The sequence below is a fragment of the Vicia villosa genome, linkage group LG3, assembly GCF_029867415.1.
Source record: "Vicia villosa cultivar HV-30 ecotype Madison, WI linkage group LG3, Vvil1.0, whole genome shotgun sequence".
NCBI lineage: Eukaryota > Viridiplantae > Streptophyta > Magnoliopsida > Fabales > Fabaceae > Vicia > Vicia villosa.
The window spans coordinates 7,546,990-7,619,078 of NC_081182.1; the positions used below are offsets into that span (position 1 = coordinate 7,546,990).

At 31.4% G+C, this 72,089-nt stretch overlaps 7 protein-coding genes and 1 pseudogene across 7 annotated transcripts; 7 read left to right on the plus strand and 1 right to left on the minus strand.

Moving 5' to 3' along the window:
- Positions 1–1,367: 1,367 nt before the first annotated feature.
- Positions 1,368–7,020, plus strand: LOC131657473 (F-box/kelch-repeat protein At3g23880-like). The gene is made up of 2 exons (XM_058926868.1): positions 1,368–1,378; positions 5,955–7,020. The coding sequence occupies exons 1-2, from the start codon at positions 1,368–1,370 to the stop codon at positions 7,018–7,020; spliced, it is 1,077 nt and encodes a 358-aa protein (XP_058782851.1).
- Positions 7,021–16,270: 9,250 nt separating this feature from the next.
- LOC131657474 (F-box/kelch-repeat protein At3g06240-like) lies at positions 16,271–17,047 on the plus strand. Its single transcript, XM_058926869.1, has one exon. The coding sequence runs from the start codon at positions 16,271–16,273 to the stop codon at positions 17,045–17,047; it is 777 nt and encodes a 258-aa protein (XP_058782852.1).
- A 7,477-nt stretch (positions 17,048–24,524) lies between these two features.
- Positions 24,525–25,708, minus strand: LOC131657475 (F-box protein CPR1-like; annotated as a pseudogene).
- Positions 25,709–32,342: 6,634 nt separating this feature from the next.
- Positions 32,343–33,606, plus strand: LOC131657476 (putative F-box protein At3g16210). The gene has a single exon (XM_058926870.1). It carries the CDS (start codon positions 32,343–32,345, stop codon positions 33,522–33,524), a length of 1,182 nt encoding a protein of 393 aa, XP_058782853.1. The 3' UTR covers positions 33,525–33,606.
- Positions 33,607–42,822: 9,216 nt separating this feature from the next.
- Positions 42,823–44,758, plus strand: LOC131654839 (putative F-box protein At3g17490). The gene has a single exon (XM_058924766.1). It carries the CDS (start codon positions 42,947–42,949, stop codon positions 44,117–44,119), a length of 1,173 nt encoding a protein of 390 aa, XP_058780749.1. The 5' UTR covers positions 42,823–42,946; the 3' UTR covers positions 44,120–44,758.
- Positions 44,759–48,274: 3,516 nt separating this feature from the next.
- LOC131657477 (uncharacterized) lies at positions 48,275–49,277 on the plus strand. Its single transcript, XM_058926871.1, has 4 exons — positions 48,275–48,457; positions 48,515–48,566; positions 48,654–48,930; positions 49,016–49,277. Exons 1-4 carry the CDS (start codon positions 48,275–48,277, stop codon positions 49,275–49,277), a joined length of 774 nt encoding a protein of 257 aa, XP_058782854.1.
- Positions 49,278–57,527: 8,250 nt separating this feature from the next.
- On the plus strand, positions 57,528–59,259 carry LOC131657478 (uncharacterized). Its single transcript, XM_058926872.1, has 2 exons — positions 57,528–58,358; positions 59,077–59,259. The coding sequence occupies exons 1-2, from the start codon at positions 57,528–57,530 to the stop codon at positions 59,257–59,259; spliced, it is 1,014 nt and encodes a 337-aa protein (XP_058782855.1).
- A 2,796-nt stretch (positions 59,260–62,055) lies between these two features.
- LOC131657479 (F-box only protein 8-like) lies at positions 62,056–63,243 on the plus strand. The gene has a single exon (XM_058926873.1). The coding sequence runs from the start codon at positions 62,056–62,058 to the stop codon at positions 63,241–63,243; it is 1,188 nt and encodes a 395-aa protein (XP_058782856.1).
- Positions 63,244–72,089: the final 8,846 nt, after the last annotated feature.

A 72,089-nucleotide genomic window follows, 5' to 3' on the forward strand; every position in this document is an offset into this window, starting at 1 on the left:
ATAAGAAATGCAAGAATAACACTTGTCATTATTTAGAGGATAATTTTAAATTGATTTTAAATTTAATTTCTTTTTTAATAGGGATCATGAGGTGGTGATAGTAATGAGTGGTTGAAATTTAATTCTTGTCTTTCTTGCTTTCATACTTTTTTACTAATAAGCATTTTCCATTTTTAATACTCCTTGTGTAATACTTTTTTTAACTTTACTCAGGATTGTACTAATTATACTCCAATTAAAATTACTATTATTTGGAATAGTTTAACTACAAGTTTAATTTGTGTAAATACTATTTTTATTTTAATTTGGGTTAATATTTTTATTTAAATAATTATTAAATAACTATTAATAATAAAATATCAGAATCACTTTTAAATAAATATTAAATCATTTTTTAAATATATTAATTTTTTTTACTTTCAATTTATTGATAATAATTTTTTAAAATTTACTTTCAGTTTAATAACTGTTTTTAATAGTAAATTGAAATGCAAATAAACTGTTTCATAAATTGTGTGTAAATTTTAACACCCATAATACTTGATTACATATGGGTTAATAGCAACTTCACATCACATCACAGATTCCTTTGACTAAATCTACTACGGAGTTAAAGCAGTGAAATTTTTAACATCCATAGATCGCTTTAGTGTATTTTTTCAAAATCGTCCCAAATAGCGTATTTGTGATTTGATTTGGATCGATTTTAATACAAAAATTCATCTAATTCGAAGATAAATTTATTTGTGGTTCGGTTTGGATGATATATTACATCAGAATTTTTTAAATTCCATTTCAACCTTATTTTGAATTAGAATATATCAAGGTGTCTTTTCTGACTATCTAAATAATTATATTAGGATGCAATCTTTTAGTTTGAAATTAAGTCAAACCATCAACTTTTGTTTAATATTTATACTTTTATAATACCAAAAACAATTAAAATACAAATCACGCAAATTGTTTATAGCATACCTATATAAATTAGGAAAAAATAATTTCTAATTATATTAAAAATTTTAATTTTTTCGGGATGGCGGGCTATCCATGGTACATACGGGCCGACCCATATTTTTTAGGGCTTTTTTGGGTCGGGCTTAAAAAGGCCCAGATGTAAAAAAATAAGGCCCAAACCCTAACTTTTTTGGGCCAAATGGGTTGGCGCATGAGCTTCAGCCTATTTTGACAGCTCTACTTGGCATGTAGGTCATTTCTGGTTTATTGCTTTGTAATATTTTTTTTGAAAAACAACATTGTCATTTCAAAATACGTTACAATTTAGTCCTTAAAGTCGAGAAAATCCGAAAGAAAATTCATAGGAAATATACGGATTTTGACTTTAAGGGCAAAATTGTTAATATTTTAAAATGACAAAATTGTTTTTCATTTTTTTCAGGGGTAGACCAGAAATGACCCATATGACAATGGGGTAAAAATGGTATAACATTATAATATATGACATAGTAAATTAAAAGTTAATATTACAAAATGAGAGTGATCAAATATATGATTGTAATAATAATAAAATAAATAGATTAAACCAAAATAATAAATATTATTATTTTTTTTATCATTCGGTTTGGTTCGGTTTGAATAGGTTTTGAAAATCAATTCGAAATTCGATCTGAACCGAACGATTTTCACAAAATGACATCAAAACACATTCAATAAATCTTGATTTTTTGCGGTTTTCAGTCTTTTAGATCGGTTTGCGGTTTTTATTTGGATTGATTTGGATTTGAACACTCCTAATATTAACATTATTATTAAAACTAGAAAGAAAAATAAAATGTCATATGTGACATTCACAACCTATAAGAAGAAACTAAAAAATTAAGAATTTTATGTTATTATGAAAAATTAGTTGATTTAGATATTTTTTATAAATATTTTTGCACATCTATTTATAATATATTGGGTTTAATATACTTCACCCCCTGCCAATATAGCGAGTTTCGGTTTGGCCCCCTTGAATGTTTTTTTTTACTAAACGCCCCTTATAAAACCCAAAACCTGGATTTACCAAACCATTTTACCACATTTGCTGACTGGGCTTTAACTTGCTGGATGATGTGGCAAAAGGGTTGTATAAATAATTAATTGAATTAGATTGAACCACTAATTCCTCCCATTTCCACCACCACCACCTCCACCGCGACAATAACCACCTCCACCGCCACTTCCTCCATATCCACGATCCCTGCTTCCACCATAACCAACAGCATCAGGAGAATTACTATTCGGACCTTTATATAAATAACATTTCATTAGAATACAACTGAAAACACTTAGTTGGAATATTATTGAAAATTCTTCATACTCGGGGCTTAATTTTTAACTCAAGTTTCACTTCCAGTACTGCTAATTTTCATACTTCACCTAATAGAACTATATAAAGTCATAAAAGGAGCAGCATAACAAAAATGATCTAAAATGAAATGTCTTCCTGCATAACTTTAAGATTGTAACTCACAGAACAAACACGTACCAAATTTTGTAAATCATTCCTTATTATTATTCCATTGCTAAAAATATGAAGCAATTTCAAGAATGTTTGGTAGTCCTCAGCACTGCTCAACTTCTCCTTAACTTTCTCACAGAAACTGAATGCTTGACTATACATGCCTGGCACAAATACAAAAAATTAAATAAATAAATAGCAAATTTTAGAAAATTATATAGGTCAATATATCATCTCAAATAAAAAACAGAAAGCTAACACTCAAGAAAGATGTTAAAAGAACAAAGAAATACTAATGAAGAAACTTCAAGAACTCGAAATGGCTACATTTAATCAGGCATGTGTTCAAGCATCAACAGTGAGAAAATTCAAGAAAAAAAACAAGGGGTACCGAATGGTGATGTTGTGCATTCTACAAATTGGAGGATGTTGCGGATCGTTGTTGATGTTGCGTCTAATGCTGGAACAGTGATGATGATGTTGATCACTGTGGTTGCGGCTAGATCAAATCAAAACTGAGGTGGTGTTGTTGCGATCCGCTACGGTGTTGATGTCAAAGATGCGATGTTGCAACCTCAGTTAAACGATGTGTTTCTATAGTTTAATCTGTTTGTTGAGTGCCATGAGTGATGATTGAGTTCAGATTGTTGTTGTGGGGTTCGCATCAGCTTGCATTCACGTATTGTTGACACTGTGTAGCTGAGTTATTTTTCTGATTTGAGTTGCTCAGGTTGGGTTGCGATTCTGAGTCGGTAACTGAGTTATTTTTCTGAGTCGGTAGCTGAGTTATTGTTGACACGTATTGTTGACACTGTGTAGCTGAGCTCATATCAAAATTGTTGGTGTGTGATTATATGCTAGTAATATTGCCTGACAATTGTACGTGTCACTATGCATGTTGTTGCATTGTTATAATATTGTGTTGTGCTGTGTGTTAGTGTGATGTAACATCTAGTTTACAAGTGTGTTTTGTTATTTTTGAAGTGTGTGTTGTGTGTGCATCTTGCAGCATGATGAATGTATTCTACACTGCTTGTGCATGTTAATGAAAACATATGATCATTGTTATTGTGTGTGTGGCTGTGCAGATGTTTGTTCTGTGTGTGGATGCTATTAAGTGTGACTGTGCGTGAGGTGTCTATTGTTGTAGTTCTAATGGGTATATATTGGGATATTCAAAGAGGCAGGATACATGGAATATGCTGATGATGATGATGCTGCTGTTTGCGTTGTTGTTCTAATGGCCATTTTCAGAGAGTGAAGGAAGTAGAGAGGTAGTAGTGGTGGTGGTGGTGATGGTGATGGTGGAAGTGATGATAGGAGTGATGTTGTTCTAATAGCCATGTCATCAAGTAGCTTTTGCCACATCACCAATTAAATCAAAGCCCAGTCAGCAAATATGGTAAAAGGGTTTGGTAAATCTAAGTTTTGGGTTTTATAAGGGGCATTTAATAAAAAAAAACTTCAGGGGGCGTAAATCGGAACTCGCTATATTGGCAGGGGTGAAGTATATTAAACCCTAATATATTTGATCAATCTCACCTAAATCAAGAAAAAATAAAATGTCATTTGTGACATTCACGTCCTACATGGAGAAATTAAAAAACTTAAAAATTTTATGTTATTATGAAAATTAATTGATATAAGAGTGAAGATCCATTTTAGTTTCTCATAAAAATTACAAAACTCAAATTAATCCCTGATAAAAAAAATCCGATTTAATCCCTTAAAAAATTTAAATGAGTTATATTAGTCCTCTGCTAATATTTTTTGTTAGATTTTATTTTTATTTTTCATTTTTTAAATACTTAATTGATTTTAATTTTTATTTATTTTTTTATAAAAAATTTATATTTAAAACAAAAAAAAGGTAAAATTTGTTCCTAAAAGAATCAAACTAGCAACCTTTAAGCCACATCCTATGTCTTTACCACAAGTTAATGTACATTAGTAACAAATGATTTCCATGATTTGTAATAATAAACATTTCTGAACTTAAAAAAAAAAATACGAACCTAAGTCCCTTTAGGTTAAACGGTAGTTACTTTACAACTATACCAATCAGTCTCTGACGCTAATATTTTTAATGATAAATACTAACTTAATACTTCAGAATAAACATTTACATATTTATTTATTTTAAATAATAAACAAATTTTAAAATAAAATTAATAAAATATAAATCATAAATATAATTATTAAAATAAAAATTAATATTTACATATATTACTATTAAATTAATTTATTATTATTTTATTTTAATTAAATAATACTTTTAAAATTATTTGATTATTTGATTTGAATTAATTAAATATTTTAATAATTAATTGAATTATTATTAAAATCAATTAATTATTATTAAATTTTGATTAATTTGAAAAAATAAATATTTATTTGTGTATTATTTAATTTCAAGTAAATAGTATTTAATTTATTTCTATTTGATTAATTATATTTAAAATTATTAATTTTATTTTTATATTTGTGTAATATTTAAATTAAGTAATTATTTATTTAAGAATTATTTAAAATAAATAAATAAGTAAATATTTATTCTTAATTATTAAGTTAGAAATTTATCGTTAAAAATATTAAGAACAATTGGTATACCTTTAAAATGATTATCATTTTATGTTATAAATTTTGTATTTTTTATTTTAAATTAAAAAATATTTAATATTATTGTAAATTATGGGAATAATTTAGCACTAATGTACATTAGTCTAGTGATCAGAGCATATGATATGCCTTAAAGGTTTTTGATTCGATTCTTTTAAGAACAAATTTTGTTTTGTTTTTTTTTTGTTTTGATGTTTTTAAATATGAGTTGTGTAAAATTAAATTGAAATTAAAAATTAATTTAATATTTAAAAGATAAACGATAAAATAAAATCTAACGTGACAATTCAGTCACGGTTTTAAAATAGTAAAAAAACTGAAACGGTTAAATTTTGTGAGAGATTAAATCAGGTCTTTTTTCCATAAATTAGTTTGAGTTTTATAATTTTTGTGAGGGATCAAAATGAGAGTTCATTCTTGATATAAAATAGATATATTTAAAAATTATTTTTACACATTTGTTTCTAATGTATCCAATTAATCTAATCCTATAATTCAAACCAATTCATATAATTTTGATTTATTTATGTATGGAATTATCTTAAAACCGAACCAAATCGGAACACAAATACACCCATACCTAAATAATACCCATACCTAAATAATACAATAAATATAAGGAGACCAAAATACCTATTTTTTTCAAAAACGAAACAAATTTGATTTGAACAAAAATAAAACATATACGGTAGTAGATGGATGATATGCAAAACCCAAACCTAAAATTCAAATAAGTAACCGACTTAGCAGTGCATTGCAGCGCCGCTCACAAAACTACAGAAACCTACGTACGTACATTCTATTGTTCCTTTTGCCGCGGTTTGTCGTTGGAGATGTATCCATTGTTGTCTCCGTCAATTAATGTTCAGGTTAGAAACCATATACCCGATGATATTGTCTTCTCTATTCTCTCCAAACTTTCTCTCAAATCTTTGAAACGATTTGAATGCGTATGTAAATCATGGTCTCTCTTATTCGATAACGTTATTTTCATGACTATGTTTCGCAACTATTTCATATCTAAAAATCATTCTTTTTATGATGATATATCTTTCCTCCTACGTCTCAAAAACAGACATCCTTTCTACTTTCTATCTGGTGAGAGATTTAAGAATATAGTTAAATTTGATTGGCCAAATAACTATTCTTTTGACATTTTGGGTCCGATCAGTTTTAATGGCACTCTTTGTCTCCATTATTATAATTCAAAAATAATATTGTGGAACCCAACTACCACGGAATTCCATATCATTTACACTGAATCGAGTTGTTTTTCAAAGATTTGGGCTGATAAATATCAAGTTGGTTATGATCATGTTAATGATGACTATAAGATTATTAGGCACAATCATTGTACTCCCCGAAGTAAGCAGCACGAGATTTCCTGGGAGTTTTCCTCCTTTTGGGAGATATATAGCCTAAACAATAACTCTTGGAGGACAATTGATGATGATTTTTCTCATTCAAATTTCACTTCCGGAGATAAAGTGTACTTTGATGGAGTGTCTCATTGGTTGGACAAAACTTGGTTGGTGTCATTTGACTTCATCAAAGAATTTTTCGTTACAACACCCGTGCCCTCATGTGAAGATGATGTTTTTGATTTTAGTTCGACTAGGACGAGAATATTGACAGTATTGAATGGATCTATTGCTTTTATAGTAAATTATGAAGAGACAGGTACATTTGATATTTTAATTTTAGGTGAATTCGGTGTTGAAGAATCATGGACTAAAGTCTTTATTGTTGGGCCATTACCTTGCCTTAAGATTCCGATTGGAATAGGGAAGAAAGGAAATATATTGATCAGAAAGAAAGACAATGAACTAGCTTGGTTTGATATAAGTACCGGGGCTATTGATGAGATCGGTGTTAGAGCAGAATCTGATTGCAAAATATCATTCCATAAAGAAAGCCTTCCTCCAATTGGAGGAATATAAAGTAGATTTTCTTCTTGTTTTCAACCAGAAGCTATATGATTATATATGGCTATTTGAGTTTTACCTTGTTTAGGCCAAATTAAGAAATTGTTTATCATTTTTATTTTGAAGCCTTATACTACTCTCTTAGTCTATCTATATGCAAACTGACTGTTATTATTTCAATTTCAATTTGTCTACTCAATTGCCTCAGATTTTATGAAGAAATAACTTATGCAGAAAAAACCCTTGAAGCTTTTCTACTGAGCTGCTAATAGATGACAATTAACACTTTCTCAAAGAGGTTTTGCTAAATAAGAGTTATTAATTTAAAAAAACTACTCACTTTCGCGCAGACCGTGTCGGATTTTGGAACCGTAGTTGTCTGCTGTCGCACGTACAAGTTACGGTTTCGAAACACTTTTTGAAAACCAAAAAAACTTAATTATTTAATAAAGCGTCTGTTTTTAGAAATTAAAATTCCAAATTTTACGATTGGATACCGCTCTCACACTGTCCCGCTGTCGACTGGTGTTTTTACACTTTCGATGTCACGCAATGATATTGTCTTCTTTGAATGCGTATGCAAGCCAAACCATGGTCTCTATTATCTTATAACCCTAATTTCATGACTGTGTTCTGCAACTATTTCATATCTAAAGATTATTCTTTTTATAATGATATATCTTTCCTCTTACATTTGAAAAATCAAGATCTTTTATACTCTATTTCCGGTGATAGATTTAAGAATATAGTTAAATTAGAATGGCCAAAGTTTTCTCCGAGAGAAACAAGAAACAACTTTTTTTGACATTTTGGGTTCGATCAGTTTTAATTACACTCTTTGTCTCTAATATGATAATTCAAAAATAATGTTATGGAACCCAACTACCAGGAAATTCAATATCATTTACGATGAATCTAGTTGTTTTTCAAAGGTTTAGTCGGATCAATATCAAGTTGATTATGATCATGTTAATGATGACTAGAAAATTATTAGGCACAATCATTGTACTCTCAGAAGTAACGATAATCGTATAATTTCCTCCTACAGGGAGTTTTCCTCCTTTTATGAGATATTTAGCCTAAACAATAACTCTTGAAGGAAAATTGATAAAGATTTTCCTCATTCAAATTTCACTTCCAAAGAAAAAGTGTATTTTGATGGTCAATGTTTGTTGGTGTCATTTGACTTCATCAAAAAATCTTTCATCGCAACACCCATACCCTCGTACAATTGTGAAATTTTATATTTTAGTCATCCATTGGTGGTATTAAATGGATATATTGCATGTATAGTAAATTATCCCAAGACAACTATATTTCACATTTCAATTTTAAATAAAATCATGGTAAAAGAATCATGAACTAAACTCTTTATTGTTGGACGTTTACCTTGCCTTAAGTGTCGGATTGGAATTGGAAAGAAGGGAAATACATTGATCAGAAAAAAAGACATCGAACTAACTTGGTTTGATATAAGTACCGAGAGTATTGATGAGATCGGTGTTACAGCGGGATCTCATTGCATGTTGTTATTCCATAAAGAAAGCCTTCTTCCTATTGGAAGAATATATAGTCAATTTTCTTCTTGTTTTCATCCAGAAGCTATATGATTGTATATGGCTATTAGAGTTTTACCTTGTTTATTCCAAATTAAAAAAAGTTTGATGATAAGAATTTTGTTTATCAATATAATTTTGAAGGCTTATACTCTCTTAGTCTATCTATTTGCAAACTGATCACATGGTTATTATTTCAATTTCAATTTGTAAGAATGGTCTTTGCTCAATTGCCTCAGATATTATGTAGAAACAACTTATATTTGGGAAGCTTAATATTCTAGACGATATTTGTTTGAAATTCATTACATTGTACTAGGAATATCTATGCCACTATGCTTAGTTTTGTGCTTTAGTTTTTTCTTTTATGTCGGAAAATGTTAAATATTTTGCATGCATGTCTTAAAATCATTATCTTTTTCTTAGTGTATATTACATGAATCACTTATATATTTGTGAAGAATCACCAGGGCCAGCCCAATCCATTTAGAAGCCTAAAACAAATTTTAAAGTGAGACATTTAAAATGTATTTTAAAATATTAATTTTGTGGTTGCTAAGAGTTGAACTCAAGACCAAAGAAAAAAAGACTTATATTTTACCAACTCAAGTGTCATTATATATTTTTATAACTAAATGAAAAAAGGCTTATTTTTAAGCCCAAATTTTTGAGGCCTAAAGTTCTAGCTTGGGTAGCTTGGCCCTTGGGCCGACCCTGAGAATCACTTAATTAGTTTTGCGAATAAGAATATTAGAATTTGTTTAATAAAAATAGCAGTCGACTGATAAGTTAGTTGATAGCTTATATCTTATAACTTATAACTTATAGCTGATGATTGATAGTTTATAGCTGATGACTGATGATTGAGATTGATAACTGATAAGTAAATTGAAGTGTTTGGTAAAATTAACAGTTCAAGTAATTTATAAATATAAAATGACATAAATAATATTTAGTACATAACTATTTAACTCAAAATTAAAATAAATTATAAAAGATAAAAATGAGTTTATGCTAAAATAATAGTAAAAAAGGAAGAAAAAATGATAAACTATATGCTATAAGCTAAAACGCTATTTGAAATAGCGTCTGAAAAATAAGCTATAAGCTAGTAAAATAAGCTATAAGCTAGTAAAATAAGCTATAAGCTAGTGATGAGAAGACTGTTACCAAACAGGTCTAAATTGTCATATGAGCTTATAAGCTATAAGTTATAAGACATAGGCTCTGTTTGGTAAAAATAGCGGTTGACTGATAAGCTAGCTGATAGCTGATAGCTTATGGCTGATGGCTGATGACTGATAGCTTATACTCCCTCCGTTTTTTATTATAAGTCGTTTTAGACTTTTAACACAGTTTAAGAAAAATAATAATTGTTGTATGAAAATGAGAAATTATGAAGGTTTTTACAAAATTATCCTTCATTAATGACATGTGGAAGATAAATTTATATAATTGAAAGGAGAGAGAATAATAAATATTTAAGGATATAATAGGAAAAATAGCATTAATTATTTATTGGAATTGTAAAGCGACTTATATTTAAATACAAATTTTTTTTCCAAAACGACTTATAATAAAAAACGGAGGGAGTAGCTTATAGCGGATGACTGATGACTTATAGCTGTTAAGCTGATTGAAGTGTTTGGTAAAATTAGCGGTTCAACTAGCTGATTAATTAAAATGACATAAAGGCCATTTAATATATAATTATTTTATTTTAAATTAAAATAAATTATAGAGGGTAAAAGTGAGTTTTAGTTAAAATAATAAGGGTAAAAATGGAAGAAAAAATGATAAGCTATAAGCTATAAGCTAAAACGCTATTTGAAATAGCGTCTGAAAAATAAGCTATAAGCTAGTAAAATAAGCTATAAGCTCGTAATGAAAAGACCGTTATCAAACAGGTCTTTTATTGTTATATGAGCTTATAAGCTATAAACTATAAGACATAAGCTCAAAAAGTGACATGCCAAACAGAGCCATAAGCTCATAATTATGCTTTACCAAACAGAGCATTAGTCTATTGAACTTTTGATTTTTTATCTAATTATTACAATGTATTTACAAAAAGAAAGAAAAGGAAAAATAAATTTTTTATTAGAGTGTTTGACGAGACGTTGAATCTCGCTCCTACGTATCCTCAAGTCTTAGTTTGATGAAAAAACTCAAAGTTACACAGTCTTAGTAGAAAATGTTTGTTGGTTGATTCATTTCACTAAAAAATGTATTAATTGCATTTAAGCGGTTAAATGTTTCTTGATAGCCGCACATGAGTGGAATGAAGCGTTGTTCGTTTGTCGCGTTAAAATGGATAAAGCATCATCCATTTATAAAAAAGTTTTTAGCCGCACTAAAGCATAAAAGTAAATTTGAATGAGTGAAGTTGTTTTAAGTGGGCGACGAGTATTTGAAAGACAATCTACACATTTTTTCCTTTCAATTTAACTATTGTAATAAATCTTACACAAATTATAAATGTTTTTTATTCATCAAATATTTAAAAATAGTCGTTTATTTACTAAGCTAAAAACAAATATTTATAAATTTACTTACACAAATCAACTTAAGTTAAATAAATAAGTGATATTGTATAAATTAAATTGTATGATAATAAATATGAATAATACATAATTATTTATTATTAAAAAATACAAATATTTTGTTAATTAATTGTGCGAGTTGTACACTTATAAATGACGTTTTTTTAAATAATTAAGTTTTAAAAAAATACAAAACAAACTAATATTTAAAAAAATTATTCATCTAACCATGTTTGGGATATCTTTCATGTAGGCGCGATCCCACATGAGACCTTTTTTTTTTTTTAAATTTTTTAAGTTACCTACAGATTTACTTGCGATTTTACCTGCGGACTTACCTACATATCACACCTTAAATATTTCCGTAGGTATCATTCAGGACCGGTCCCTACTTTTTAGAGGCCCAAGACAAATAAAAAAATGAGCCCCTTTTAATTCGTCTTTAAAATGAAAAAAAAATCTCACATACAAGATAAAAAATATTAAATCTTAGTTATTATAACATATAAATAGTTTTGATAAAAAAAACATATAAATAGTCTCTATAATTTATAAAACAAATTAAAATAAAATTACAATGGTTACCAAGAATAAGTATAAAATTTGATTTTAAATGTATCAAGAAATATGATTATATACAAGTTATTCTATAAAAATAATTGAAAATTTAGGAGGCTCCAATAAGAATTGAATTGAAAACAACTAGCTCCCAAAGCATTAACTATGCCACTGGGCTATAAGCACTAATTTATTTGCTAATTTTGCAAAATCCTATATATTTTATAATTTTAGTATTAATTTTTTTTAAATATACCCTCAAAGTTGAGGCCTTCATTTCTTTTGAGGCCCTGGGCTGTGGGCCTGCTTGCCCTGACCCAGTGTCAGTCCTGGTATCATTAAATCCCCAAGTAGTTAAAAAAATAATTAAAAAAAATAGGAGATTCCATGTGGGATAACGCCTACGTGAAAAACACCCCAAACATTGTTAGATGAGTAATATTTTTGAAATATTAATTTTATTTGTATTTTTTTTAAAACTTGGTTATTTTAAAAAAATCTTTCTTATAAATATCTTATTAATTAAATAAATTAAGAGTTTAAAGGTAATCTAGTGACAGTGTAAACTAACTTTACACATACAAACAATCAAAATCCTTACATTCGTCATGTAATATTAGTTTTTTAAAATTAAAATTATATTTTAATTGAATACATGGTTGTGATGGTTGTGATTGTTGACCGTGTAAAAATATTTTACATGCATATCATTTCTTCTCATAAATTAAATAAACTTTAATATAAATAATAATGGAAATTTCTTTATAAACCTCCCAACCTTCTTGGTCACCTCCGGCGAAAATCCCAAAATGCCCCTATATTTCGGAAATGCATTTCCGAAATCACTTTTTTTAAAAAGATTGATTTTGGAAGTGCACTTTCGAAAACACTTTATCTTTATGAAAAAAAAGTGTTTTCGGAGATACATTTCTAAAAATAGCCTTTTTTTCAATAAAAAAAAAGGTGAATTCGGAGATTCACTTTGGAATTCACCCCTGGAATATTTCGGAAGTATACTTCTGAAATATTGTCTGATACAGAAAAACAAAAATCAAGGTGAATCAATTGTATTAATAATATAATTAATTTTTATTAATTAAAATTATATAATTACCAAGATTAGATTAAAATTAATTGATTATATAATTGCCTGATAAAATTAATTGATTAATTTTCAAAATTAGATTAAGTGTTCTTTAAAAAAATAAACTGCTGTATTCAGTTATATTTAAGTTAATTCTTTTCATTTTGGTACTATAATTCTATACATAAAACTTTAAATTAATAAAAATAATTATTCAATCTTTTCTTTTCAAATATTAATTCTTTTCATTTTGATAAAACTTTAAGATATTGTTATTCACTTAATTTAATTGTTTATTTTTTTTATCTTTATTTTTTTTTTAATATATATTTTATCAATGATATGTCATTAAATAATCATTAGAACATATAAATTAATCAAAAAATTTATATATATTTTAATATACTAAATATACAAGTATCGTGAGTATTTTATATACCATTGATAAAACTTTAAAATATTATTATTTTACTAGTTTAATTATTTATAACTTTAATCTTTATTAATTTATTTTTTAACTATTATAAACTATTTAAAAAGTAAATAGTTGAATTGTTTATAAAATTGTAACTATTTAACTAAATTATTGAGATTATCTAAAAGTTATTACGTTAATTATAAAATAGCTAAATTATAAATATAAATAATTTAATAGTTAATTACAAAATATAATTTTAACTTTAATTCAAATTTATTACGTTAATTATAAAATATCTAGAAGTAATAAAATTTATTAAAAAATACAATTAAAATTTTAATTTTAAAAAATAAAACTTAACTCAAATTTATAAATAAATTAATAAAATTTAAAAATTAAATAGGAAAATTATTAAACTAATAATAATTTAAATTTGTATTGATGAAATGTCATAAAAAAATCATTTGAAATACACAAGTGCACCACGTGAAACTTTCCAAAAAAAATAAAAAATAAAAATAGTTGCAAATAATTTAGAGGAATCAAAATTTATAATTTTTTTAATATACTAAAAACAATAGTTGATAGATTCAAAAGAATAAAGAAACAAAGTATCAAAATGAAAAAGAAATTATTAATTGATAGAAATAAAATAAACTGAATATGACAGTTTTTGGGTCATTCTAATATAATAAATTCATTCTAATTTTGTGTATCATTATTAATTCAATATAAAAAATTTCCAAAATTATTAACATATATATTTTTTTATTCGAAAAGGAATATACTTATTCCATTTATAAGATGTTTTATTTGATCGGTCCAAAATATGAAATGGTTGTTCCCTATAATTAAAATCGATACATTTGTCTTTATTAACTAATAAATAGTATAAATCTTTGAAGATCTTAATTTTAAACCACCCTTTCAAAATAATTGTATACTTCAAAATTTCTGCGTTTTTTCGGAAGTGTACTTCCGAATTTTAAAAAATAGGATTTCGAAAATGTATTTCTGAATTCTGAAAAAATTATTTAGGAGTTTTCGCTGGGGATCATCCCCATAGGGAGGTGAAGAAAGAAATTCTCATAATAATAGAACAAGCATAAAATAAAATAAAACAATGAAAAAATTAAATATTTTGAAAGATTATATACTATAATATAAAGAAAATATGAAACAGGGAAGTGCCATAAAATTTTAATAAAAATATTTATTTTCTAATATATATTTTAATTAATAATAAAATTTTTATAAATTGAAAGAAATTTATATTTAATTTTTTTTAATGAAAATCACTTATAAATTTATGCAATAATTAATTTTAAATATTAATTACAATTCACTTTTTTCATTTTTTTTCTTTTCCTGGCGTATGTTATACAAGATATCATCTTTAAATGTATTTAAATATGCAATGAATACTGGATTTTTAATTTATAAATATTAAAATTAGGTTGATTTTGTTTTTGGTTTAGTACTTTTATAAATTGAGAAGAGTAATGCTATTTAGTACGAATCAATTTGAATAAGAAAGGCAAGAATGAACGTGTGTTACTGTTTGAATTTTAAATTTAATTTATTTATTAATAGGAATCATGGAGCTGTGTTAGTAATGAAGGGTAAGAATTTGTTCTTACATTTTTGTTTTTCCATTTTCTTATTAATAAGAATTTTCCTAACATTAATATAAAAGTATACAATTAAAATATTAACATTAATTCAATAATGAATTTTTGTCCTATAATATATTTTTTCCTTTATAAAAGTTTATTTTTTTCTAAGTGATCTTTATTTTTGTTTTAATGAATGAAAAATGTAATTTTAATATTTTTTATTATAAATATTTTTAATTACTTAAAAATATATATTGTCGATATAATTTTTTTTAAACAGGAAAAAGTTAACTATTAATAGAGATATTTTTACAAATGAGAAAAAGTGTATTCTTGATATAAATATTTTTATAAACCAAAAATGTGTATTATTTAACAAATATTTATTAAGGAAAAAACATATTGTTGATATAAATATTTTTATAAATGGAAAAATATATATTGTTGATACGAGTCTTTTTTTATAAATGTGAAAAATTGTATTGTTGATACAAATAAATTTATAAATGGAAAAAAAATATATTGTTGATACAAATATTTTTATAAATGGAAAAAATATATTGTTGATACAAATATTTTTATAGACTTAAAAAATTGTTAAAACTAATATTTTTGTAAAGAAAAAAGTTTAATGTTGATAAAAAAGTTGTATAAATAAAAAAAAGGTGTATCAATGATACAAATATTTTTATAAATCTGAAAAGTATTGTTAATACAAATATTTCTATAAATTAAAAATTGAAAAAAATATTGTTAATACAAATATTTCTGTAAATTAAAAAGAAAATATGAGCGTAAGCGATCATATGCGTGTATATATATATATATATATATATATATATATATATATATATATATATATATATATATATATATATATATATATATATATATATATATATATATATATATATATATATATATATATATATATATATATATATATATATATATATATATATATATATATCATGGGATCATATGCAAAACCCAAACCAAAAATCCTAAATTCTCTTTTTCCTCGGCACGTCGTTGGATTGGAGATGGGTATAACACCGTCTTGTTGTTGTAAAAAGAAAAAAACATTGTCTGCTTCAAATGTTGAGGTTAGCAATTATATACATGATGATATTCTTTTCTCTATTCTCTCTAAACTTTCTCTTAAATCTTTGAAGCGATTTGAATGCGTATGCAAATCATGGTCTCTCTTATTCGATAACCCTTATTTTATGACTATGTTCCGCAACTATTTCGTATCTAAAGACCATTCTTTTTATGATGATATATCTTTTCTCTTACATTTGAAAAATCAAGGTCTCTTATACTCTCTTTCTGGTGAGGGGTCTGAGAATAATAAAGTTAAATTTGCTTGGGAAAAGCTCTCTCTTAGAGAGAGGAGCAACAACTTTTCTTTTAACATTTTGGGTCCCATTAGTTTTAACGGCACTCTTTGTGTCCAATATTATTATAACCACCACTATCCAAAAACAATGTTGTGGAACCCGGCTACCACCGAATTCAAGATCATTTTTGCTCGATATAATAGTTTTTCAAGGGTTACGTCCGATCATTATCAAGTCGGTTATGATCATGTTAAAGATGATTATAAGATGATAAGGCGCACTCATTGTCCTTCTAGTACAAGTGAATGCGGGATTTCCTCCTTCTGGGAGATATTTAGCTTAAACAATAACTCTTGGAGGAAAATTGATGGCCATTTTCACTCATCTCACTCATATAGATGCAGTGAAGAAGTGTACGTGGATGGAGTGTCTCATTGGTGTGAAAAAATTGGAACACATACACATTTGGTGTCATTTGACTTCAGCAAAGAGTCTTTTATTACAACACCCGTGCCCTCTTACACAGATGATGTTTATGATATTATTTCGAAAATGTGGACGAGTAATAGAATTTTGGCAGTATTAAATGGATCTATTGGTTTTATAGTATATTATGAAAAGATAAGTACATTTGATATTTTAATTTTGGGTGATCTCGGTGTAGAAGAATCGTGGACTAAACTCTTTATTGTTGGGCCTTTACCTTGCCTTAAGATTCCAATTGGAATAGGGAAGAAGGGAAATATATTGATCAGAAAGAAAGACGGCGAACTAGCTTGGTTTGATATAATTACCGGGACTATTGAAGAGATTGGTGTTACTGCAAAAACTTATGGCAGGATATATTTCCATAAAGAAACCCTTCTTCCAAATGGAGAAATATATAGTAAATTTTCGTCTTGTTTTCACTCGCGACCTATATGATTATTGTTGAATAAACTTTAATGTTAGTAAGTGTGTTTTAATTGATAAGTTTGTGAAAAATAAAGAGTCTCTTGTAGTTGAAAGGCCAAGAGTTTTGTACTGGAAAAGCCAAGAGATAATGGCATATTAAGAGTATTCATTTGCTTTAATTTCCTAGTATAGCAGAAGTCTTTTAGGTCTATATAAAGACTTGTTTGTATTTTCATTTTCAACAAGAAAGTAAAAAGTGCAGTTTTAAAGTAAGACATCCACCAGTGGAAGTATAGTGTAAAAAGTGTTCTGTGCAGTTTTAAAGCAAGTCTTCCACCAGTGAAAGTATAGTGTTAAAAGTGTGAAAAAGTAGCAGTCAATATTTTACAAATTGGCATCAGAGCTAATGGCGAATACGATGAGTCAAATGCCGCTACCACGATTAACGAAGGCGAATTACGAAAATTGGAGTATCCAAATGAAAGCTCTTCTTGGATCTCTAGATTCGTGGGAGACAGTCGAAACTGGTTTCATAGAACCAGATAATACCGGAGGGTATACAGCGGCTCAAACCAAGGCGTTGAAAGAGACGCGTTCGAAGGATAAGACGGCACTGTACATCTTGTTCCGAGCTGTTGATGAATCAGGCTTTGAAAAGATTGCAGGTGCAACGACTTCGAAACAAGCATGGGACACGTTAGAAAAAGTATACAAAGGAGCTGACCGAGTCAAGCAAGTTCGTCTTCAAACTCTTCGAGGAGAATTGGAGAGAATGAAGATGAAGGAGTCGGAAACTGTATCAGAATACATCACGCGTTTGCAAACAGTGGTGAATAAACTCAATCGTAATGGAGAAACGATGACCGATGCTCGTATTGTCGAAAAGATTCTCAGATCTTTAACCGATAACTTTGAGAATGTTGTGTGCGCGATAGAAGAGTCGAAGGACCTTGCAACGCTCACAGTCGAAGAGCTAGCTGGTTCTCTCGAGCCACACGAACAACGTAAGATCAAAAAGAAGGAGGAGACAAACGACGAAGCAGTTCAGACCAAGGAGTCCACCAAAGACGAAAAGGTGCTCTTTTCTCAAAACTTTCGAGGAAGAGGACGTGGCCGTGGAGGTCGTGACAGTGGTCGAAGTGGTCGAGGCAGCAACTTCGAGAGAGGACAGTCAAGCCAGCAGAATTGGCGTGGCAGAGGACGTGGTCAAAGAGGTGGTCGGTCGAACTACTCCAACATCGAATGTTACAAGTGTAACAAACATGGTCATTATGCAAAGGATTGTAACTCCTACAAATGCTATAACTGTGATAAAGTGGGACATCTTGCAAAAGATTGTCGAGTCGAAAAGAAGGTAGAAGAAACAACCAATCTAGCTTTGGAAGCCGAAGCGAATGAAGGCTTTCTGCTGATGACTCAAAAAGAAGTAGACGCGAATAATGATAATATGTGGTATCTTGACTCGGGGGCAAGTAATCATATGTGTGGTCACAAACACCTATTTGAAGAAATGCAAAAGATTGAAGATGGTCATGTGTCTTTCGGAGATGCATCGAAAGTGAAGGTCGAAGGCAAAGGTACGATTTGTTACTTGCAGAAGGATGACTTGACTGGGTTAATCCAAGATGTGTACTATGTACCAGATCTCAAGACAAATATTTTGAGTTTGGGGCAACTCACAGAAAAAGGTTATTCGGTATTCATGAAAGATCGGATATTACACTTGAAGGACAAGCTGGGGCATCTGGTTGCTCAAGTCGAAAAGGGGAAAAATCGAATGTACAAACTAAACTTGAGAAGCGTTCGAGGAAAATGTTTGCAAGTCAATGTTGAAGACAAAGCGTCGCTGTGGCATCTACGTTTTGGTCATCTACATCATGCTGGTTTGAGAAGGTTAGCAAAGAGGAACATGGTGCACGGGCTACCAGACATGGACTATGAAGAAAAGTTTTGTGAAGAGTGTGTGCTTAGCAAACAAACCAGAACCTCATTTCAAAAGAAGGCAGAATATCAATCTAAACACATTCTCGAACTGATTCACACCGACATATGTGGGCCAATCACTCCAGAATCTTTCAGTGGAAAAAGGTATTTCATTTCATTTATCGACGATTTCTCACGAAAGACCTGGGTTTATTTCTTGAAAGAAAAATCTGAAGCATTCGAGGTGTTCAAAAAGTTCAAAGTGATGGTGGAGAAGGCAACTGACAGACACATCAAAGCGGTTCGATCTGACAGAGGTGGTGAGTATACTTCGACAGCCTTTTTGAAGTATTGTGAAGAGCAGGGCATAAGGAGATTTCTAACTGCACCATATTCACCTCAACAAAACGGTGTGGCTGAAAGGAAGAATCGAACAGTTCTCAACATGGTTCGATCAATGCTTAAAAGCAAGAACATGTCAAAGGAATTTTGGGCAGAAGCTGTACAATGTGCCATTTATGTTCAGAATCGATGTCCACATTCAAAGTTAGAAGATCAAACACCACAAGAAGCATGGAGCGGACAAAAGCCAACAGTTTCTCATTTTAAAGTATTTGGTAGTGTGGCATATGCACACGTACCGGATCAACGAAGAACAAAACTTGAAGACAAAAGTCAGAAATACATATTCATTGGATATGATGAGAAGATAAAAGGGTATAGGTTGTTTGATCCCATAAGCAAGAAGGTGATAGTGAGTAGAGATGTTCGAGTAAACGAAATGAGCAAGTGGGACTGGAATAAATCGACAGAAGTTATCGTCGAAGTTGGAGAAACATCAGTCGCTGTACCAATAAGCAACTCAACAGAACTTGAAGATTCTGACAATGAAGATGAACCTGTACAACCCAGAATGCGAAGTCTGCAGGATTTGTATGATACAACAGAAGAGGTGCATCTTGTATGTCTTTTGGCAGATACTGAAAACATTAGCCTCGAAGAGGCAATGCGAGACGAAAAATGGAAAACTGCCATGAACGAAGAGATCAAGGCCATTGAACACAACAACACATGGGAACTAGCAGAATTACCAAAAGGAAGTCAACCCATCGGTGTGAAGTGGGTGTTCAAGAAAAAGATGAATGCTCAAGGCGAAATAGAACGGTATAAAGCGCGGCTTGTTGCGAAGGGATACAAACAGAAAGCTGGAATTGATTATGACGAAGTATTTGCTCCTGTTGCAAGAATGGAGACAATTCGATTACTTATCTCACAAGCTGCTCAATTCAAATGGCCGATATTTCAAATGGATGTCAAGACAGCATTTCTTAATGGTGTGCTCGAAGAAGAAGTTTACATCGAACAACCACCCGGATACATGAAAGTTGGAAAAGAAGAAAAAGTGTTAAAGTTGAAAAAGGCGCTTTATGGGTTGAAGCAAGCACCGCGAGCATGGAATACACGCATCGACACATACTTCAAAGAGAACAGTTTCAAGCAATGTCCTTACGAACATGCTCTGTATGTAAAGAAGAATGGAGGTAACTTATTGCTCGTTGCTCTCTATGTCGATGATCTAATTTTCTTGAGTAACAACAGTCAGATGATAGAAGAATTCAAGGGCACAATGACACGTGAATTCGAGATGACAGACTTAGGTCTGATGAAATTCTTTCTTGGTCTGGAGGTTCGACAAGAAGAAACAGGAATTTTCATTTCACAGGAGAAATATGCAAAAGAAATCTTGAAAAAATATAAGATGGAAAACTGTAATCCGATTTCGACGCCAATGGAACCAGGTACAAAGTTGTCAAAATTTGATGGAGGAGAACGCATCGAAGCAAGCAAATATCGAAGTTTGGTAGGAAGTCTTCGATACCTCACATGTACAAGGCCAGATCTTTCGCTTAGTGTCGGAATTGTAAGTCGTTTCATGGAGGAACCAGTCTATACACATTGGAAGGCATTGAAAAGAATCCTTCGATACATCCAAGGCACTGTGTCACTTGGAATGTTTTATTCAAGAGCAGAAGATTACAAGCTGATTGGTTATTCCGACAGCGATTGGTGCGGAGATGTAGACGATCGGAAAAGCACCTCAGGATATGTGTTCTTTATGGGAAATACTGCATTTACATGGCTTTCTAAGAAGCAGCCGATTGTAACACTCTCGACATGTGAAGCTGAATATGTGGCAGCATCTTGGTGCGTTTGTCATGCAATATGGCTTAGAAGATTGTTGAGTAAAATGGAGCTAAAACAGGAAGGTGCAACAGTAATACAAGTGGACAACAAATCAGCAATTGAGTTAGCAAGGAATCCAGTGAATCATGAAAGGAGCAAACACATCGACGTTCGCTTCCACTTCATTCGAGAACATGTGAAGGAAGGAAGTGTCGAATTGAGGCATGTAGCAAGCAAGGATCAAGCAGCAGATATTTTCACAAAACCGTTATCGAAAGAAATTTTCGACAGAGGCAAGAAGTTGATAGGTATGATGGATAGAAGAAACATTTAAGTTTACAGGGGAGTTTTGTTGAATAAACTTTAATGTTAGTAAGTGTGTTTTAATTGATAAGTTTGTGAAAAATAAAGAGTCTCTTGTAGTTGAAAGGCCAAGAGTTTTGTACTGGAAAAGCCAAGAGATAATGGCATATTAAGAGTATTCATTTGCTTTAATTTCCTAGTATAGCAGAAGTCTTTTAGGTCTATATAAAGACTTGTTTGTATTTTCATTTTCAACAAGAAAGTAAAAAGTGCAGTTTTAAAGTAAGACATCCACCAGTGGAAGTATAGTGTAAAAAGTGTTCTGTGCAGTTTTAAAGCAAGTCTTCCACCAGTGGAAGTATAGTGTTAAAAGTGTGAAAAAGTAGCAGTCAATATTTTACAATTATGTCTATTTAAATTTTACTTTGTACTCTCTTAATCCATTTATGTATGCAAATTGATAGTTTCAATTGTAAGAATGATCTTTTTCCTTTACTCAATTGCCTCAGATTTTAAGTATAAATGTCAAGAATTGGTAATAAAAAAACTCATATGTTCCAGAATATCTAAAACTGTTTAATTTTTTACACATCTATAAATGTCAGAAGAAGTTGATGCAGGAGAAGCATGCTGCTGGTGGTGGTTGCAGAGTTCAGGAAATTGTTCTCGCCACTGACTTCATATATACCCTTCTGATGGCAACTGTCAATGAAGACTCAAAACAAGCGCAACACAAATTAGTGTTAAGCATATTTTTTGGTTACACTATTGATTATTTTAATAATAGAGCCAAGTCTTGCAGTGTTAGCCTCTTTTATAATTTGAAAAATCGAGAATACGATATGTTCAAAATACATATGATAAAAAAATTAAAATTAAACATGAATTAAATGATTCTCTAACGAAAACCAATTGAATTTGCACAATTTGATAGTAATTGGTAAAGAAATTATAAAAGATACTTAAAGTTTAATAATCATGAGATTAACTAGCATATCGCGACATATTGCCTTCGTATTGGGGGGAGGCACTTTGTAACAAAACAAATCGGATAAACCAGCAGCATGCTTCTCCTGCATCAACTTCTTCTGAAGTCTGCCTTGCTCAATAAGGCTTCTTAAAAGGCTTCTTGGACGGTGGAGTTTTTAAGAAATTCAACTTGACACCAAAGCAATTAAATCCTCTTGAGCTTCTTTTGATCATCGATAGGAAAAGTAAAGGAAATATTAACTTGAACATAGAAAGATATTTAAAATCATAAACTCTACCAAGTAAGCATGATCAATCTTTACATAAACTCTACCGAGTAAGCCGTTATTTCAGCAATGAGAGTAGATGTAAAAGGCATTGACATAATATGCTAGCTATATTCTCAGACTATCTTGTTTCTGTTACAGGAATCCAACCGCAACAATCCTTTCAACAACAGAAGTTCCTAGATATAGGCCGGCACCAATTGTTGCATCCTTTTCTTCCAGAGGTCCTTCAAGCCTTACAGAAAACATTCTCAAGGTAATTTTCTACTATTCGTTCCTAAATGCAGTTCATTTAGCTATGTATCAAGAAACACGCAAGCATGTCGAGAACAGTCAAGGAGTTGCCATATTGGCTGCCATGGTTCCCAAAACTGATGAACCAGGAAGTGTTCCAATTGGAGAAAAACCATCTTTATTTGGCATAAAATCCGGTTCATCTATGGCATGCCCACATGTGACAGGTGCTGCAGCATTCATCAAATCAGTACATGGAAGATGGAGTCCTTCAATGATCAAATCAGCATTAATGACAACAGGTTCTAGACCAAAACAGGTTTCTAGTAATTTAATTTAGCATTGACACGTGTTAGGTGTACCGACATGTATCAGTGTTGAATACCTACGTGACACTAATATATGTAGTTATATTCAATCACTCCTATATTCTCAAATGATTACCAGTATTAACGTGTCAATTTCTCTGTCTGGTCTAGTATCAAACGTGTCAGTGTCGTGTGTTTGGTGTCTGTGTTTCATTTACTTATGTTGTTTTGCTGATCGCCTTTTTCAGCTACAACATACAATAAAATGAAGAAGCCGGTGACCAACAGCTCAAACTACATTGCCAACCCACACGAAATGGCAGTCGGAGAAATCAATCCACTCAAAGCTCTCAACCCTGATTTAGTCTTTGAAACAAATTTACAAGACTACATCAGATTCCTTTGTTATTATGGCTACTCAAAGAAAATCATTAGCTCAATATCTAAAACCAATGTAACATGCCCAAAAACCTCTCAAGATCTTATATCCAACATCAACTACCCATCAATCTCTATACAAACACTTAAAAGAAATCAAAAAGTAAAAGTGATCACAAGAACAGTCACCATGTAATGCCCACATATGTTGCAAAGGTGCATGCACCTGAAGGAATGGTATCAAACTGAGAAATGCAACACATGTATGTATCTTTCCAATCAATGAAACTTTTTCAATGTGTTTGAAAATTAGCAAGAGAAATCCTAACATTCTTCAATTATGATGCATTACAGAAAGCAACGATCTACAGAATCGGATATTTTGCAACATATGCAGTTTCGGCACGAACTTTTCAGCTCTTTCATTTGATGACAGTCATCCTCCATTATGACCCAGAAGCAAGGTAATAACAAATACTAGAGGTCGTCAGAGTCATCTTTATTTGTTTGGATTCAAGAATTAAATACTACCTATATGGACAGTGAGAATATTCCACAAGAATATAAAATTAGCAGTTTAAATTAGGCAGCATATTTGCATGCGTGCAGAGGAAATACACACACTCTTAGTTGAGAAAGTGTTAATTGTCATTGATCACCAGTTCAATAGAAAAGCACCACTGATAGACTTATTTGACTTTGAATGCATGACCAGAGTTTTTTCTGCATCTCAAATTCTACCTTTTGGATATAAAATAAACAACTAAAGCATAAAATTAAACATAGTTGCATAGATATACCAAGTAAAATAATAATGATAAAGCAAAATTCTTATCACCAAACTGTTTCTTAATTTAACATAACTTTGATAATACCGAAGATATGAGCAAGGTAAAACACAAATAGCCATAATCATATAGCTTACAGGTGGCGAAAACAAGAGGAAAAATTACTATATATTGCACCATTTGAAAGAAATCCTTTTTTATAGAATAATATCTTGCCATGAGAATTTGTCGTAAGTCGTAACACCAATCTCGTCAATAGTCCCGGTACTTATATCAAACCAAGCTAGTTTGTTGTCTTTCTTTTTGATCAATATATTTCCCTTCTTCCCTATTCCAATTGGAATCTTAAGGTAAGATAAAGGCCCAACAATAAAGAGTTTAATCCATGATTCTTTTACACCCAATTCACCCAAAATTGAAATATGAAATGTATTTGTCTTCTCAAAATTTACTATAAAAGCAACAGATCCATTTAATACCGTCAAAATTCTCTTCCTCGTCCACCTGGTCGAATTAAAATCAAAAACATCATCTGTGTAAGAGGGCACAGGTGTGGCAATGAAAGATTCTTTGGTGAAGTCAAATGATACCAAATGTATATGTGTTCCTGTTTTTTTTTCACACCAATGAGACACTACATCCGTGTACACTTCTTCACTACATCTATATGAGTGACGAAAATGGTCATCAATTTTCCTCCAAGAGTTATTGTTTAGGCTAAATATCTCCCAAAAGGAAGAAATCCCATGATTACGACAATGAGTGCACCTAATCATCTTATAGTCATCTTTAACATGATCATAACCAACTTGATATTGATTGGACCAAACGTTAGAAAAACTATGAGATTCAGTATAAATGATGTTGAATTCTGTGGTATGTCCACAAGATAAAATTCCGATTGCCACTATTCAGATAATATTGGAGAAAAAGAGTGCCATTAAAACTAATTGGACCCAAAATATCAAAAGGATAGTTGTTCTTGTATCTCCTATCTCTCATAGAAAGATTTGGCCAATCTAATTTAACTATATTCTCAAATCTTTCACCGGAAAGAGAGTACAATGCATCTTGGTTTTGCAGATGTAGGAGAAGAGACATGCCATCATAAAAAGAATGATCCTTAGATAAGAAATAGTTGCGGTACATAGTCATGAAGCAAGGATTATCAAATAATAGAGACCATGGTTTGGATACGCATTCGAATCGCTTCAAAGATTTGAGAGAAAGTTTGGAGAGAATATAGAAGACAATATCATCAGGTATATGGTTTCTAACCTGAAATTTGAATCCATCTCCACGATGAAATAGCACCATCGCCGTAAAGGAACGAGAAAGTGGCGCTGCACACTGCAAAGGAAGGTTTCTAATCAAATTCGTTAGGGTTTTTGAAATTTATATACACTAATATGATATAATGCAATGCAAGGAAGGTTTCTAAAGAAAAAAGTTTAGGGCTCTGTATTATAAAAAACAAAGTAACCACGTCAAAATCATATTACAGTTATTTATTATGAAACTTAAATATTTTTTAATAATTTGTGTGTTTTTTTTTGTTAAATATATTTTTTTGTCCCTCTAAATGTTACAAACTTCGTTTTTCTTTTCCAAAAAAATTTGTGTAATGAATCGTCCCCTTAAAATTTTTTGTTCCCATTTTTCATCTCTGTCGTGAGTTTGAGTTAACGGATGCATACGTGGACGCTGATTTGATATTTATTTTTAGTTTTGAGATGTTTTTGTATTTTCCATGTGTGTTATTAGGAAACACCTCAGCATTCACCCAAATTAGGTATATAGGTATTGAGACAAATTAAACCTAATTTCACTTTCATAGTCTCGTTTCCAGATTTCACCCACTCCACTCCATCGTTTCTAAATTTTAGCACTTTCATCCTCAATTTCGCCCGCTTTCTCGTTCATTCGTGTCTCACTATTTGGTTGTTGGTTGCTGATGGCGTCTTCAAGAATAGGTTCCATGAAACCCAGTAACATGTCTTCATGCTGTGTGCGAAGCCGCTGAGGAAGGAAGTGTGATTGTGATGCTTGTATGGTCTCTTATGTCTGCATGAATGGTCGTAATAAGGATAGGCTTTTATGGAGATGCCCATTTTGGCACAATGAAGAAACTTGTGATTTATTTGTTTGGGATGAAGATTTGGTCGAAGAAGACGTTAATGGCGTCGCACCTACCGTGGAAAAGTATATGATGAAGGATTTGGAGACTGTTGAGTTCTTGAGGGAGCTATACAAAGGTTCCAAGACAAAGAATATGAAGATGCAATGCAAATTGAGAGCAGAGGCATGGGCTGGAAAAACTAAGCTTATATGCTGTGTAGTTTCTGTGATGGTTAATGTGTTCCTTTTAATGCAATGTAAATGTTGAATTTAGGTTGATTAATGTAGTGGAGTTGTGATTGATTAATGTAAGGGAACTGTGGTTGATTAATGTAAACGAAATATTATTGATTAATGTAATGGAATTGTTGTTGATTTACTTTGTTGTTGATTAACTTGGCACAATTATTATACTTTGCCTCAATGCTTGCAGTATGTAATCACATTGAAATAATGTAACAAACTCAATGACATGAAAATAGATTAATTAAAAACACAACATAATATTACAGTACTTTGAGAAGTGTCACATGGAGTTAGTTGGATTATTGTTTAGGATCTTTGCCAAACATACTATTATAATTAGCTGTTATTACAGTGCATTGCCAAAAAACTTTAGTCAATAGAAGTCTTCAAAATACCTAGAGATACTGCTAAAAACATAACAACATATTCATTGAGTTAAACCATTGTTATCATCTTCCGCTATTACTAGTGGATCATCAGGTTCCCTTCCAGAGCCAGGGATGATCTTGGCCTTCAAAACCCTCATCCTATCATATTGTTTCTTTTCAACTGCACATTCAGACTGTGTCTTATACTTGCTCTGCTCCTTGACTAGCCTGGTCTGTACATGCAGATGGAACAACCACAACTTGTTTGTTTTTCTTGCATGTTTTTTTGTTGTGGCCTAGTTCAAAATATAACATGCACCTATGCATGGTTTGTGTTGGTTCTTTTCCATTTTGTTTGACTACCCTCATCAGACTCTCCTTCTAAGTTTTTTGGGCCTACATGGCTCTCTTTTGAACAGAGGTGGGTATATCACTGGATCATTTGTTTTTGGCCATTCAAGGGTGTGATACCAGCTTCATAACACTTGATATATGTAGACTTGTGGCAACACTTATGAACATAATTAATGGGATCATGTACTACTATATGAATAGCAGAAACTGCATGTCTACATGCAATTCCAATTAGATCTCAATAATTGCATGGACATGTTTTATTAGCAAGATCAACCACAAAACTAATAGTAAACATGACATGGGTTACTTGGAAAGTTAATTGTCCAGCATAAGTTGTTGTCCAACTTGCACTCTTTTCAGTCTCTATATCTAATCTCTTAAATGGCTTTGACATTACCATTGACCTTTTCCCTTAAAGTTGCAAACCTACCCATAAGATAAACCTAATCTATTCAAACATTGTAATTATTAGTTTGTCCCTCTGAAGCAGAATAGTTGCATTAAAGGATTCACTCAAATTATTCATCAAAACATCACACTTTGAAAACAAAGGAAATGCATGCTTACACCACTTTGTTTTTAGAATTGCCTCTAGCCATTCAAAAGCATCATTTCTTACTTCTTTGATCTTCTGCATGTGTTGTTCATGAGCTTCCAGATATGTTGCCTTTGCTGCAACCATCATGAGATCCTAAAGAGGGTACCCTCACCAAACTTCTTTTTAAAATTGGCATAAAGATGTCTCACACAAAACCTATGCTCAAGTGTTGGATATTGCTCCTGAAACACCTGTACGAGATCATGCATAAAATAATAAACGCATTTAACATGTTGCGTAAGAAATGAATATAATTTACAAAACATATTAGGAATTGTACTTGCCTTTTGTTTGTCAGATATGAAACATCACCTTTGTTCACCAAAGTCTTGAAGCAGTAAATGCATGAACCAACTCCAATTGTCTTTTGATTCAGTTTCTACTACCTCAAATGCAAGTGGTAATTACCGGTAATTAGGATATCTTCCCACAACTATCAATAGTATTCCACCATACTTATGTTTTAGATGACACCCATCAAGTCCAATAAATGACCTTTAAGTAGTTTTCAATGCCTTTTTTGTTCCATCAAAACACATGTAGCATCTTTAAAACCTTGGTAATAATCCAAGACCTGGAGATTTAATGTCCATCTTGAAAGTATTTCCTAGAGAAGCCCTCCTCATTTCAGCCCCATATGACCATAGTAAACTATATTGTTTACTATAATCTTCTTCCACTATCCTTTTAGCAATTTATCTTGCCTTAAAAGCCCTACAAGCAAGAATTTCAGTAGCATATCTAACACTCACATCAGCAATCAGGTCATTCAACTTCATTTTGTTATTGTTCTTCATCCTATCCACAATCACGTTTGTAACCCAATTGGCCTTTTTCACTTTTGTTAAAAAACTGCATTCCACACTTGTGTTTATCAAGCAATATTTTAATTCTGAAGGTTGTTGATGTTAAAACCTTACTGCATAATACAATATAAATGCATTGACTTTTCTCCTTGCAGACCACCCTACACCTCACTCCATCATTTTTCTCCATTCTAACTTCCCTCCCATTCAATAAATTATGTTCCAAGATAGCATTCTTGAACTGCCTTAGTGATGAAAACTCCATTCCCACCTTAAACTTATAGTCCTTTGTAATCCCATCTCCATCATTGAACCTAACAAGACTTGGCCTATCATCATCACTATCATCTTCATCACCGCTATCAAGCTCATCAGTCAAATACTCTTCTTCAATTACATGCTCATTTTCCATCTCTGGTGTAATCAAGCTTGGTCTAACCACCTCACTAGAACCACCAGTATCATCAGCAGACACATTTGTGGGTATTCCATCAAATTGGTCATTAAACCCCTCATCAAAAGGATTCGTCCTTTCTTCTTCACTGTCTTCAAATTTTATATCCTTCACAGACTCATCACTAGAACCATCCTCATCAATTCCCTTATCAACAACCTCAAAATGAACCCTTTATGTGAAAAAATACCTTGAACACAACCATCCCTACATAATGAATGTATACTAACAGTCAAACATGGACCCAAGAAATAACCTAAAAAATATTTTCTTAACACACTACCAGTAAAATACCAAAACTATACCAAAGTTCAACAAAATAGAATCTAGGGAAGAACATGTGGACCTACCTCAGTTTTGTTGTCGAGGGACCACAATAAAGCTCCTTTGGAAAAGAAGGATGGGACCACCGAAACACAAGTACGTGAGCTGCAAAGAAAAGAGTCACATGCAACGATTATTACAAGTTACTTTAAACAAAAATGTGAAAACGAAAGTGAATAATGACTTTAGCCTACCTTCTGCAGCGAACAAGAGCAGTGAAAACGAAAGGGTGAACAAGAAGTGAAAACGAGAGGGTGAAAGGGAAGTGTGAATTCAGGGTTTTCCAAAACTATCCCATATATCAAATGTATCACATACATGGATTATTACCAGTTAGTAACAAAACATTTCAAAACTAAAAAATAAATTCCAAATCAGCGTCCACGTATGCATCTGTTAACTCAAATTCATGGCAGGGATGAAAAATGGGGACAAAAAACTTTAAGAGGACGATTCATTAAACAAAAATTTTTGTGGGACGAAAAACAAAGTTTGGAACATTTAGAGGGACAAAAAACACATTTAACCCTTTTTCTTTTAGGATCTTTTGAAATCACCATATATATATATATATATATATATATATATATATATATATATATATATATATATATATATATATATATATATATATATATATATGCATAAAAACAAGGGTCAACTATTTAAAAACTTAGAATAAAACACACTTAAAATTGGTAAAGAATGTTATTGATCATATTCCCACATATTTAAATTGTTGTTTATCCTCAAGCAATTTGCACAAATAAAAGGATCAAGAACAAGATTTCTTGCAGAGCAAAACTTTTAGAAATCACTTGCATAAATCTGAAAGGTAAATGGGGGCTAGGAGCGAGATTTCGGAACTCCAGAGGTGAAACAATGGGTGTAAACCATTGGATGATGGGCGGTGAAGAAAACCCTAACAAGGCAGAAGCAATGGCTTTAAATAAAGCGGTGGATTTGACTTTAGATTGTTGTTTTAAAGATGTTCTGTTTGAGACAGACAACCAAAGCATTACCAATATGACAATGGAAGAAGAAAATAGATCATCAACAACACTAATAAGAATATGAAGCAACTCGGAGGAACTAGGGTTTGTTTTTCAAACAGAAACACAAACTTAGCCGCACATATTCTAGCCAAACATGTTAAAGGAAATTTCTCTATAGACCCATATAATTTCTTAGGAACCTCTGGCAAAATAATTTTTTGTCCCCAGAATTCGGAGATTCATCTTTGAATGCACTAAATTCATAATTTTTTGTGTTTTCGGAGATGCATATCCGAAATAACCCAATTTTTTATGTTTGAATTTTTCGGATATGCATATCCGAAATAACCTAATTTTTTATGTTGGAATTTTTCGGATATGCATATCCGAAATAAATCAATATTTATTAAAAAAATTAAAATCAAGGTGAATCAATATAATTAATAATATAATTAATTGTATTAATCAAAAAATATAATTAAATATGCACCATTATAATCAAGATATAATAATAATAATATCAACTTATTAAATATTTAAATCAGCACATTATTTTTATATTAAATTAATAAAAAAAACTAATATAAATTAAAAACTATAATGTTAATAGGAGGATATATTTAACATGATAATTAATGAATGCATAACGTTGTAGTCATTTAAAAAACAATTACTTTTATAATTTAAAAAAAAAATTGTGACAAATAAATTATTACAAAATTAAAATTTTATTTAATTTCTTCGTTTCTAATTTATAACCATTTGCATTTAATTTATTTTTTATTAATAATAACTCACTTTAATTATATTATAATTATATTTATAAATAAATATATTTTTTAAAGTAAAATCGACATCAGATTTGGGATATTGGTTAATTCGGATAAGTATATCCGAATTAATTAATATCCCAAATTTTCGCGGGGTGAATTGAGATATGCATATTTGAACTAACTATCATCCTAAATTATTTTGGCTGTGTTCGAACATGCATATCTGAATGGTATTTTAGAATTTCCATGAAGTGTTTTTATGCATGTTAAATTTCTTAATGACCTAGTCTGCCTAGAAGAGTCCGCATATTATATTTCAGCCCGATCTATCTTATTCCATATCATCTTTTGTCTAAAAAAAATGATTCCAAAAGATACCGAAAGAAAAACATGGAAATTACTAAAAAAAAATTATTTTTTATAACAATAAGCAACTCTAAAATCATTTTCATGATTGTGACGTGGTTAATTTTTTTTATAATGTCAATCTTTTTTTCTTTATATATATCTAGGAAAATTCTTAGGTGGAGAGATACTTAAGAAATTGTTTTACACACAATCAATCACAGAATTTTAATTAATTAAAAAATAAATAGTGATTTTTCTCTCTCCTTCATAATCTCAACCACCCTATGAATTCAATTAAAACCAAAATTAAAATTAAAATAAATTAAAAAAAGACTCTTTCTTATTGGCTGTGCTTAAGAATGTGGATTTAGGGTTGTGTCCATGCAATAATTGCTCATATATCTATCTATGTGTATATAAAATTTAAACCAAACAAATTTGATTGGAACAATAGTAAACACATGCAAAACCCAAACCGAAAATCCAATTAAGAAACCGTCTTTGCAGTGCAGCGCAGCGCCACTATCTTGTTCCTTTGCGGCGGCTCGCAGATCGTCGTTGGAGATGGATCCATTGTTGTCTGCTTCAAATTTTCAGGTTAACAGCCATATACCTGATGATATTGTCTTCTCTATTCTTTCCAAACTTTCTCTCAAATCTTTGAAGCGATTTCAATGTGTATGCAAACCATGGTCTCTCTTATTTGATAACCCTTATTTTATGACTTTTTTCCGCAATTATTTCGTATCTAAAGACCATTCTTTTTATGATGATTTATCTTTCCTCCTACATTTGAAAAACCAAGGTCTGTTATACTCTCTTTCTGGTGAGGGGTCTGAGAATAATAAAGTTAGATTTCATTGGGAAAGGCTTCCTCTCACAGATAAGAGTAACGACTTTTCTTTTACCATTTTGGGTCCAATTTGTTTTAATGGCACTCTTTTTCTCCAATATTATAACAACAGTGGCGAAAGAAATTTTATGCTGTGGAAACCAACTACCACGGAATTCCGGATCATATACACTGAATGTAGTTTTCCAAAGGTTTGGTCCGATCATTATCAAGTCGGTTATGATCATGTTAAAGATGACTATAAGATGATTAGGCGCACTCATTGTCCTCCTAAAAGTAACCTCAGGGTTTCTTCCTTCTTGGAAGTATTTAGCATAAAGAATAAATCTTGGAAGGAAATTGATGACGATTTTCCACACTCATGTAGATGTAGTGAAGAAGTGTATGTGGATGGAGTGTCTCATTGGTATGAAAAACTGGGAACACGTACACATTTGGTGTCATTTGACTTCAGCAAAGAATCTTTCATTACAACACCGGTGCCCTCTTACACAGATGAAGCTTTTGATTTTAATTCGACAAGGTGGATGAGGACGAGAATTTTGACTGTATTAAATGGATCTATTGCTTTTATAGTACATTGTGAAGAGACAAGTACATTTCATATTTTAATTTTGGGTGAAATCGGTGTCGAAGAATCATGGACTAAACTCTTTAGTGTTGGGCCCTTACCTTGCCTAAAGATTCCGATTGGAATAGGGAAGAAGGGAAATATATTGATCAAAAAGAAAAACAACGAACTAGCTTGGTTTGATATAAGTACCGGGACTATTGATGAGATTGGTGTTATGGCAGAAACTTATGGCAAGATATTAATGTATCAAGAAAGCTTTCTTCCAAATGGAGGAATATATAGCAAATTATCTTCTAGTTTTCACAAGCGACCTATATGAATTTTACCCCTTGTACTCTCTTAGTCCATTTCTGTATGCAAATTGATATGATTTTTATTTCAGTTTCAATTGTAATAATGGTCTTCTGCCTTTACTCAATTGCCTTAGATTTTATGTTGAAATAGCTTATATTTGTGAAACTTGATAATCTTTGTTTGAATTTCATTACATTCTATTTGAAATATCGATGCCACTATACTTAATTTTGTGCTTTATGTTACAAATTAGATAATAAAATAAAAGCATACCAGAACAAACAAAAGGTAGAATTTGTAATGCAGAAAAAACTCTGGTCATGTATTTAATGTCAAATAAGTCTATAAGTGGAGTTTTTCAATTGAACTACTGATCAATGACAATTAACACTTTCTCAACTAAGAGGTTTTGGTAAATAAAAGTGTGTTTATTTCATCTGTGTATCGCTCTTTTGCTTCTTATAATTATATTTTGAGGCAGTGGCTTAGACTGCTAATTTTATATTCTTGAGCATGATATCAGTCAGAAGGTAGTGCTACATTCTTGAAACTTTTGTATTCATGGAGCTGAATATTTGAACTCAACATTTTGTTTCACTTGCCAAATAAATAAAGATGACTTTCATCAAACGAGAGAGTTTAACATTTGCGCAGAAGCTGCAGATGTTGCCAAATATCAGATTTTATATATATCGTTGTTTATCCGATGACAAGAATGTTAGGATTTCTGCTGCAAATTCATATTCATATGTTCAGTGCATCACATAGCCACTTTAAACTCTCACTCCAAAATGGTAGTGTTCATGTTGAAGTTAATGTTTCCGACACTTTTCCTACCCATGATTCTTTCAAGAACTGGTAATAAAAACTCACATTTTCCAGAATATCTAAAACTGTTTCATTTTTTACACATCTATAAATTTCTTAGCTGCTGCTCAAATTTCCTCCCTCTGTTGTGTATGCATAATGTCCATATTCAAGAGTATGTTACATGCAGCAAACGCCGAATTCGAGCTATGGTGCCGTGCGTAGCAGATGAACATAATAATTTTAGAGGTGCTGCCATGACAAGAGAAGTTGACCATAGTAAGCATAATGTCCATATTCAAGAGTATTATTGAACAGATTCTGGATAACTGTACATGTTCATTTTTGAAGTTAATGTTTCCTCTACTTTTCCTATCTATCGATAATCAGAAGCTCAAGAAGGTTTTATTGCTTTGGTGTCAATTGAATTTCTTGAACTCCTCGGTCCAAACACTCACTGTCACTGCCAGCCACATGAGTTATATAGATTTCTGAGGCATCTAATATCATGCTGTCATTTATGTCATAGATATTTGAAGGAACGAATTTTTTTTATTGATTCCATATTATATTCCATGGTCCATCTTCCATTTGATTATGACTTTGTTTAGCTTTGCCATTCCCACCTGCATCTCTAGTGCCATCATCAGTATTATTATTTTCCTTCTTTTCCCCTCACCCATCTTTGTAATGGCCGAAACGACCAAAATTTAGACATAAAATCAGTGTTTTAAAAACTGAACCGATCATCAAACCGGTAAGGATATTGGATCACTTGTTCATTGGTTGAACCAATTGGTCATTGGTCGAACCGCATGACTAAATCGAATTAAACTAAATAACTCGGTTGAATAAACCAGTCTCTATTGCAATACTGTATATTTATTAAATCGGTCGAACAGATGACTCAGTCTCTAAAAAATATCCAAAGACTTACAAAATTTTAAAATTTCAAAATATTAGAATTTCACATTTTTATTCTATACATTCCAATTCTAAATATAATCATCACTCACAACAAAATAATACAAAATAAAAATTCAAAATATAATCAAATACCTATGTTTGGACTTGACCAAGTAAAGACAACCTTTATGACCTAGCATGCTAATTATCAATACAATGTCACGCCTTTCGAGATAAAGAATGTTCGCTTGACCTACCAAAGAATATGACGAACAAGGTCTTATAAGAAGAAACTAGTAACAAACTCGTGCGTTTGCACGGGTTTTGGTACGAGACGCGCATTCGTTTCAAATGTATATTTCTTAATAGAAAAATGTTTGGTACCTATGAAAAAATAATAATTGAATGTATAGAAAAATGCCAGGTACCCGTAAAAAAATAATAATTGAATGTATAGGAAAATGTCTGGTACCTGTGAAAAAATAATAATTGAATGCATAGAAAAATTTCGGTATCCGTGAAAAACTAATAATTGAATGTTTGAAAAATGTCTGGTACCCGTGAGAAAATAATAATTGAATATTTAGAAAAATGTCTGATACCCGTAAAAAAATAATAATTGAATGTTTAGAAAAATGTCTGGTACCAGTGTAAAAAATAATAATTGAATGTTTAGAAAAATATATGGTACCCATGAAAAAAATAATAATTGAATATATAAAAAAATGTCTGGTACCTGTGAAAAAATAATAATTGAATGTTTAGAAAAATGTCTGGTACCCGTGAAAAAATAATAATCTAAATATATAGAAAAATGTCTGGTACCCGTGAAAAAATAATAATTAAATGTATAGAAAAATATCTAGTACCCGTAAAAACTTTTAGATCAATAAGATTTTTTAAAACAAAATACAATTTTATTATAATATATGTGAATAATAGAAGCTAAAAAAATGTAATAAAAAAATAGAAGAAAGCAAATATTAGAAGCAAATAGAAACTAAATATTTGTCTTTTCAAGATGGAAGATTTTTAATATTTTAGATTATATTTGTCTTTCCAAGAAAAGAATAAAAAAATATTTGGCAAAGTGATCGTATGGTATATTTTAATGGTATAAATTAATGATATAAATTCTTAGTAATCACAAGGCACTATTTTAATGATATGAATTAAAGATTTTAAAATCCAATCATATTGTTTATTTCGTGACACATAATTGAGTGCTATTAATCTCATTCAATAAGTTTAAAAATAATAATAATATCACTTTATTATTAATATTTTTTATTGCAGGCTAGACGGAAAATATATTTTATTATTTAAGAGTGAAGTTCCATTTTGGTCCCTCACAAAAACTGTAGAGGTCAGATTAGTCCTTGATAAAAAAAAGTCCCTATTAAATCCCTTACAAAATTTAACCGAGTCATGTTAGTCCCTCAACTAACATTTTTTTAAAATCGGTTTTTTCTTACTTTTGAACCGTGACTGGACTGCTAATGAAGACTCATTTTAGTCCCTCACAAAAACGGAAGAGTCCAAATTAGTCCCTAAAAAAAGTCTATATTTAATCCCTTACAAAATTTAATCAAGCAATGTTAGTCCCTCTTTTAGTATTTTTTTCAAATCAATTTTTTTTTAAAATTGTGACTGGACTCCTATTTTACAACTGTTGAATTGAAATTATTTATGAAGGGGTTGTAGATAAATCAGCGCGATACCACGATATTCTTTTCTTTGTTTGGTTTATTATCAAGCTTATGGGTGGGTGACTATGGTTTTTGTTGTTATGTATTCTTGTGTATTAGGTGTCGTTATTGTTTTAGTTGTTAATGATCTTTTAGGAAGATTTAGTTTTGTTACTAAGGTGATTTAGGATAATTTCTTTCTTTTGTAAATAATACTTGTGGCAAAAATAGTACACATGGTATGTTGGAAGAAAATTAGTTTATACCATATCACTTAGGTTTTGATGATAACAAAGTATTTAATGAACAATTAGGTACACTAACATATGTTCAAGTGTGCAGGATCATTAGTCAAAGAATTTACCGGACTCTGACCCTGATAGGAACATATGAAGAGAAGCTTGAGACTCAGATTCTGAAAGATCAGAATATGATTACTCAAATTCTGAATGATAAGATTTTAATGTCTCACATCTAGGGAACTGACCGGTCACCAATTTGTATGGTGTTTTCATCAATCTCTCGGCATAAATCTCGTCAATTCGGTAACACAATGGCCCGTCTTTTATAGTTTTCGTTCTTATTTTAAAAGTTTCGTTTAAGCTGTGTGTTTTGTTTTGATGCTAAGAACTCATGTTTTTAAGATGCTTTGATGCTTGTTTTTGGTAGTGATTGTGTTTCAGGTTTATGCGTTTAAGTCCATGAGAAGAATGCAGGGCTAAACAAAGATGAATCGAAGAAAAAATGAAGATTTGGTGCATACATTGGCCTGACACGGGTACCAGTGTCACAAGACACGGCCAGTGTCAGGAAGCATGAGAAGAAACAAAAGAATGGAGAAATCAGTGGTCTGACACGGGTGCCCGTGTCACAGGACACGGCCCGTGTCAGGAAGCCTGGGAAGAAAAATAACTTTGGGCAGTGACAGAAGGCCAACACGGGTGCCCGTGTCACAGGACACGGCCCGTGTTGGCGGGCGCGAGCAATTTTTCCAATTTTCTATTTTTGAGGGCTCCGAGTTCATTAAGGGTAGAGTGGACTTTTCCCACGTTTTGAACTTGAATCAGCAGTACTAAAACCTAATTCTGAGAGGATTGAGGCATCTTGGATCATATTGGAGATTTCTACGAAGGAGAGAAGTGCAATCAAGGGTTTGGAAAAGGGAGATCTTCAAGAGCGGAAGCAATTGAAGATTGAAGCAATCCTCATCTCTTGTAATGTTTACTATTATCTTTGTAGTTTTCTTAATTACTATGAGTAGCTAAACATATTTATGTTAAGGGGATGTCCCTGAATCGCTTTTATGTAATGAATTAAGTGCCGTTGCTTTACGAATTTGAAGTTTCTATGAATTTAGTTTATTTTCAAAGTTTCTCATGCTTCATTCTATTGGAAAATATTATGTTGATTTACGGTTAAGGTTAGGTCGGAAAAACCACCTTAACGCTTTTTGAATAATAACGTTACCGGTAAATTGCTTAGGAATAAGGATTTGACGGTATTGATCATCTATTCTAGGTTATTTTCACAAGGTTCTTGGTAAAAAGTTTAGTTGTTAAGGAATTAAAACTGAATTTTATTTGCCAAATAGATTTTCCGCTAAGGAATTAGGGAAAATTAATATTAAGAATTGATACTAAATCATATTGACGACTCTTTCGTAAAATAGCGGTTACGTGTATTACAAGGCGGTTCATACATCTACCTTAGCATATCTTCTCATATTTGTACCAAGTCAACTTTTATTTATTATTACTTTTAAATATAGTCTTTTTAACTAAATCAAACCAACCAAACCCACACCTGATGATCTTTTGTTCACTTGAATTATAATTCTCACTTATATTGCCACAGCATTCCTCGAGATCGATACTTGGATAATCTCCACTTTAATAACTACATCGGTAGAAAGTAGTACACTTGCTATTTTTCCGATCAGGAACCCAACTTCTGGTGGAAACTTAGACTCTAAAGACCATGTGCAAAGGAACTCAACCTCTGACCCGTACTCAACTTCTAAAAAGTAGGTCTATCTTGTCAAGTCTAATCATAGTTTAAAAATACGAAAAAAATCGTTTGAAATAAATATTAAAAGAGAGACTAACATGGCTCAGTTAAATTTTGTAAGGATTAAATAAATAACTTTTTTTTCTCTGGGACTAATTTGGACTCTCCCTTTTTTGTGAGGGACTAAAATGAGTCTTCACTAGTGGTCCAGTCACGGTTCAAAAGTAAAAAAAAATCGGAAAAAATCGGTTTGAAAAAAATATTAGTGGAGGGACTAACATGGCTCAGTTAAATTTTGTAGGGGATTTAATAGGGACTTTTTATTTCTCAGGGACTAATCTGACCTCTACAGCTTTTGTGAAGGACTAAAATGAGACTTCACTCTTATTTTAAATTCACTTCAAAATAGTCCATTGAATTAAAGGATTTTAAAATCTAGTTTATTTCATGACACGTAATTGAGTGCTATTAATCTCATTCTACAAATTCAAAAAAAAAATCACTTTATTAGAATATTAATTAGAATATTAATAATATTATTTATTGCATGTTAGATTGAGATGAGTATATAATAGTAGTAGACCTCTAGATGTGATAACATCACACACAACACGCCAACACCTAAAATTATGTACTATTAACAAAGCTAATAATGTCAGTTGTAGCTGACTGACATTGATTACACAGGATGGTGCAAAAATTGAACAATAACTCATAGGTTGAACATATCTAGTAGCCAATAGGTTATATATATATATATATATATATATATATATATATATATATATATATATATATATATATATATATATATATATATATATATATATATAGGGGACGACTCAAGTGAGAACACCTGGTTATTATGAGAAATGAGAACAATGAATCACGACCATTAAATTTTAATTTTGTTGATTTTAATGGACTGGATTGGTTTCTCTTTTTATATTAATTTAAAATAAATATTAAGTGTTCTCATTTCTCATAATAACCAAGTGTTCTCACTTGAGTCGTCCCCTATATATATATATATATATATATATATATATATATATATATATATATATATATATATATATATATATATATATATATATATATATATATATATATATATATATATTTAAAAGTTTATTTTATATAAAAATCAACACAATATTAATACTATAGGTAATGACAATTTAAATTTATTTATATTAATTTAAAATAAATATTAAGTGTTCTCATTTCTCATAATAACCAAGTGTTCTCACTTGAGTCGTCCCCTATATATATATATATATATATATATATATATATATATATATATATATATATATATATATATATATATATATATATATATATATATATATAAAAGTTTATTTTATATAAAAATCAACACAATATTAATACTATAGGTAATGACAATTTAAATTTATTTATATAGTGAAATGATATATTTTATATAGTATAGTTCTACATGCCATTTTATGCCGTGTTTTTAGAATTTGACTGGTAATGAGATTTTTTTTAAAGGATATCTAATATATATATATATATATATATATATATATATATATATATATATATAGTAAAAATAAAATAAATTCAGTAATATAAAATATATTAGGCTGCAATTAATTTTTTCTTCTATTATGTTTCGTCTGCCACGTTTCCTGCTACAAATTCCCATCTGTCAAGTCTCATTCCTTCTCTCAAATTTTTATTTTCTAACAATTAATCTCTCTCTCCTCATAATATCACATGGTTTTCTTCATGTTCCTCTTCATCACCCAGAAACCTTCAAACCAAATCATGACCTTTTTCCCACAAAATACACAGATTTTCAAAACTTCAACAAATATTCATCATGCCTTCAAGAAATCTTCATCCAACCTTCAACTAAAACCCAACAACTTCAACATTGCCAAATCCTAACCCAAAAAATTTCTTCTCCATAACTTCAAACAAACATTTTCTGTTTTCCAAAAACAAAACGCAAGAATCAGTAAGAAAAACGCAAAAGAGATTGGAAGGAGAAGGGTTTTCCTCCTTCATCGGCTCATATGTCTCTCTTTTTTTTTTTCAAAAAAAAATCTTCTTTCTCTGTTAAATAAAAAACAGGAAGCATAACTCAAACCCTTAACTCTCATTTAAACAAACTAATAAAAATGTTAGCATAAGTTTGTTAGCTTCAAAATCAACAAAATGCATCAGACATCATATGTAAAATCACTAAAGGTCATACCTTGTTAGTTTCAAAACTCGGCGAAATAACTCGTTCCAGGCTTAATCTTAAGTATCTACCATACTTGAAATCGACACACACTAAATCCGAAGATGTAAAAAAATACCAAAAGAGAGAAGAAGATGGTGATGATATTGTTACATAATAAAGGTTGAGGAAGACGAAGAAGAAGGGGAAGGTTGAGGAAGAGGAAAAAGGGGAAGGATGAGGAAGACGAAGAAGAAGGGGAAGGTTGAGGAAGAGGAAAAAGGGGAAGGTTGAGGAAGAGGAAAAGGACGTGAAAGAGAGAAAGGCTTGAGGTTGAGTAGAGGAAACACTATATTTGTGTTTCCAAGAAGATAGAAATAATATTTGGAAATTGGAAAAGTTTTGGGTTTGTTGAAAACAAAGAAAATGAAACGTTCTCACACGTAGCATAGGAAAATGAAGTAGAAAAGGAAATCAAAGAAGGTATCCATGTGGCTCATCTAGAAAGCAAAGGGGCATAATTGTAAAGGAAATCATAGAAGGTATCCACGTGGCTCATCTAGAAAGCAAAGGGGCATAATTGTATTTTCCAGACCATTAAACTTTCTTACATTGTAGATAGGGAAGACGTTAGAAGTGTATGGGTGTGTTTGTTTAAGAGATTAAAATTATAATCCCAGGAATGTTATTCCTAGGAATGTTAATCCTATGAATTTTATTCCCATCAATTTGTTTGGTAAATAATTAAGGTTCCTTGGAATAGTTTTGAATTTTATTTTATTTATTATTTTAAAATTTAAAAAATAAAAAATAATGGGTTGAAATAGTATGGAAGTGGGTAGTTATAGTTAGTTATCTTTTATTCCCATGGGAATAAAAGATTCCCACCCTTTGACATGGGAATAAATATTTACAATTTCATGAATAACTTTTATTCCTGGGTATTATTTATTCCAAGACATTTTTTTTCTTTCCCATCTACCAAACACAGGAATAATTATTTCCAGCCTCAGATTCCTAAGAATTATTTTTCTAGCACCGAAACAAACACACCCTATATGAATAATATAACTGTAAAAGCTAGTTAGGAGGAACTTCACACTCAACACCTTTAACAGGTATTCAGAAAGGTCTGACAATACGAATGGTTACAATAACAATATATATAAAAATTAATCTCTAATATCAATTATGTACGTTACATTTTTTTAATTAATCAAATATATTACTTATTGACTTAATTGCAATTTTGGTCCCTCTATTATCCTTTTTTATGGGTTTTGGTCCTCCTATTTTAAAATCCGGAATTTTATATTTTAGTTTTTTTAGGATTTTGGTCCCTCTACAAATCTGAAGGCAATTTTAGATGAAATAACGCTCACATTATGATGTGTCAATGCCAGTTCAGCGGTGAATTGTTCAAAAAAAACTTATTTTATTTAAGATTTATGTCGAACATGTCATCAATATGAATTTCATTTCATTAAAATTTGCCTTCGGATTTGCAAGGGGACCAAAATCCTCAAAAAACTAAAATAAAGGGACTAAAATTCCAGATTTTAAAATAAGGGGACCAAAACTAAAAAAAAAATAATAATAGAGAGACCAAAATTGCAATTAAGCCTTACTTATTTTATCTTTTACTAAGAATTAAAGTAACAACTATATTTATTAAAAACCCGTGTGAGTGTTTTTCTAATTGCAGCATAAATCTAAACACGAAAGCATCAGTAAATAAAACCCAAACGGTGTAGCGCGGCTCACTCAGCTAGAGAAACCTACTTCTCTTGTTTATTTCGGACGGTGCTAATCTGCTGATTCAACCCAAATTCGTTGTTGGAGATGGACCTATCGCTGTCTTCTTCAAATGTCCAGGTTAGCAACCATATACCCGATGATATTGTCTTCTCTATTCTCTCCAAACTCTCTCTAAAATCTTTGAAACGATTTGAATCTGTATGCAAATCATGGTCTCTCTTATTTCATAACCCTATTTTCATGACTATGTTCCGCCACTATTTCATATCCAAGGAACATTCTTTTTATGATGATATGTCTCTTCTCCTACATCTGAAAAGCGAGAATGTATTGTACTCTCTTTCTGGTGAGAGGTTTGAGAATAAAGTTAGATTTCATTGGGACAAGCTTCCTCTCAGAGATAGGAGAAACAACTTTTCTTTTGATATTTTGGGTCCCATTAGTTTTAATGGCACTCTTTGTCTAAAATATTATAACTTCTATGGCACTCATAAATTCATGTTGTGGAACCCCACAACCATGGAATTCAAGATCTTTTCTGCCAAACCTGATTGTTTTTCAAAGGTTTGGTCCGATCATTATCAAGTCGGTTATGATCATGTTAAAGATGACTATAAGATGATTAGGCTCACTCATTGTCGTTCCAGAAGTATCCATGGGATTTCTTCCTTCTGGGAGATATTTAGCTTAAACAATAACTCTTGGAGAAAAATTGATGACCATTTTCCTCTCGCATGTATATGCGATGAAGCAGTGTACCTGAATGGAGTGTCTCATTGGTTGGAAATAACGGAAACACATATACATTTGGTGTCATTTGACTTCTGCAAAGAATCTTTCATTACAACATCCATGCCCTCCGACACAGATGGTGTTTTTGATTTCAATTCGACTAGGGAGATAATATTGACGGTATTAAATGGATCTATTGCTTTTATACTAAATTATGAAGAGACATCTACACTTCATATTTCAATTTTGGGTGAACTCGGTGTAAAAGAATCATGGACTAAACTCTTTATTGTTGGACCTTTAACTTGCCTTAACTTTCTTATTGGAGTAGGGAAGAAAGGAAATATATTGATCACTAAGAAAGACAATGAACTAGCTTGGTTTGATATAAGTACCGGGACTATTGATGAGATTGGTATTACTGCGAAATCATATTGCAAGATATCAATCCATAAGGAAAGCCTTCTTCCAATTGGAGGAATACACGGTGAATTTTCTTCTTGTTTTCAGCCGTGTGATATATGATTATGGCTATTTGTATTTTACCTTGTACACAAAGTGGCTTGTCAAATGCTAGATATTGAAGGTGTTTATTTCCTCTGTATGCCTGCAAATATACTGTCTTATTTATTATAGATAAGCCTTTGAAGGGGTGTCTTTCTCTTTTGCTTCTTATAATTATATTTTGAGGCAGTGGCTTAAACTCCTAATTTTGTAGAGAGAAAATTTGAGCATGATATCAGTCCTACAATAGTAATAGATTCTTGAAACTTTTGTATTCATGGAGGCTGGAGCTGAATATTTAAACTGAATATTTTGTTTCACTTGCCAAATAAATAAAAATGACTCTGACGACCTCTAGAATTTGTTTTACCTTGCTTCTGGGACATTTATTTTATGCAACAATAAATCGTATAGCCATAGTGGAGGATGACTGTCATCAAATGAGAGAGCTGAAAGTTTGTGTCGAGGTTGCAAATGTTGCCAAATATCAGATTTTGTATATTTCTGAGACTGTGATTGAAGAATGTTATCTCTTGAAAATTCATATGTTCAATACATCACATAGCCACTTTAAACTCTCACTCCAAAATGGTAGTGTTCATGTTGAAGATAATGTTTCCTCCACTATTTCTACTCATGATTTCTTTCAAAACTTAGATGTTTTAGAAAATCTAAAACTGTTGCATTATTTACACATTTACATATTTCTTAGCTGCTGTTTGATTTTCCTTCTTCTATTGTGTATGCATAATGTTCATATTCAAGAGTATGTTACATGCAGCAAACATTGAATTCAAGCTATGGTGTGTAGCAGATGAATAGAATAATGGGTTGCACACTAGAAGTTGACACTGATGGACTAACAACCTTTTTTCCCCATATTGTAAAAGACAATAAAGAAAAAAGGGTTGCAACAACATAGAAGGGGTGAAAACGGAAATGAAATAAATAATCCTCGTCATTGAAAGGGGTTAAAAGAAAAAGTAAAGCCATGTTAAGTTTGAATAAAATCTGACTGCATTCAAAGTTAACAATGTATTACTTGTGAAAAACAAACTTGCATTTATTACTTTCTATATGTGATGGTGAAAAACAAGACTAAGCCAAATTACCACGGAATTTAAGATCTTTTACTCTGAATCTAGTTGTTTTTCAAAGCTTTGGACAGATCAATATTAAGTTGGTTATGATCATGTTAATGTTGACTATAAGATTATTAGGCACGATCATTGTACTCCCAAAAGTAACCGCGTGATTTCCTGCATCTGGGAGTTTTCCTCCTTTTGGGAGATATTTAGCCTAAACAATAACTTTGGGAGGAAAATTGATGACGATTTTCCTCATTCAAATTTCACTTCCGGAGAAAAAGTGTACTTTGATGGAGTGTCTCATTGGTAGGACCAATCTTGGTTGGTGTCATTTGACTTCATCAAAGAATCTTTCATTACAATATCCATACCCTCCTATGATTGTGAAGTTTTATATTTTAGTCATCCATTGGTGGTTATAAATGGATATATTGCGTGTATAGTAAATTATACAGAGACAACTACATTTCATATTTCATTTTTGGGTGAAATCGGTGTAAAAGAATCATGGACTAAACTCTATATTGTTGGGCCTTTACCTTGCCTTAAGATTCCAATTGGAATATGAAAGAAGGGAAATAATTTGAACACAAAGAAAGACGACGGACTAGCTTGGTTTGATTTAAGCTGTTTTTTGTCTTTACTCAATCGAGACTATCTATGTTTGAATTTCATTACATTCTACTTGAAATATCTATACCAATACCACTGTGCTTAGTTTTATGTTCCAAATTTGCTAATATAAGCGCATGCACCAGAACATAAAGTAGAATTTGAAATGCTGAAAAAGTTTTGGGCATATTTAAAGCCAAATAACAATAGTCTATGTTAGGATTTCTGTTGTAAATTCATATTCATAAGTTCAGTGCATCACATAACCACTTTAAACTCTCACTCCATAATGGCAGTGTTCATGTTGAAGTCAATAGTTCCTTGACTTTTCCTACCCATGATTCTTTCAAAAAATGGTAATAAAAACTCAAATGTTCCAGAACATCTAAAACTGTTTCATTTTTTACACATCTATAAATTTCTTAGTTGCTGCTCAAATTTCCTCCCTCTATTATGCATGCATAATGTTCATATTCTAGAGTATGTTACATGCAGCAAACACCAAATTCGAGCTATAGTGCGTAGCAGATGAACATAATAATTGTGGATCTCATTATTTTAGAGGTGCTACCATGACAAGAGAAGTTGACCCTAGTAAGTAAGTATTATTGAACAGATTATGAACAACTGTACATGCTCACTTTTGAAAGCTTAGAGTGTTTCTCCTTATTGTCTTTGAAGATCTTCATAGCAAATACTCTTCTTTTCTTGCTTATAATTCCTTTCTGTCTTTGATAGATCCATATTGTGCGTCTTCTTTTAGACCCAGATGTATCTTCATTGTTTAGCTCCATGATCTTCTTCGCTTCTTGTTTTCCTGCATATAAGTGATTTCTTCATGTTCAGTTCCATATATGCATTTTCAGTAACATTCTCATTCTCACTAACTCAATGATGGTCTTGAGTTTTGCACAATTTCCTTTTTTATGTGTGCTTCTTCTTTTAAACAGCTTCACTCTTTTTCATTTTCTGTATTTTACTCTCTTGTGGCTATGTATTATCTACATTGTTGTTACACAGTTCTTTACCCAAATTTCAATCTTCCAATTTCTCTTTAAATAGATAAAAAAAATCAATTAGAGAAAAGAAAGATTCAATATCCACACAACAGAAAGTTGTTGGAGACGTTAGTTAGAAGAGAGTAGAGTGACTGTAGCAACACTATGATAAGACATGTGAACAGTATATTATACAGTCCTTTATCTTATTTTGCAGTGTAGTTGATAGGATATTACATTGTATTCACGTGAAGATGTACGTTAATAATATTTCCACACTTCTTCCCGTTACAATTAACATCATGAGTCAGAGGCTTCTGGTAGAGTTTGGTGAATTTTGATCAGAGGTCAGATGTATTCTCTTCTCCACACTTAACTACTTTGAGTCAGAGGCTTTTAATATGATATGATGAAGCTCGGTTAGAATAAGTTCTTCAGAGTTTGAGATATCAGAGTCGTAGAAAATTAGAGTCTATTTTCAGATGTCTTCTGGATAGATTCTTGTAGATGCATTGACTTGATAGTTCAGATTCCATATTTGATTTGCTGCTTCTTTCAGATCTTCTTACAGACATTATCCCTTTGAATCATAGGCTTCTGATATATAATGATGAAGCTTGTTCAGAGTTCAAAATCGTTCTCTTACATCAGATTCTGCTTGCTTCTGATAACGCTAATCTTCAAACTTTGCCAGCTTTTAGATTTCGCTGATCTCCAAGATCAATACATGCTTAGCTCAACATCAGGTGTATTTAATCTTGACTGCATTGTCGCACGCTTGCGAAAAATGATCGGAATCAACAGAGTCGCGAATCTTGACTGCATTTTCTTGTTTTTTTATTCATAAGTTTCTTTTGCCCCTTTTATTTGTCTCTCGTTCGGGAACAATTTGTATGACTTTTGTGATTGACTTTGTTGAGAAGGTTGTGACTGCCTTATTCTCAGTAAGCGAGAGACGTCCATTATGGATTGTAATCTTCTACTTTTGTTGTGAGAGATGGGATATGATTGGTCCTCTGATGGAATACCTAAAAGTTGAGCGCTCAGTCGAATTAACTGAAGACTACCATGCCCTGGTTAATATTGAGGGTTTTGTATTTTTGAAAAGAAACTCCTACTCCTTAGGCTCAAAGGGGTTGATGAGATTGATATCATTTTGAAATGTTTAAATTATTCCTCGGTGATGTGCATATGGAACATGAATTTAAATGTGTTATGAACATGACCAGGTGCATTGTGTTAATTATGTTTGGCTTTTTTTCCAATACACGTGACGCCCTCTTTTGATATGCATTCTAATTTACTATGATCATGCAATATATTTTCCATGAGGTTTATAGGGTGTTATATTAGTGGTATCAGAGCATGGTCGGCCAGTTGGCCAGGTTATTAACATGGTTATTTTCCTTTTGTATTTGATTTGTGTTTGTGACACGATCGGTACTGTTTGCCTGATGTAGCTTGTTGGTTGTTTAACGATGGTTGCAGGAAGGAATGATGATGCGATTGCCGAGGAGTTGACGATGTTGGGTGGTGCTATTGGGCCGGCTCCGAATGTGAATGTTGGTAATATAGAGGAGGATGAGTTTCGTGCTTTGGGGAATTTATGGAGGAATAATCCACCTATCTTGGAGGGAGAGCATGAACCTGACAAAGCACAAGCATGACTGAAGGCAATTGAGAAGATCTTTCGGGTTATAAATTGTATGGATGCACAGAAAGTACAATTTGATATTTGTATGCTTGAGAAGGAAGCTGAGGATTGGTGGGGTAGCACTATTCAGAGATTTGATTAAGAAGGAATTGAGGTTACTTGGGCTCCTTTCCGTAATGCATTTCTGGAAAACTATTTTCTAGAAGATGTGCATGGAAAGAAAGAGGTTAAGTTTCTTGAGCTGAAGCAGGGTAATGGAACTATAGCGGAGTATGCTGTAAGATTTCAAGAGTTGATTAAGTATTGTCCTTATTACAACACTGCTAATGTTGAGAGGTCTAAGTGTCTTAAGTTTGTGAATTGTTTGAGACCTGAGATCAAGAAGGCTATTGTTTATCAACAAATTTCGTGTTTTGCTGAGTTGGTTAACAAGAGTAGGATCTATGATGAGGATTGTAGGGAGAGTGCTGCTCACTACAAGTCTATGAATGATAAAAAAAGGGAAATGCCAATTACGAGAAAAGTCTTATGCTGATAAAGGGAAGCAGAAAGTTGATTATGACAGGAAGTCGAGTGGGGGAGGAGCTCCTACTTCGATTAGGTGCTACATGTGTGGTGTTGAAGGTCATCGTGTTTCTGAGTGCACAAGTGCTGAAGTGAAATGCTTCAAGTGTGGCAAGCCAGGTCACAAAGCTAATGAGTGTAGAGGAGGTGCATGTGTGACTTGCTACAATTGTGGTTTAGAGGATGTTACACCCTTCATTGACTCTTATGATACCCTTCACCAAGAGAAATCTAATTTCTCTTCAAATCAAGAACATACATGACTTCAGTCAGCAACCTTATTGACACATCATGGAGCTTGAATCTCACGGATCCAACACCTACAAGCTTTGTTGTTTCCTAGCAATACAGATCCACCATCTTGATCACATAATTCTTTGAACAAATCTTTGTTTGGAGTCATGTGCTAAGTGCAACGTGAATCAATAATCCACTCTTTACTTGAGTCGCTGCTTGAAACCATAAGAACATCCGATGAGTCAAAATCATATTGAACAATGGCAGAGTTGCCATTATCCTTACCTCCATGATTTTTTAGGCGTTCAGGGCACACTTTTCTTATATGACCCTCCTTCTTACAGTGATAACATCGAATACTAGATGCATCAACACTATAAGACTTCTGATGACTTTTACCCTTCTTCTTGTAGAACTTTCCATCCCTTTTTGTTAATTTCACCTTAACCGACAGGCCTTCACCAGTCGAAGATGGCTTGTGCTCTTTTCATTTGTTTAAATCCTTATAATACAAGGCTGATTGAACTTATTCAAACGTCAGGGACTCTCTTCTATACAATAAAGTTTCTTTGAAGTGAGCATGTGATCTGGGCAAAGATTACAGCCCACAATAGTGCGTGATCTTCATCTTCGATCTTGAATGAATACATATCCAACTGCTCAACCAAGACCTTGTTTTCACTCATCTTGAATTAATAAATAGCTTGCTTCAGGTAGAGGCGATTGACCAATGATGTGTTCATGTACAAGCTTTCGAGTTTCGACCACAAACTCGCCGCCGTCGTCTTTTTCGAAACCAGTCGAAGAACCTTATCACCAAGGCTCAATAAGAGGGCACTGTGGGCTTTCTTTATCATAGTCGTTTTCTACTTATGTGTTAATGTAGCGTCCATGACGGCGGATCTCTTTCAACACTTCTAACCAGCCCTGCTAAACTAGCTAGTAGGGCTTTGATCGTCAAGCGCCACAGTCCGAAATCGTTCACTCTAGTGAACTTTTCAATCTTAAACTTTGATGACGACATCTTCTCCATTCTCACCACACTAATTTATTGTGAAATCGATGCCAAGAACAAAGTATAATATGTTTCTTTTCTTGGCTAGACACCCACAATGTTAGGAAGGAGGGAAGCAAGAAGAACACAATGAAATTGGTTACAAACTGCTATTCTTTACTTTCTCTATGAAATAAGATTACAATGTTGCAAAATAACAAATAACCTCTCTCACCCTAATTAAAATTTGCAGTGTGCAATGATGAAAGACTAATATGCTATTTATAATAAAACTAAACACTAAACTAATGAGCTTTTACACACAGACCCATTACACAAGCTAACTTAGGGAACAAACTAACTTAAACAATTGAGCATAACAAACATGCCCAATTCGATATGCTAACAATCCTTGCATGCTTCGATTTCGATTACACCATGTAAACAAGCTTTGATGACATGCTAAGATCTTGTAGAATTGTTGTTCGATCCAATATCTCACGTGGATAATTCGGTTGAATAAACCGATCTCTATAACAAAATTATATAGTTATTAAACTGGTTGAACCGAAAGACTCGGTCTCTAAAAAAATTGCAACACCTACAAAATTTTAAGAATTCAAAATATCATAGTTTCACAAGTTTATTCAATAAATTCAAATTCCAAATATAGTCATCACACTCAACAAAATAATACAAAATATAAATTTAATTAAAATTTAGAACAAAGTCTAATAAATTTAATTTTAAGGAGGAAAAGTTGTTCAAAATAAGTTTTGAACAAAATATATATATATATATATATATATATATATATATATATATATATATATATATATATATATATATATATATATATATATATATATATATATATATATATATATATATATATATATATATATATATATATATATATATATATATATTAAAAATGATCAAAACAACATCATTTTGTGTGCGAAAAAAACAAGCATTTAACCTGTCAGTTTTCCAAAATCGTTGGTTCACCATTTTTTTTCTGGTTTTGGTCGATTTTAATGATTCCTGCCAGTGTTTTAAAAACCAGACCGAACCGGCCGGTCGGACCGGGAACCGGATAGGTCACCGATTTGGTCTGAATGCAGGACCGGATATGCTATTGAATCGGTGAAAACTGGCCAAAATCAGAAAAAACCGATGAACCGGCGGTTTTAGAAAACCGGCGATTCAAATGCATGCTCTTTTTTTCCGCACAACGACGCCGTTTTCATGAATTTTTTTTAAAAAAAAATATAATTAAAATATAATTTGACTATACTCAAATTTTATTTGAAACAATTTTTTCGCTGTTTGCAATTAGATCTGGTTTATAATTTATTTAAATTTATATTTCGTATTATTCTGTTGTGAGCGATGATTATATTGAGAATTTGAATGTAAAGGATAAACATGTGAAATTATGAAATTTTGTAGGTGTTGTGATTTTTTTAGAGACTGAGTCATCCGGTTCGCGATCAATTTAATAAATATATAGGATTGCAATAGAGACTGGTTTATTCAACCGAGTTATCCGGTTTAATCCGACTTAGTCATGTGGTTCGACCACTGACCCAATGGTTCAACCAGTGAACCTGTGACCCAATACCCTCACCGTCACCAATTTGATGACCGGTCCGATTTTTAAGACACTGATTTCAACTGGTTCAATAACATACTCAGCCAACAACCAGACATGACTGGTAATCTCTCCGATTCCCGGTTCAATCGATCAATTCAATTCGATTTTTAAAGCACTGATTTTATTTAAATAAGACAAAATTTAAACACAAATTTCATTTAATATAATTTAATAATCATAATTGATTATTCTCATTTTTCACAATAATATATATAATTCAAAAGTCAAACAAATTTGACTTCGAATATATATATTATTCGCATATGATAATGTCATCTTTATGTAAGAACATGAGAATTAATCTGAAACATTATATTTTAAAATAAATAGTAGGGATTATGTGTTATTTTTCTTCTTCTTCCCCATCATTTATTTTATTAATGAAATAGAGAAAACAAAAGACACATAATTCCCCTCATTTATTTTTATATATATTAAACTCTACGCGTGCCATGCTTAGATAAGATTTATTGGATTTTTATTATTTATAAATATTATAATTTAGTGAAACAATTTATATTATAGTATTTAAATGTTATGAATATTTTTTAATAAGATATGGTGAATCATACAGTGCCGCTCATTCTACTAGAAACCTAAATTTCTCCGATTCAATCCAAACTCTTCATCGAAGATTCCTTCGATGTCTCCGTCAAATGTTGAGGTTAGCAACCATATACATGATGATATTGTCTTCTCTATTCTCTCCAAACTTTCTCTCAAATCTTTGAAGCGATTCGAATGCGTATGCAAATCATGGTCTCTCTTATTTGATAACCTTAGCTTCATGACTATGTACCGCAACTATTTCTTATCTAAGGATCATTCTTTTTATGATGGTATATCTCTTCTCCTACATGTGACAGGTCAAGGTATTTTATACTCTCTTTCAAGTGAGAGGTTTGAGAATATAGTTAAATTAGATTGGCCAAATCTTCCTGAAAGAGATAGGGTTAATGACCATTGTTTTAATTAGGGGTGGCAATTGGATCCATTAAGCTAAATTCCATCCAATTCATCCACCAAAAAATCCATCTAATCCATCCACCAAATAAAAAATAAGTTAATGGATGGATTAAATCCATCCAACACATTTTGATAATCCAATGGATTATTTTTATTTTATACTTTAAATGGCTTAAATTATATATGAGTTTCTTTAGAAAATTGAAAAATTGAGTTTTTTCAGAAAATTGAAAAATCGAGTTTTTTTCTGAAAAAACGAAAAAAATCGTGTTTTTACGAAAAACGAAAAAATCCAATTTTTTCGGGAAAAAAAATCGATTTTTTTCGGAAAGACAAAATGTCGTGTTTTTTAATAAAAACGAAAAATCGAGTTTTTTCAAAAAAAACCTTAAAACCGAGTTTTTTCCGAAAAACGAAAAAAATCAGGTTTTTCCGAAAAAACAATAAAGTCGAGTTTCTTTCTTAAAAAAATCGAGTTTTTTTTAGAAAAATGAAAAAGTCGAGTTTTTTTGGTGAAAACGAAAAAAATCGAGTTTTTTTCGAAAAAATGAAAAAAGTCAAGATTTTTTGGGGAAAACGAAAAAAATCGAGTTTTTTTTTCGGAAAAATGAAAAAAGTCGAGTTTTTTGGAAAAACGGAAAAATCAAGTTTTTTTCGAAAAAATAAAAAAGTCGAGATTTTTTGGGGAAAACGAAAAAAATCGAGTTTTTTCGGAAAAACGAAAAAAATTGAGTTGTTTCATTTTTCCGGAAAATTCACGAAAAATCGACTTGTTTCGGAAAAATCAAGTTTTTTTCGGAAAAATGAAAAAAGTCAAGTTTTTTCGGAAAAATGAAAAAAGTCGAGTTTTTTTCGAAAAACGGAAAAATCGAGTTTTTTTCGAAAAAATGAAAAAGTCGAGATTTTTTGGGGAAAACGAAAAAAATCGAGTTTTTTCCGGGAAAATGAAAAAAGTCGAGTTTTTTTGAAAAACGGAAAAATCGAGTTTTTTTTCGAAAAAATGAAAATCAAGATTTTTTGGGGAAAACGAAAATAATCGAGTTTTTTTTCGGAAAAATGAAACAAGTCAAGTTTTTTCGAAAAACCGGACGAAAAAAATCGAGTTTTTTTCGGAAAAACGAAAAAAGTTGAGTTTTTTGGAAAAACGAAAAAGTCGAGTTTTTTTTCGAAAATCGAAAAAAGTTGAGTTTTTTTTTGGAAAAACCAAAAAAGTCGAGTTTTTTTTCGAAAAACAAAAAAAATTGAGTTTTTTTGGAAAAATTAGAAAAGTCAAGTTTTTTTGGGGAAAACGAAAAAAATCGATATTTTTTCGAAAAACGAAAAAAGTCAAGTTTTTTTGGGCTACACGAAAAAATCGAGATTTTTTTCGAAAAACGAAAAAAATCAAAATTTTTTCGAAAATGAAAAAATCGAGTTTTTTCTCAAAAAACGAAAAAAGTCGAGTTTTCTTTCAAAAAACGAAAAAATCGAGTTTTTTTTAGAAAAAAAAAAATTGAATTTTTTCGAAAAAACGAAAAAAATGAGTTTTTTCGTAAAAACGGGAAATCGAGTTTTTTTTTTGAAAAACAAAAAATCAATTATTTTTCAGAAAAACGAAAAAACTATTTTAAAATACGTAAATTATTATTTTTATGAAATTTTTAAAAAAATAAAATATTTTTAATTATCTTTTGGATGGATGGATATCCATCCATTAGAAATTTGTTAATGGATGGATTGGATGAATTTTATTTCTTAATGGATGGATTGGATTGGATTTTTATTTAGAGAGTTTAATGGATTGTAATGGATTAATGGATTGGTTTGATCCATCCATTAAGGATCCAATCCATATCCATCCAATCCATCCATTTTGCCACCCCTAGTTTTAATATTACTAGTATATAACCCGCGCGTTGTGCGGTTGCCTTATAATATATTATTGTCATTGTTTATAAAATTTTAAACTTCATTAAAAATTTAGATTATTGTTTTGATTGTAGAGTGTTTTTTAAATAATTTTATTTAAATAAATATTATATATAGTATAAATATATATTTGAGAAAAAGTTAAATTTTAAGAATAATATGGAGGATCAATTATTATTATATATGAGTTTATAATATTTGAGATATGTTGAATTTCAAGGAGTAATAAAAAAATTAACGTAATTGTAAATAATATAAGAATTATTTTATCCAATTAATTTGTATCTTAAAAATTCAATGACTTTAATGAATAATTATTTTTATATAATAATATATTAATAACTTTCCACCACTGTAAATTTACAAATTAAATAAAATAAAAAAATGAAAACTTGAAGAGAGTGAAATGGAGAATTTCTTATATGTCATCCTAATAGTGCTTATTATTTTAAAATTAATTTAAAAGATTTGTTTTATCACGTTATTTGTATATATTTCAGTTCTCATTTTTTTATATATTAATCCATTGCAAGTCATTGTTCTATATAACAAATTGTATAGTCTATAATCATAAAATAGTTCAATAATTAAATATATTTTGAAGTATAGTGATATTGTCTTGTTTATTATTAATTAATTTAAAATTAATAAATAATTATCAATACAGGAATTTATATTAGTTTTGATGTTTAATTTTATAAATAAATAAAAATTAGAGTATTAAACATGGTTTTGGATATTTTTATGATGTTTAATAAGTTTTTAGAAATATTTTATATTTTATTATAATATTGTAGTTATATATTTTTTAATTAATTTCATTTATTAATATAAACGGTTATATTTATTATTTTTTTAATTATAATCTTTAACAAATTTTCTCGATATATTAAATGCAATATTATTGATGATACAATATTTTTTAAACTGGGTACTCACCACTCATGTTCCTATTTTATATGATATTAAATGAAAAATTAAAACTCATTAATTTTATATATTATTTTTGTTATGAAAAAAATTTGTGTTTAATATTTGGTCAATCGGTTGCAATACCTAAATAAAAGAACATTATTCAAATTATTGAAAACAGAACAAATTAAAAAATTAGTGTAGGCATAATAGAATTTTTTTTCTTAAAACCACAAACACAATAAATGATTATATCATTACTGCAATTAATAATTTTAATGCAACTTATTCTTCTGAGCTAACAAATATATATATATATATATATATATATATATATATATATATATATATATATATAAATAAAAATTTATTCTTTTGAACTAACATAAAAATATAAATATATAAACAAAAATAAATATATTAAATAAATGTATGGAGTGTATAAAGAGAAAAGAGAATTTTAAAGTGTATATATATTCCCAAGGTAGGAGACGATGCGCTGGCACGCTATCATTGGCCAGTTTGAAAAGTAAAAACGCACGCATTTGCTTGAGAGGGCTCTCGGATCTGGTGCTTCTCATTCCATGACAATACCATGCGCCATCATAATCCATCCATTGAATCGTTTTCGCCCCACATCTAAGTACCAGGGGAAATTACATACCATTTATTCTTCTGATCTAGAATAGGAAAAAAACATATACAATTTATATAAATTAAATTAAATATTTTAAATCAATGTATAGATTTAAAAAAGGGGAAATTAAAATAAATTTTAAAAATTATATATAAATATATATAATATATAAAAATAAACAAAATTAAATATTCGTAGTCACTGAATAGAGTTAAAAAAAAAGGAGAATTAAAAGAAAATATCAAAATTTCCATACCAGATTATTCTTCTAATTCTAATTCTAGTATAGAAAAACTAAATTGAAACAACATGCTGTTAATTATCAATCCTCTTGCCCGCAAAAGGTATAATATATACCTTTGAAATTCATAACCATCATTTAATGTCAAAAATTAAATATAAAAACCTTTTAATGGTATGAATTATATGCGTGAGAATTCATAGAGTCTTATTTATTGCTAATTTTTACCAACCTTTCACTAAATCTTATTTATTACTAATTAGTATTATTTAATTAGTAGGAGAGGTTACGAATATTATTTGAAGAGGTGGAGTTATAAAAATGTATTAGTATTTATTTAAAGTATTTAATTTATTAGAAGAATATATTTGGGAGGAGGTTATAACTATGTGAAAATACATAAAAAAGTATTTATATAGAATTAGTTAATTGATTAAATTATTTATTATTATTATTATTATTACTATTGGTAATTATTATTATTATTATTATTATTATTATTATTATTATTATTATTATTATTATTATTATTATTATTATTATTATTATATTTATTTAATTGAAGAAGTGTAGGTGAATTATGATTATGATAATATATAAAGAAATAGTAAAATTTCAAAATTTTATTTTTATAAGTGTATATTTTATAATTATTGAAGGATCAGTAATAAAGTAATGATTATTTATTAATATTTTACTATTTGATGTTATTGTTAGAAAGATGATTTAATAAAAAAATATTGTTAGAAAGATCAATATTGTTAAAAAAATAGTGGTTAAAGCAATGGCTTTAATAATATTGTTAGAAAAAATTGGTTTATAAAAATTGAAAATTCTAAAATCATGCCACATAGGTTAGAGTTGTGTTAAGAGTTGCTAAAATCATGCCACATAAGCATTAGGGTTAGAGTTCTCTTCAAGGTTGCCATCATGACAACCTTGAATTTATATTAAGTAGATGGGTCCGATTAGTTTTAATGGCACTCTTTTTCTAGAATATGATAACAACTCTGAAAATCAAATGTTAATCTTTTGGAACCCAACTACCACGGAATTCAAGATCATTTACTATGAATCTAATTGTTCAGGGGTTTGGTCCGATCATTATCAAGTTGGTTATGATTATCTTAAAGATGTCTATAAGATGATTAGGCGCACTCATTGTCGTCCCAGAAGTAACCATGGGATTTCTTCCTTCTGGGAGATATTTACCCTAAACAATAACTCTTGGAGGAAAGTTGATGATGATTTTCCTCATTCAAGTTTTGTTTACAGAGAAGTATACCTGGATGGAGCATCTCATTGGTTGGATAAAACTTGGTTGGTGTCATTTGACTTCATCAAAGAATCTTTCATTACAACCCACATACCTTTTGCTAGAGATATTTCTTTCTGTAATTACCGTAATTACGGTGAGAGGATACTATTGACAGTATTAAATGGATCTATTGCTTTTATAGTAAATTATGAAGAGACATCTACTTTTCATATTTCAATTTGGGGGGAACTCGGTGTAAAAGAATCATGGACTAAACTCTTTATTATTGGGCCTTTGCCTTGCCTTCAGTTTCCGATTGGAATAGTTGGATTAGGGAAGAATGGAAATAAATTGATTAGAAAGGAAGACAACGAATTAGCTTGGTTTGATTTAAGTACAGGGACAATTGATGATATTGGAGTTACAGCGCAATCTCATTGCATGATATTATTCCATAAAGAAAGCCCTCTTCCAATTGGAGGAATATATAGTAAAGTTTCTTCTTGTTTTTCAGCTGCAAGAAATATGATTGTATTTTGGTAAATAAAAGTGTTTTTTTTCTCTGTATGCATGCAAATATACTGCCTGATTTATTTTAAAGTGTCTCTCTTTTGCTTCTTATAATTATATTTTGGGCAGTAGCTTAGACTGCTAATTTTATTTTCTTGAGCATGATATTCTCGCTGTCCACATACTCTGTACAAGACAGAGATAGAGAGAAAACTTGAGCATTATATCAGTCAGACAGCAGTGTTAAATTCTTGAAGCTTTTGTACTCATAGAGCTGAGTATTTGAATTGAACACTATGTTTCACTTCCCATACAAACAAAGACAACTCTGACCTCTAGTATTTTTCATTACCTTGCTTCCGGGACATTTATTTTATGCAACAATAAATCGTATAGCCATAGTGGAGGATGACTGTCATCAAATGAGAGAGCTTAAAGTTCGTGCCAAAACTGCAGATGTTGTCAAATATCATGTTCTATACATTTCTGTGATCTCTGGTTTCTGTAATGCAACATAATTGTTAGTCTGATGACAAGAATGTTAGGATTTCTCTTGCATATTCATATGTTCAATGCATTACATAACCACTCTGAACTCTCACTCCAAAATGGTAGTGATCATGTTGAAGTTAATGTTTCCTTGACTTTTCCTAACCATGATTGATTCTTGCAGAAACTGGTATTAAAAAATTCATGTTCCAGAATATTTAATACTGTTTCATTTTTTACACTTTTACAGCAAATGCACATCTTCAAGAGTATGTCACATGCAGCAAATGCCGAATTCAAGCTATGGTGTGTAGCAGATGAACAGAATAATGGTGGTTCTTGTTATTTTAGGGGTGCTGCCATGACAACAGAACTTGACCCCAGTAGATGGCATACAGAAGAACAACATAAGAGGAGTGAAAAAAAGAAGTGAAATAAATAATCATTTTGTCATTGAAAGGGCTTAAAAAAATAAAAGCCTTGCTAAGTTTGAATAAAATCTGACTGCATATAAAGTTAACAATATATTGTGAAAAACACACTTGCATTCTATTACTTTCTATATGATGGTGATAAACATGACTAAGCCGAATTTGAATTGTGTGCATTGAAACTAGATGCAGTTTGCCACATCTAGATTGTTTGATCAAGATCCAACTGTGTGTCATCATGAGGTTGTGACTACATTCAGTTCAGCAATGGTCCAACAAAGTTAGACACATTTGTGACAGTTAAAAGTTATCAATAGTATATTGAATTTTCAAGGGTAGATTGCATTTTATCAATCATCGATAATCATAAGCTCCAGAGGGTTTTATTACTTGATGTCAAGTTGAAATTCTTGAATTTCACCCCCTCACTGCCCATCTACATGAGTTTTATAGATTTCTCAGCCATCTAAGAACCTCTCTGGACAAGGCAGGCTCCTGAAGATGTTGATGCAGGAGAAGCTTGAGAAGCACGCTGCTGGTGGTCAGGAAATGTCAATGAAGATACAAAACAAGTGGAGCACAAATTAGTTTAAGCCTTATTTTTTGCTTACATTATAATTGATAAAATGTATATGTTGTTTTGCTCAAGTTCTTAGCTATGGTTCATTTTTCCAAAAATATGTTACAGTGTTCATCTCCCAATGTTAAGCTTGTGCAGCTAACTAGGGAGTGCAAAATATCCAATTATGATGTCCAAATCCATAATCTAACTAGGGAGTGCAAAATATCCAGTTGTGATGTCCAAATCCATAATCAAATCCAAATCACTTTTAAATATCCGGATATAATTGAATGAATATTAACCGGTTTAGTTATTAATGGTAGGGGTGTTCGCGGTGCGGTTTGGTTCGGTTTTGAGCGTAAAAGTCATCCTAACCGCGAGATAAAAATGCATGCGGTTCGGTTTGGATCGGTTAATTTTTAAAAAGTCATCCAAACCAAACCAAACCAATGCGGTTAGGATCGGTTCGGTGGGCTGCGGTTTACACCATAAAATAAAAAGTACTGAAATAAAAAAGGAAAATAATTCATTTTTCCATACATATATTACAGTACCATAAAAAATAAGTTTTTCATACTAATAACACCAAAATAATTCATTCTTCCATACATGTATTTTACACGAAAATTACTACTATATAATTGTATCATGTATTTTACAGTACCATACCGTGTATTTTACATATACTACATACTATATACAATTTTTTCATACTAATAAACTACATACTAACTAATAAACTACATACTACATATATAAGTATCAGATAACTTCAGTTCTAAATATTAATACAATATTACAACTTTAGGACTAAATATTATCAGTACTACATATACACCAAATGCTTCTTTAGAATGAGTGAGAGAGAAATCAGAGAATGAAGTTGAAATGTTGAATAGGAAGGAAGAATAAAGGAATAGTGAGTCATGTGACGTTTTAAAATCAAATCATAACGTTTTAAAAATCGGTTATATAATCATAACCAAATTTATAACCGGTTTTATAACCAGTTTTGATTAAAATGTGGTTATGTTTATTAATTCAAACTATTTAAACGGTTTTAAAATGGTTATGATTTGATTTTTGAAAATAACCAACTATGCACCCCTTTACCGCTAACTCACACTTATTGATTTTCACATGGTATATAATAGTTATTTATATTTGATTATCAGTTATAACATTTGTTTTGTTATATTCATTTATAAATAAAATATTATCCTAAAAAATAATCACATTAAAATAATATGAATTTTTATTAAGTATAAATATATTATCAACACTTTAAATTAATCACTAATTAAATTAAATATGTATAAAATTATTATTTCATAACAAATACACAAATAAAGGAAATTAATCACAATATTATTTATATGTTAAAATTATACTTTTATAAAATTATGCATGTTTATTACTAGTGTCCAGAAAATATCTCAATAAATAATAACATATATGCATAAACTCACCTAAAAATAATAATAACTTCTAATTCATATGATGAAAATATATGTAGGTATATGAAAATATTTAACAGTAGTAAAGATATATAGAAAATTATCTATATATCTTAACATTTTTTGTCTAACAAAGAACATTGCCTTTCAGTTTCTCACCCAGGGTTCATGTGTTTTTTGTGTTATTTTTTTTTTGAACAAAAAGCCTTTTAATTTCTTTTTTAATATAATCTAATATCTTACTTGGCGACACATTTACGCTACCTCTATCTTAGTTTTGACTTTGACTAACAGAATAAATCGAAAGAATTAACGTGATGTTAAAAGATCAAAATAGACCCTATATAAAATTAAAAGATAAAAATGTATTTTTCTAAATCAATACTATAAAAATAAAGAGACCAAAAATTGTAATTAACTATCTGTTTTTCTTCTTATTTTTTTAATGGGCAAATATTTTAATAAACAGGAGTATAAGGATACTCAGGTCATTACAACCGAAATATACCCCGCTCATGAATTAGAAGGCAAATGAAACTTACTAAACAAGTCCTTCCACAACCAAAATCTATAAATAATTTCCCATACCCTAAACCCTAAAATAAATTTGATTTGAACAAAAGTAAAACATATACGGTGGATGGATGATATGCAAAACCCAAACCTAAAATTCAAATAAATAACCGACTTAGCAGTGCAGTGCAGTGCAGAAACCTACATTCTATTGTTCCTTTGCCGCACTGCTATTTCTCTTATTCAATCCAAACTCGTCGTTGGAGATGTATCCACTGTTGTCTCCCTCAAGTATTGAGGTGAGCAACCATATACATGATGATATTGTCTTCTCTATTCTCTCCAAACTTCCTCTCAAATCTTTGAAGCGATTGGAATCTGTATCCAAATCATGGTCTCTCTTATTCTATAACCCTTATTTTATGACTATGTTTCGCAACTATTTCGTATCTAAAGATCATTCTTTTTATGATGATATATCTTTCCTCTTACATTTGAAAAACGATGGTCTTTTATACTCTCTTTCTGGTGAGGGGTCTGAGAATAATAAAGTTAGATTTCATTGGGAAAAGCTTTCTCTAAGAGATAGGGGAAACAACTTTTCTTTTAATATTTCCGGTCCCATTAGTTTTAATGGAACTCTCTGTGTCCAATATTATCACAATGGCTATCCAAAAATAATGTTGTGGAACCCGGCTACCACAGAATTCAAGATAATTTTTGAAGAATATGGTCATTTTTCAAATGAAAATGATTGGTCCGATCATTATCAAGTCGGTTATGATCATGTTAAAGATGACTATAAGATGATTAGACACACTCAGTGTCGTCCTAGAACAAGTAACGGAATTTCTTCCTTCTGGGAGATATTTAGCATAAACAATAACTCTTGGAGGAAAATTGATGACGATTTTCCTCACTCATGTAGAAGTAGTGAAGAAGTGTACGTGGATGAAGTGTCTCATTGGTGTGAAAAAACGGGAGCACGTACATATTTGGTGTCATTTGACTTCAGCAAAGAATCTTTTATTACAACACTCGTGCCCTCTCACATAGATGATGATTTTGATTTTATTTCGAAAAGGTGGACAAGGGTGAGTAGTTTGACTGTATTAAATGGATCTATTGCTTTTATAGTACATTATGAAGAGACAAGTACTTTTGATATTTTAATTTTGGGTGAACTCGGTGTTGAAGAATCATGGACTAAATTCTTTATTGTTGGGCCTTTATCTTGCCTTAAGATTCCGATTGGAATAGGGAAGAAGGGAAATATATTGATCCAAAAGAAAGACAACAAACTAGCTTGGTTTGATATAAATACCGGAACTATTGATGAAATTGGTGTTACAACTGAAACTCATGGCAAGATATATTTCCATAAAGAAACCCTTCTTCCAAATGGAGAAATATATAATAAATTTTCTTCTTGTTTTCACAAGCAACCTTTATGATTATGGCTATTTGAATTTTACCTTGTACTCTCTTAGTCCATTTATGTGCGCAAATTGATATATTTCAGTTTCAAATGTAAGGATGATCTTTTGCCTCTTCCCAATTCCTCAGATTTTAAGAATAAATAGCTTATATTTGTGAAGCTTTATAATCTTTGTGTAATTTGAAATATCTATGCCACTATGCTTAATCTTATGCTTTAGTTTTTTCTTGTATGTTCCAAATTAGCTAATAAAATCGAAGCAGACCAGAACTAACAAAAGTAGAATTTGAATTTTAGAAAAAGCTATGGTCATGTATTTAATGTCAAACAAGTTTATAAGTGGAGGTTTTCCACTGAACTGCTAATCAATGACATGTAACAGTTTCTCAACTAAGAGAGCTGAAAGTTCGTGCCGAAGCTGCAGATGTTGCCAAATATCAGCTTCTGTATATTTCTGAGACTGTTACTTTCTGTAATGCATCATAATTGTTAGTCTGCTGACAATAAAGTTAGGATTTCTCTTGCAAATTCCTATGTTCATTGCATCACATGGCCACTTTAAACTCATTTCAAAATGGCAGTGTTGATGTTGAAGTTATTGTTTCCTTGACTTTTCCTAGCCATTCCTCACTGCCAGCCACATGGGTCGTATAGATCTCGCAGGAATCTAAGAAGCCTTGCTGGACAAGGCAGGTTTCAGAAGAAGCATGATGCTGCTGCTGCTAGTTTCAGAGTTCAGGAAATTGTTCTTGCCACTATGACTTCATATATATATACCCTTCTAATGCCAAATGTCAATGAAGACTCAAAACAAGTGCAACACAAATTAGTGTTAAGTCGATACCTTGGACGGTTCCTTAATGATCCACCTTCAGAGTTAAGTCGATACCTTGGACGGTTCCTTAACGATCTACCTTCAGATCAACTTTTCAAAATTTAAAAGCAGTTCCGTAACGATCAACATTCAAACGACTACTTCTCAAAACGCTTCATACTCCCAACACCGGATGGCATCTTCAAGCCCATCTCCGACAAAGGTCCCTACTTCAGCTAGGGCAAATTTCTTGGTATTCTAGTGTTCAATCATCTTCCACCTTCAGATACCGACTGGAATACAAACCACTCTACATCTTCAGGTTTAAGAAAATTGAATAGGGGCAGCTGTCATACCCCAAAATTTGCCCATACTATTTTTCTTGTACAAATTCAGATCAATGCATAAAGCTCCTAGACACATTCTCCCAAGCAAAACTCAGAAACTAGGGTTTGGGTTGTTCAAAGAAAAATCAGTGAATCAATGGCTCTAAGGCATCTCATATGGCTCAATATATCCCACATTATCTCCATGACAAGTATCAAGGCCTATCCCAAAGCTCTGGTCATTCAAAGGTTCAGAAAGTCAACGGTCGACTGGTTGACCTAAAAAGTCAACTGTGGTCAAAGCAAAATCAAAACTCCTGGTTTTTGTCAAAATCCTCATATTGAAGTATCATTCACCATTTGATTAAGAATTGATCATGGTTCATCAAAGAAAGATCAAAAATCAACAATTCAAAAAGTTTCTAAATTAGGGTTTTGTATAGGAAAAGTCAACTGAACTTTGACCAGCCATAACTCTCACATGGAACATCAGAAAATTCCCATCCAAAGCTTATTTTGAAGGAAATTTGATTCTCTACAAAATTGTCTCTCACATGCCAAGTCCAAAAATGCTTCATTTGAGAGATATGGACCAGAACATTATAAGTCCTTTTCAAAAGTCAACAAAAGACACTTTTTTCAAAAGGACATAAAATAAGCATGGAAGATGATTTTGATATGAGACCAAAGACACTGGTTAGAGGACTCTTTAAGGTTTCTAAAAAGTCCTAGAACACTCCCATACCTCAAAAATTGAGAGAGATAGGCCTTATCAAAGTTGAGCTATTTCGGAGAGAAAAATGTGAAAGAGTTTAAAGATTTTTACAAAGAGGCCCAAGTTATTAAGATCCAAGCTTGATCCACAAGTCACCCAAGGCCCCAAGTTCAAATACCACGAATTTTTAACATTTATTTAATTTTATATGGATTTTTTATTCATTTAAAATTAACATAAATCAAAAGATTCAAAGAAAAATCAAAGATTTGATTTTCCTCCAAATTTCAATCATCATTAATCATCAAAATATCCAATAATCACTACAAAATTCGTGCAAAGCAAGTGTGTGAAGAAAAGATTGATTTTGGACGAATTTAGAAACATATTTTCCAAAATTTTCAATCAAATTTTCTTAAATGACAATCAAGGATTCATCAAGATTCTCCTCAATTTTGTTAACCTAATCTCTTCACCTATATATATACAACAAACACAGAGCATTAGGTTACGAATTTTTGCTCTCAAGAACCTTAATCAAGCTCCAAAAACTTCAAGAAAATTGGAATTCGGATTTGAAGTAGCAGGGCAATTCAACGAGATTTAAAGGTCCATAAACATTCCTTGAGTTCTCCTGAGGCTATTCAGATCATCTCCAAGTCCTTGCACGACCAGAATCGTTCCCTAAAACTCACGGTTCGAGCTTTTCTAAAATTCATCGATTTCGTTAATACATGCATCATAACTGAATTTTAATGGCATATTTGTGTTTGTATTGACTCTCTGATCGATTCTGGAAATTTAATCGCATTAACACTCGGTTATATGAGTTCTACCATTATTAGGGTTTAGGATTTCAAATTGGGGGTTCTTATTCTAGGAAGAATCAGGGCTTATCTTGGTTACTAATGAATTCGTCATAACTGGACGATCATAAATATGTGATCGCGAAAGATTTTTGTTGCGTTTTGGATTCTTTGCGTTTTTCACAGGTATAAAAGATAAGGATTTTTACAGCGCTTTAGAAAAGAGCGCTGTAGAAACGTTTCTGCAAATTCTCAATGAAGGAGATGAAGCGTGGCGCGTGGTGATTGGTCCGTTTTGAAATCCAAAGCGCGCGCAAATCTTCTTTGGTGCTTCAGGATCCAGCGCATCAAGATGCATGCACGTATGGTGGTCCCTCACGCAACAGCCGTCAGATCTTATCCAAGGTAGATCCAACGCATCTGGAAGTGAGGGTGTACCATGCTCATCAGCGCGCGGCCACATTGGATCATAAGTTAAGTTTTTTTGAATTTTTTTTAATTTTAATTACACAGTCTTTTATTAATATATATATATATATATATATATATATATATATATATATATATATATATATATATATATATATATATATATATATATATATATATATATATATATATATATATATACTTCACTTCAAATAAATTTATTTTAAATGCATAAACTATATAAAAAATATATAAAAACTTTATAAAAACTTTTTATATATTTATTTTATTGTTTAATTATTTCATTTAAATCATTAATGTTTATTATTATTTTTTTATTTAAATCATTACATTTATATATTTATTTTATTTTCACATAATTCATAAAGATCCTTAAAAAATTTCATAAAAATTATTTTTTCACTCAATTTAATCTTTTGTCCCGATTTAATTAATTAGGTCGCAAGACCAATAATTAATTAAATCGATTTATCATTATACTCCATTTGAATCTTAACCAGGGTTTATTCTACACTGAGAAATATGTTTCTTTTATGCCTTTTCAGGGTTATCAACATGTTTCCTTCCGACAACGCGCCCGATCAAAAACCCAGAGCTAAGTACCTTATCTTTAAAGTTTATTCTGTTTCCTTTTTTTTTTAGGGTTTGTCTTGCCTTCATACTTTTTGCCTTGGCCTGTTTCAAGGGTACCTTCGAGACTTCTCGCCAACCATATCAGATCAAATTCGAAGCTAAGTGCCCATTTGCTTTATTTATTTTAAATTTTTTATTCTTTATTTTTAGGGTTAATTCTGTTTGCCTCCGAACCGATAATGCACTCACCCTTCTGTTTATTCTTTCTTTTCCAATTTTCAGGGTTTGTCGATTGCCGAAGCTACGAGTATTTGTAACCCTAAACCTTAACCCTGGTATTTTCTGTCTTTTATTATTACTTATGCCAAACCCTATTGGGGGATCCGCTGGTTTCATTTTCCCCTTCCCCATATTGCTATTGTTACTGCTTTATGTTAAACTGCGTGGTTAGTAATCTTAGGGAGTGCAAGCCTTGTTAATTGAATTAGAATAACTAATTACAAGATAATTTAATTAAATTGACCACGTGATTGTTGCACACACGCACACTTTTGGGGTAACCTCTCTGTTGCCTTGTTGCCTGTTGCCTTGTTGCCTGTTGCCTTGTGTTTTTGCAGAATAAGCCATGTCCCTCGAAAACGAGGATACCTCAGCCATGCTGCCTCGATAAATAAAGGTCATACGACCCTAATGATGCTGCCTTCGATACACTATATGACCTCGACCCTCGGAAGTTGCCTACGGAAAAGGCTGAGGTATCCTCTGGTTGCCTACGAATAAGGCTGTTCCGGTCCTTCCCTTAGACTACTTGCCCTCCAATGGCATGGGTCAGTCTTTGGCGAATGACAACTCGATGAACCTTCAACCTCCAAACGAAAGGCTTCCTGCCCTCTTATGGCAAGGATAAACCCTTTCACCCGGAAAGGCTAAAAGAAACCTATCATCTAAGTTTAAGGTAATTGCCCCTAATTGCCTTGCTCTGGCTAAAATGTCTTTTATCAACTTTTTCTTTTCTAAACACTTTCAAGGCTACGCTCATTTACGAGCTAAAGTCCTTGTTTCTTCATCTTCTATACATTTCTAAACTTTTGGTTTCAAAACGAGCAAAGCAATTAAGAGCCCATGGAAAACCATGGATGCAAAGGGTGCCTTACACCTTCCCTTTGCATAATTACCCCCCGAACCCAAAATTTCTTTTAAAGGTTTTTTCTGTTCTTTTAGCCTTTCTAACTTGTTTGGATAAAATAAAAGTCGGTGGCGACTCTTGCTATCCGCAACATTTCATATAAAAGTCAGTTCACCGTATTACATCTGCCATTTATTCTGATTAACCTCATCAGCTTCTCTCCTACGTAGCTTTTTGGGCCTCCCTGCACCACGTTTGTACAGTGGTGGAAACATATCAGGTTGAGTTGTTTTGGGCCATTTGTTCTGGCCATTCAAAGGGGTGATAACTTCATTATAGCATGCCTCAATCTCTCTATCTAATCTCTTTAACGGTTTAGACATTATTTGACCATTGTATCCATCTACTTTTTCTCTAAGGGTTGCAAACCTCCCCATTAAATAATTCCTAATCCACTCAAGCATTGTAATAATTGGCTTGTCCCTTTGCAATAAAATGGTTGCATTAAAAGACTCACTCAAATTGTTCATTAACACATCACACTTTGAGAAAAAAGGGAAAGCATGCTTACACCATTTGTTCTTGGGAATTGCCTCCAACCACTCATAAGCTTCCAATTTGGCCTCCTTGATCATAAGCATCTTTGCTTCATGTGCCTCAAAATAGGTAGCTTTGGCAGCTGCCATCATGAGATCCCTGTACAAAGTTCCTCCACCAAACTTCTTTTTGAAGTTTGCATATAAATGTCTTAGACAAAATCTGTGCTCATAAGCTGGATACTCCTCTTCAAACACTTGTACCAGTCCCTATTCAAACAACATGAATAATCAATATTAAGATACTACATGTTACATTTAAACAACAACAATAATCAATATTAAGATACTACATATTGCCTTCTGTTGATCAGATATGAAACACCATCTGCCATCTCCAATATCTTCAATAAGTAACTTCATAAACCAGCTCCAAGAGTCTTTTGTTTCACTCTCAACTACAGCAAAAGCAACAGGAAGATATTGGTCATTTGGATCTCTGCCCACTGCAATGAGTAAAATACCACCATATTTGTGTTTCAAATGGCATCTGTAATACGGTGAACTGACTTTTTATAATCGAAATGTCCGGATAGCAAGAGTCGCCACCGACTTTTATTTTATCCAATTTAAGGAAAGGCTAAAAGAACAGAAAAAGACCTTTTAAAAGATTTTGAGTTCGGGGGGTAAGTTATGCAAAGGGAAGGTGTAAGGCACCCTTTGCATCCATGGTTATCCATGGGCTCTTAATTGCTTAGCTCACTTTTGTTTGTTTGAATTTGTTTTAAAAAAAACAGTGTATGAATAGAAATTTTGAATAAGAACTTTAGCTTGTAAATAAGCGTAGTCTTTTTGAATTTGATTTGAAAAGAGTGAGAAAATAGTTTTTGAATTTAGAGCAAGCAATTACTAGCAACTACCCTAAGTTTGAAAATTCGTTCTTTTAGCTTTTCGAGGCGAAAGGATCTATCCATACCATGAGAGGGCAAGAAGTCTTTCAATTGGATGTGTAAGGGTCATCGAGTTATCATTCGCCATAAGACTGCCCCATGCCATAAAGAGGGCAGGTAGTCTAAGGGAAGGATAGAATAGTCATTAATCTTTTAGGCATCATGCGAGGATACCCTAGCAATTGGGACAATCATCATGTTTTTACCGAGGCAACTTCGAGGGACAACATTGATGATGATAATGAACTTAGGACAACATTTATTTTGCTTTAGGTATCCTCGGAATCGAGGGACTTTGACTATTTTGTACACTCAAAGGCAACAAGGCAACAGGCAACAAAGGCAACCAGAGGGATTACCCTAAAGGTGTGTGGGTGCAACATTCACGTGGTTAACTTCGATTACATTTATCTTGTAGTTAGGTGATCTATGTTCAGTTCATGGTTTGCACTCCTTAAATTACTAACCACGCAGTAATATAATATCACAATTTAAGTGCCTTCAAGGCCAATCAATACAAACCAGGAACAGATACATAATAATATGGGGATAATATGGGGAAGGGGACAATGAAACCAGCGGATCCCTTAATAGGGTTTGACATAAGTAATAACTGAGATAAAGTAGAGTTTAGGGTTACCAAACTCGTAGCTTTGGCAATTTGATGAACCTTTAGCCTTGATTGATGAAGGTTGATGGACAAAGGTTTGCCTTGAACATGAAGCATTGACCCTGACCATTGAAGAATTGGCAAAAGAAAAAAAGAAAGCAGTGAGTGTATGGCTGATTCATTGGTATTTGAATAAACCCTAATTTAATAAAAAGAAGCAAAAATAAATATTTAAATAAATACAGAAATCAGGGACTTAGCTTCTGGATTGGCGTGGCGCGTAGTCGGAGGAAACCTGGTGCTTTAGATCCAGTGGAGGAGATTGAGGATGAATTTGCGAATATCCGAGGGAGTAGAGAAATAGCTCGAATGTACCTCGCAATAAACAAGAAAATGGTAGGAGAATATAAAAATGATAAATAAAACATAAACAATTATTGATTAAAAGAAAAAAAGCAAAAATTGAGATAATCATGTTAAATTCCAAAAAAGACATTAGCAAATAAGGACATAATTTTTTAGTTTTATCATATATAGAAAATGGAATTTAGTTCTAACATGTTTTTAGAGTTTTAATAAAATCTTCATAAACATGTTTTTTGGTACTTTGAATATATGTATTTTATACTTTAACAATTTTATGAATTAAAACAAACTTAGAACAAGTAGTAAGCCTGAACCTAACGTGAGCCGCCCCCACTCAATCTTGTCTCCATCCGCCTCTCATTCTCTTCACTCACACAAACTCTTCACACACATTATCCCAACAACACAAACCTTATCCTTCTCCTTCAATACTCTCTGTTCATCTCTTTCATATCCTCAAGCTTTAACAACAAGAAGTTATTCACAATTCTCAATCAAAACTCTCCTCACACATGAATCATCTAGAGCAACCGCTCACAAAATCTCGAATCGAAACCGAAACCCAAATTATACATTAGATCATGCAAGGAGAAAATGAAAATACATTTGGGAGATTAGAATACGCTACCGATTGATTTCGATACGAGGTGTTGAAGGTGACAAGGCGTCGGATTGAACGGCGAGAATGAGGATGATACGTTTGCTTCTTAAAATCTGTAGGTTGCGTTGTAGAAGTGTCAACGGAGCTGCAAGTCGCGAAAGGTCCGCATGCTGACGCGAGATTGCGCGCTGATGATGAGTCCAGAGTCGTTGCAAGGATGCAGTGAGCGATGAATGTTGAAGCATAGATCTGACGCCGTTGTTGGTGCTGTCGCGATTGAGAAAAGTTTGGTCGGACCTACGGGACCGGTGCGGAGGAAGCGATGCTCACGGTGGTGTTGCGCGATTTGGATGCGGTGACTTCGCGGTTTCACACCTATGCTTCTTCTCCTTCTTTATTCTTAATCTCCTCCTTGGATTTGATTTGCTGCAAAGATATAAACAAGTGTTATGGTGATCATTAACAGAATATATGAAGGAGTAAAAATGTTGTTCGATGCGGATTGATAGAAGTTGTGAGTTGTCGGAAGAGGTGTGTTGCCGCAGGCTGTTGCTGAGTTGTTGAAGCAGATAAATCTGTGAGAGATTGAAACAGGGACGAGTTTATAGGTGAATTTGATGATGGGTTCGCTGGTCGGGTCCAATGTTGCTGCGACAGGGATGATGCAAGTTGCTTCAGTTTGATGATTGTTGTGTGTTTGCTTAGCGGGTGACTGTCGGCCAACAAAATAAGGGTTCTCAAAAATTTGGTGGATGTCAGTGTACTATCTGTGAGAGTGAGAGACTAGGTTAGGAAAAGTGTCAATTGTTAGTTTATATAATAGAGAATTAGGTTAAATAAAAATAAATGGGCTTGGATCTAGAGTTAAATAAATATTAAAAATCTTCTTCTTCTTTTTTTTTTTTTTATTTTATATTTTATAATTTTACCTAAAGCACGCATAAAACAAAGATTAACGCTTAACTATAAAAAAAACTATTTTTGAATCT

Bases quoted from the DNA above. Each gene is read 5' to 3' on its own strand.
- LOC131657474 (XM_058926869.1), top strand. From the start codon at position 16,271: ATGTTGTGGAACCCGGCTACCACCGAATTCAAGATCATTTTTGCTCGA.
- LOC131657476 (XM_058926870.1), top strand. From the start codon at position 32,343: ATGGATCCATTGTTGTCTGCTTCAAATTTTCAGGTTAACAGCCATATA.
- LOC131654839 (XM_058924766.1), top strand. From the start codon at position 42,947: ATGGACCTATCGCTGTCTTCTTCAAATGTCCAGGTTAGCAACCATATA.
- LOC131657477 (XM_058926871.1), top strand. From the start codon at position 48,275: ATGGTTGCAGGAAGGAATGATGATGCGATTGCCGAGGAGTTGACGATG. The intron at 48,458-48,514 runs GCATGACTGAAG...ATGGATGCACAG, and splicing joins ATGAACCTGACAAAGCACAA to AAAGTACAATTTGATATTTG. The intron at 48,931-49,015 runs GTCTATGAATGA...TGATTATGACAG, and splicing joins GAGAGTGCTGCTCACTACAA to GAAGTCGAGTGGGGGAGGAG.
- LOC131657478 (XM_058926872.1), top strand. From the start codon at position 57,528: ATGGGTCCGATTAGTTTTAATGGCACTCTTTTTCTAGAATATGATAAC. The intron at 58,359-59,076 runs GTATTTTGGTAA...ACACTTTTACAG, and splicing joins CAGCTGCAAGAAATATGATT to CAAATGCACATCTTCAAGAG.
- LOC131657479 (XM_058926873.1), top strand. From the start codon at position 62,056: ATGTATCCACTGTTGTCTCCCTCAAGTATTGAGGTGAGCAACCATATA.